The following is a 60,948-nucleotide window of genomic DNA, read 5'->3' on the forward strand; positions in this document are numbered from 1 at the left end:
GGACAAAGAGGGGGGGAACAAAAAGGAGGAAAAAAAAGGTGGGAAACTGGAGGAAAAGGAGGTGGGGTGAAAAGATCACTGTTGGGTGACAAGATCTGCTCTTCCAAAGATGCCCTTCAGCCCCAAATCGATGGTGGCCACAGTCTCCCTCTGCAAGAATGGTCACAAGTGATGGGTTTGTTTGATACTGGCTGGGGAGTGCTATAGAATCACAGAATCATAGAAGCAACCAGGTTGGAAGAGAGCTCCAAGCTCAGCCAGCCCAACCTAGCAGCCAGCCCTGCCCAACCAGCCAGATCACATGTGCTAGTTTGAAGCTAGCTAGAATGTTTGGGTGAAAAGAACTGGGTTGCAGGCTGTGAGAAAAGAAAAGCAGTGGTGGTGTCTGCTTCACTCATAGGTGAACAAGAATGTAAATAGAGATAACTCAGTCAGTCACTCTCTGTCTGGGCTCTGGGCTGCATCTCTCTCTCTAACCTAACCTGCCATCTCTGTGATTAACCCCCCTGGCTGACCCTCCATACTGCCTTAAACATAAGGCGAGATCTTGGGTAATGTTGAGGGGTGCAATGGGGGAGCACTCTGTGGTTCTGTGGACATGCAGATGTGGTGCTGAGGGACATGGCTCAGTGGGGACCTGGCAGTGCTGGGCTCCCAGTTGGACTTGATGTGTCCAGAGAAGGGTGATGAGTCTGGGGAGGGGCCTGGAGCACAGCCCTGTGAGGAGAGGCTGAGGGAGCTGGGGGTGTGCAGCCTGCAGCAGAGGAGGCTCAGGGCAGAGCTCATTGCTGTCTGCAGCTGCCTGCAGGGAGGCTGTAGCCAGGTGGGGTTGGGCTCTGCTGCCAGGCAGCCAGCAACAGAAGAAGGGGACACAGCCTGAAGCTGTGGCAGGGCAGGTCTAGGCTGGATGTTAGGAGGAAGTTGTTGGCAGAGAGAGTGATTGGCATTGGAATGGGCTGCCCAGGGAGGTGGTGGAGTCTTTGTGCCTGGAGGTATTGAAGCCAAGGCTGGCTGGGGCACTTAGTGCCATGGTGTGGTTGGTTGGGCAGGGCTGGGTGCTAGGTTGTGCTGGATGAGCTTGGAGCTCTCTTCCAACCTGCTTGATTCTATAATTCTATAATTTAAAGCCTCTTCCAACCAAAATGATTTCCTGATTCCAGTAATATGTGCTAGGAGGGGATGCAGGAGCCAGTAGTGCAGAAAGCAGGGAAAGCAACAAGCCCTGAGCTTTAGATGCTCAGAGCTCCATCTGCTAGAGCCAAGCAGATCTAGCAGGCCTTGTAGGGAAGTGCAAGTGAGAAGACAACTCCATTGCCTTGCTCAGAGAGGGACAAAAGGGCTTTGAATCAAAGGCTCAGCCTTGCTTTCCCGTGCTGGGCTTGGCTTTGTTCTGTGGCTCAGCTTTGCACCCCCCCCCCGGCTATCAGATCCCCTCCCCAGAGGAAGCTGGCAGCCCTGCCTTCTCTGGAGGCATCGTGTGGCTATTGTGCCTGTACAGATGGACAAACAAACAGGTCGTGGGCTTGGGGCACACGGGGCAGCCCCCAGCCCATCCCTGCACGCCTCGGGCTCGGGGTGCAGCTCGTTGCATCCTCTCTGGCGTGGTCCCTGAGGTCAAGGACTGCGGGAAGCTGATCTGTGGTGGTAGGAAAACAGGAAACGGTGCTGCTGGCAGGAATTTGTTCCCTTTGGTGCTTCACAGCTCGTCCCGGGGAGGTGTGGGGCTGAGTGGTTGCATCACACTGCTGGAGGGCTAAGCCTCAAGCAGGCACATGCCTGGCAGCCCTTCTCCTTCACTAGCTAGGATGCTTTTCTGGGGAGCCCTGGGTGCCGTCTCAAGAAGAGGTCTTATGAGGACTAGCTGAGGGAACTGGGGTTGTTTAGTCTGGAGAAAAGGAGGTTGAGGAGAGACCTTAATCTCTACAGCTGCATGGAAGGAGGTTGGAGCCAGGTGGGGCTTGATCTCTTCTGCCCAGTAACAAAGAGGCGAAATGGCCTCAGGTTGCAGCAGGGGAGGTTTAGGTTGGGTTTAAAAGACATTTCTTCACTAAAAGGGTTCTCAAAGACTCCAGCAGGCTCCCCAGGGAGGTGGCTGAAGCCCCATCTCTAGAAGGGTTTAAAAGACACAGAGATGTGGTACTGAGGGACATGGAATGGAGATGGCTCCGAGGTGACCTTATTGTGGCCTTTCAGTGTCTTAAGGGGGCTACAAGAAAGCTGAGGAGGGACTTTTTAGGCTGTCAGGGAGTGATAGGACTGGGGGGGAATGGAGCAAAACTGGAAATGGGGAGATCCAGACTGGATGTTAGGAAGAAATTCCTCAAGCATGATGGTGGTGAGAGCCTGGAAGGGAGGTGGTGGAAGCCTTATCCCTGGAGGTATTTAAGGCCAGGCTGGATGAGGCTGTGGGCAGGCTGATTTAGTGTGAGGTGTCCCTGGGCATGGCAGGGGGGTTGGAACTGGCTGATCCTTGTGGTCCCTTCCAACCCTGACTGATTCTATGGTTTGGCACCAGACTTAGTAGAGAATGGTTGGACTGGATGATCTTAAAGGTCTTTTCCAACCAAAATGATTCTGTGATCAACCCTGATGCCCCTGCATCCAACTCCACTGGTGTCTGGACACTGTGAAATGGGTTAGGAAGATTCCAGGCAGACAGCAATGCCCACTGCACATGCTGCTCCTCCAGCTCCAACATAGACCATGCCCTGATGATGCTGACTCCAGAGTGGGTACATGATGTGGGTCCTTGCCCCGTGCTGTGCCTCTCCTCTGCCTGAGATGCCATCACAAGGATGAGAGCCTTCAAACCAGACACCCCATGTGGCACAGAGTGGCTCCCTGTGTTGTGTACTGAAGGAGAGAGACAGAGCCTTGTTGGCTGGGGCCTTGAGTAACCTGTGCTGGTGTCAGGTGTTGGTACCCATGGCAGGGGGTTGGAACTGGGTGATCTTTAAGGTCACCCAAACCATTCTGTGACTGTGAAAGGCCAGTGACCATTCACACGTGGTGGGGAGCAGCACACAGCCAGGCCCAGCAGGACACCCTGTGTGACCTGTGCTCAGACATCTGCCCCACGCCACTGCAGCAGCTCTTGCTCTGTACAGACACACAGCAGCCCCAGGGCTCCCTCCAGGGTGTTCTCCTGCACAGCAAACGCTTCAGATCCCCACTGCTGCCAGGGTGGGAAGTGACAGGGATGGATTTCTGCCTCCTGGCTCTCACTTGCTACCTGCAGACAAGTCAGCTTGTCCCGTGGCTGCTCAGGTCCTGGCAAGCTGCTTCTAGGGGAGTGGTCACCACTCGGAGAACTGCCTGGGCCCCTCGGCCCCCAGCACTGTCCCTGCTGCACAGAGTGGCCGTGGCCTCGCCAGGGCTGCCAGGCAGCCACCGCCCCGAGGCCCGGAAAGCCCTGCCTGTGGCAATGCACCAGCCTGCCAAGTGGCCCTTGTGTAAGCCACAGTCGTGTTCCTGGGGACACAATGCAGCTCGCATTGTTTAGGGTTGAAACAGTGTCCTGGAGAGCCTCTCAGCCCTTGGAAAGCTCTTGGCCTTCTATAAATACCAAGAGGCAGCTGGGCAGGGGCTATGGAGCTCATGACAGCTGCCAGAACCACAGAATCAACCAGGTTGGAAGGGACCTCTAGGACCATAGAGCCCAACCTATCACCTAACCCTTCTAATTAACTAACCCATGGTGCCTCATTCAGCCTCCTCTTAAACACCTCCAGGGATGGCGACTCCACCACCTCCCCGGGCAGCCCATTCCAAAGCCAATCACTCTTTCCACGAATGATTTCTTCCTAACATGCAGCCTAAACCTGCCCTGGCACAGCTTGAGACTGTGTCCCCTTGTTCTGTCCCTGGGTGTCCATCAGAAGAGCCAAACCCCACCTGGCTACAGCCTCCCTTCAGGTAGTTGTAGCAATGAGGTCACCCCAGAGCCTCCTCTGCTGCAGGCTGCACACCCCCAGCTCCCTCAGCCTCTCCTCACAGGGCTGTGCTCCAGCCCCCTCCCCAGCCTTGCTGCCCCTCGCTGGGCACGTTCAAGTACACAGGCTCCTGCCCATCTCCGGGTGCCCGTGCCCCTGGCTCACCCGCACCTCAGGGCGGCACTGCCCCCGCGGTGCTCGGCTCAGCATCCTTTGCCCGCGGCCCATGCTGGAGCGAGCCGAGCCGAGGGCTGCGCCTGCCGTGCCCGGGCGGAGCTGTGCGGGGCTGCCGGTTGCGCCCTCGCCGTGCGGGCAGCGGCGCAGGCGGGCAGCGGCACACGCGCCCCGCTCCCGGCCCCGCTGCCGTTTCCTGCCGCGGCAGCCGCAGCGGGCGGGGGCAGTGATTTATTAATGAAGCGGCGGGGCCGTGCCGCTGGGGCGTGCCAGGCGGAAATGTCTGCTCCGAGAGATTGGATAACCCCCCTGGCCTGCTTCCCTTCGCAGCCTTCAAACGGCCGCTGCGCCCCCAGCGCCGCGTCCTTTTCCGCTGCCTGCCGCCTCCCTCCCTCCCTCCCTGGGGCAGGCTGCCTGCCGCCGAAGGCAGAGGAGGGATGCAAGGACATCCTCAGTCAATCCACAGGGGCAAAGATCCATGGTGGGAGCTCTCCAGGGAAGGGAAGGGCCCGTGAGCTAGCTGTGCTCCTGTCTCTGCGCAGCACCTTGCCCCAAGATGCTGCGATCCTACCGGGGGATGCTACACACGACCTCATCGATGCTGATCAGCACTTCAGGAGTGGATGTCAGGAAGATTATAGGATCTTAGGGGTTGGAAGAGAACTCCGTAGATCATCGAGTCTAACCCCCCTGCCAGAGCAGAACCACAGAATTTAGAGCAGGTTGCACAGGAACACATCCAGACAGGGCTTGGAAGTCTCCAGAGAAGGAGACTCCATAACCAGTCTGGTTTTCAGTGGTACCCAGTGACAGGGCAAGGGGTAACAGGCACAAACTTGAGTAGAAAAAGTTCCATCTAAACACGAGGAAGAACTTTAATCTTAACGGTGGTGGAGCACTGGAGCAGGCTGCTCAGGGAGGTTGTGGGGTTTCCATCACTGCAGGCATCCAAAATCCACCTGGATGTTTTCCTGTGTGACCTTCTTTAGGTGATCCTGCTTTGGCAAGGAGCTTGGACACAATGATTTCCAGAGGTCTTTTCCAACCCCTACTATTCTGTGATTCTGTGATGTGATGTGAGACCTCCTTCCTACATCCTACCACCTCCAGCAGCCATTCTCTGAGTCTTATGTCTGCACCTGACTCACCTTTGGGTTATTTTAGAATCACAGAATCATAGAATGGTAAAGGTTGGAAGGGACCTCCAGAGAACACTGAGTCCAACCTCCCTGCCAAAGCAGGCACACCTAGGCCAGGTCACACAGGAACACATCCAGATGGGTCTTGAAAGTCTCTAGAAAGAGAGACTCCACAACCTCTTTGGGGCAGCCTGTTCCAGGGCTCTGACACCCTCGTGGTAAAGAAGTTTTTCCTCATTTAGGGGATGTGGGGAACAGCTTTGCTCTTGGGCTGGGCTGACTGGCAGCTAACTGAGGTTCACAAAGCTGACTGGCAGCTAAATGAGGTTCACAAAAGGATTCAAAAGGAAAGGTGCAAACTGCAGTGCCTTTGCTAAGAGTTTCTTGGGGCAATAACTGAATTTAGCATGTCCTGTGCAGTGTGCATCTGCTCAGAGCCCATAAGCACTTTCACAACCATCCTGAAACCAGTCAAACCCAAACTGTGCAGGTGGTTTGTGCAGCCTTTCAACCTGGGAGATCTGAGCTTTGCTTCGCACCCACAAACCCCAGACCCTGCACAAGATGTTCTAAAGGTGGCTAAATGCTCCTCAAAGCCCTTGTCTGAGTGTAGAGCTCCAGCACATAGAGGGGAGGGCAGGACCTGAGCTCTCTTGAATTCACCATGATTGGTGGCACCAATTGCAGGGTCAGTTTTTGTTGTGTGCTTGCCCCATGATCCATAACTGGTTCATTATAACCGTGGGGGTAACAGGTATTGCCATTCCAGTTCCTCCAGGAATAAAGCTGTGTTTAACTCTGGGAGATTCTAGCCAGGGGAGAACTAGCTCTGTGAGCAGCAGCTTTTGGGATGAAACCTTGCCTGGGAAAACTGCAGCCAGGAGCAAATATTTATGGCTGGACTGTAAACGTCTGGGAAAGGTTTCTACAACAGGAGCTGCTGACTCTCAGCACTCTGCCAGCTCAGACTCTGCTCCTACACGGGTGGGCTCTGGGCTATGTACACCAGGACCTGTCTGAAAGCTGCCTGGGCCTCCACTTTATGATAAACCTTTTAAACAAGCCTTGTTCCAAGAGGGATTCATCTCCTGGAGTTTCCAGGTGTGGAGGGAGAGCCTGTGGCCATCAGCAGTGGAGCATGTTCCTAGTGTGGCTGTAACCATTGAGCATGGAAGGGATGGATGTGTGTGCACCCACACGATGCAGCCTGTGCACCCCACAGCAGCCATGCTCCTGCCCACCTCTGTCAGCACAAACTGCTTCCAGGAAACGAGCAGGGAGAGGCACTACAAAAGAATCCTTCAGTGAAAAATGGGTTTCTGTGACTGCTAGCTCGTCCTTGAGAGGCTGGGGAGGGAGATAATAAACCAGCCTCACTGCATTCCAGCCTTGGCTCTGGGGATGCCAATGCTGTGCTCTCCGAGGGTGCCACACCACCCTCTTGTTCCTATCAAGGTCCTTCCTGCCCTGTGCTGCTGTGTGAGCAAATGTATCTGCTGCAGGGCTGCCCCTCTGCATCCATGTGATGCTGCTGCATCTTGATGACCTCAAAGACCTTTTCCATCCTAAACAATTCTGTGATACTTTCACAGCAGATCAGGCCTCCCACCTCATCCCCATCAAGTGGGAGGCCTGATCTGCTGTGAGCAGCACATGGCAGAGAGTGCTCACCAAGCATTTCAGGGCTGTGACACAAGCACAGAATCCAAGCATGGTGGGAGATGGAAGGGACCTCTGGAGATCATCCAGTCCATCTCTAGTTCAGATGGAACCTCCTGGGTTTCAGTTTATGCTTCTTGCCCCTTGCCTTGTTGTCTGGGCACCACTGAAAACAGTGGTGACAGTCCCTACTCCTTGCCTGTCCCTGGCCTGGCACATGCTCAGCCAGCCCTGGGTTAAGCCACAGGGACTCCTGCCCTGGTCCTCAGCTTGTGACAAATACAGCATCAGCTGTGAGGCCAGCAGCAGTCCTGGGACCTCGAGGAGGGTTGAGTGAGCATCTGGCTGATGTTATCCTGCACAAATGTAGGTCTTCACTGAACAAAAAGAGAGGTGATTGTAAGGTGAGGTGCATCTGAAGAGTGAACTCACAGCTCTCTTGAGAAAGAAAAGTCAATTATTAAGAGGTGCTCCCCCCTTTCAGATCTGAAGGGGTTTATGCAGGGGATACATCTGCCAGGGACAGGAGTCCCTGTGGGTTAACCCAGGGCTGGCTGAGCATGTGCCAGACCAGGGACAGGCAAGGAGCAGGGACTGTCACCATTGGTTTCAGTGGTGCCCAGCTGACAGGGTAAGGGGCAAGAAGCATGAACTGAAACCCAGGAGGTTCCATCTGAACTAGAGATGGACTGGATGATCCCCAGAGGTCCCTTCCAACTCCCACCATGCTTGGATTCTGTGATTGTGTCACTTGGTGAGCACTCTCCAGCCTTGTACTGGGGGGTTTGGTGAGGCTGGCAGGGACCTGAGCTGTCCCAGAAGCTGATGGCACTTGTAGACAGCAGTCAGCAGTGGGGCTGCTTGCTGGGGCTGTGGGGCTGCAGGACAGCAGTCAGCAGTGGGGCTGCGGGGCTGCAGGGCTGCAGGATAGCAGTCAGCAGTGGGGCTGCTTGCTGGGGCTGCAGGACAGCAGTCAGCAGTGGGGCTGCTTGCTGGGGCTGCGGGGCTGCAGGATAGCAGTCAGCAGTGGGGCTGCTTGCTGGGGCTGCAGGACAGCAGTCAGCAGTGGGGCTGCTTGCTGGGGCTGTGGGGCTGCAGGACAGCAGTCAGCAGTGGGGCTGCTTGCTGAGGCTGTGGGGTTGCAGGACAGCAGTCAGCAGTGGGGCTGCTTGCTGGGGCTGTGGGGTTGCAGGACAGCAGTCAGCAGTGGGGCTGCTTGCTGGGGCTGTGGGGTTGCAGGACAGCAGTCAGCAGTGGGGCTGCTTGCTGGGGCTGTAGGACAGCAGTCAGCAGTGGGGCTGCTTGCTGGGGCTGCAGGACAGCAGTCAGCAGTGGGGCTGCTTGCTGGGGCTGTGGGGTTGCAGGACAGCAGTCAGCAGTGGGGCTGCTTGCTGGGGCTGCAGGACAGCAGTCAGCAGTGGGGCTGCTTGCTGGGGCTGTAGGACAGCAGTCAGCAGTGGGGCTGCTTGCTGGGGCTGCAGGACAGCAGTCAGCAGTGGGGCTGCTTGCTGAGGCTCTGGGGCTGTCCTGGGTTCCTGAGTGGTGTTTTTCCTGCGAGGCCCTGACTGCTTTTCATCTCCTGCCCTCAGTAGCGACTCAGGCCAGGAAACTGGGGGACATAGCAGCCCATTTCCACCATGCTGGGATGCCTCTCGCATCCTCCTCGGGCTCCCGGGGCAGCCCGGAGCTCCACGCACCGGGGTGTCCGTGGTACCCAGAGCCCAGCTGAGCCGGCAGCGTGCCGCGGGCGGCGCAGCCTCTCGGCGCTCCGTGGGCGGACGGCAGCAACGACATTCCTTCGGAGATGGGACGTTTCTGCTCAGGAAGGCCTGAAAAAAGCCAGGGACAAAGAGGGGAAGTGATGGTGGCTGTGTCTGGAGTTATCTTGCCGCTGCACTCGTGGGGGCCGCTGAGTGACAGCGCTGTTCTGCTTCGCTCCCGAGAGCCAGGAAACACTCATCTCCGCCGGCTCCCTTCCTGCTCTGCCTCGCCCCTGCTGCGGTTCGGCAGGCTCTGGGCAGGAGCATGGAGGCCAGCTGCCTCTCCCGGTGGTGCCCAGCACGGTGGGCACAGCTGCAGAAGACCTGCGGGTCCTGGTGCCAGCACATCTTGCCTCTCCTCAGCTGCAGCTCAGAAGTCAGGTGGGCTTCTTGTATGGGCAGCTCCTCAGCCAAGGTGGCAATGAAGCATAAAAGCCTTTTACCCAAACCGACTTGCTCCAGTGGGTGTGAAACTGGTCCAACAGCTCCAGTCAGGTTGAAGAGCCCCAAACCAGCTGCTGACTGTCTCCTCACTCTGTAAGTTCATTTTAGTCAGATTGATTCACTGACCTGGCTTCTCAGCAGAGCCCTGAGTGAGGGAAGACCATAGTGGCATTGCTGGCAGCTTGCTGGCTCCCAGCTCTGATCTGGAGGCAGCAAGAGTTGGAAAGGTCAGGATATTGCATCTGGTGCCCTTGCTAGTAGGCACAGGAGCTTGAAATAGGGCATGAACCACCCTGGTCATACTGCTGAGCTGCAGGAAGCTGCAGGATATAAATGCAGTCCCAGTTTCATGGCCAAACTGGCCCTGGGGGAACCCTGTGCAGGGAGGGGATCCCTCTAGCACACATCAGTGCAGGGTGCAGGGCCATTGGATCACACTCCCTAAAATGGGAAGTGAAAGAGTAAAAGGATGTTTAGCTTAACTCTTGTCTGCTTTGGAGTATCCTGTGCTGAAATGTTGCTTTACAGCTTCTTTCCAGAGCCTGCTCCACTCTGGATGCCAGCAATGCACCTGGGACTTCAACAGAAACAAAGCAATCTGGTTCACCTCCACTTAGGAGTGGAAGAATCACAATAATGTTTTCAGTTAGAAGTACTTTTTCCACCGTGAAAAAAGTGTTTGACTGTTGCTAATGACACTTAGCGCTCCTGGAGCCAAAACCAGCCCCAAAGGTGCTAGCTGGACTGAGCTATGGAGTCTCCCCCTCTTGTCCTGCCTCTGTCTCAGCTTGCCTTGTTGCTGTGGGGCTCTCTGTCAGTGGTGGGACAGGGACAAGCACACAACCCCCAAGTCCTGTCGTGGAGACAGAGTACAACGAAACACAATGGGAGTCAGGTTTACTCCTAGAGCGGTTCCAACACTTGCCCAGGCTCTCCTGGTGTTGAAGGTGCCTTTCAATAGCTTTCAGACATGATTTTCTTACAGCTCACTTCTCAGGCAGGTTCATTTCCTGTGCTGCCCCAGCCTGAAGCTCCCACATAGCCCTGGAGTGGCTTCAACCCCTTTGCCTTGTTCTTTTCCTGTGTTGCCCCAGCCTGAAGCTCCCACATAGCCCTGGAGTGGCTTCAACCCCTTTGCCTTGTTCTTTTCCTGTGTTGCCCCAGCCTGAAGCTCCCACATAGCCCTGGAGTGGCTTCAACCCCTTTGCCTGGTTCTTTTCCTGTGTTGCCCCAGCCTGAAGCTCCCACATAGCCCTGGAGTGGCTTCAACCCCTCTCTGATTATTTTTACAACCCTGTTCAGTCTCATTTGCTTGGCTGTTGCAAAGAGCAGGTTTGACAAGGCACCATTTGCAGCAGCTTCTCCAACACGTGGGGCTGATAAAGAGCAGCAGCCACAGCCTCAGTCCTGCCAGAGCTGAGCTGCCAGCCCTAAGCAAAGGGGAAGGGCAACAATTAAGAAGCCAGCAGGAAAGCAAATGATTTCTGTCACTGCTGCTCCCTGTCTCAGCCTGAAACTGCAGCAGCCACAGAGTTCAGGGAGCCCCAGGAAACTGCGGCAGTGTGTCCTCAGGCTGGGGATGGTGAGGATCTGCTCATCTTGGAGTGATTTTTAGGGGTCTCCACTCCCAGGGCAGGTGTAGCCAGGCCCTCCTTCCAGCTAGTGAAGAAATCGCTGCTGAAGGATCTGGTTCCCTTTTCAGGCTTTTACAATTGTTTGAACTGAGATTTCCACAGTGATTTATAGATTTGGAAATATGGGTGCTGTGTTTTCAGTGCCATGAGGGACTTCAGAGGGCTGCTGCCTTTCAGATCTGAAGTGGAAACATTTGCTGGGGCACAGGCTGGGGTGCAGACCCCAACTCTAACCCCTGTGTGCTTGGAGATGGGACTTGGTCTCCACCACTGCTTCCACATCCAAGATGGGGCTATAGAATCATAGGAAGAGACCTCCAAGACCATCCAGTACAACCTATCCATCCACTCCAACCTATCCAACCAAGCTCATCCAGTCCAGCCCTATCCAGTCAACTGGATCATGGCACTAAGTGCCCCATCCAGTCTCTCCTTGAACACCTCCAGGCACGACGACTCCACCACCTCCCTGGGCAGCCCATTCCAATGCCAATCACTCTGTGCAGAACTTCCTCCAGCCTATACCTCCCCCCCAGCACAATTTGAGACTGTGTCCCCTCTTTGCTTTGAGCTGATGTTGGCTCCCTGGGATGGAAATGTCACAACAACTGGCTGCAAACCTGCCACAGTCTCTGGGCTGAGCAGTTCTGTGCAGATTCCCACCCCCCTTTTCTAGGACCAGGCTCCTGAAGCCCCGCGAAAAACAAGGCTTTGTCATGGAAATGCTGAGACAACATGAACGGCAGTGTCCCAAACGAAGCTCTAATTAAAGAGAGGAAGGAGAACTGAAGCAGGATGTCCTGTTTGGCTGCCCAGGATGGAAAGCCTGTCACAAATAAAGTGCATTCTCGTACTTTGTCTCTGCCTCTCTGCACAAGGCTTGCCCAGATTTTGCAGACCTTCGTTTTCTTATCTCTCCTGGATCCTTGTTCCTTTTCTTCTGAAACAGCTCCTCACAAGAATGTGTTTTCTCTGCTGCGTTCCCCACCAGGCTCTCAACACTCACCCATCTGACAAATGCCATCTCCTCCAACACAAAGTGAATGTGCTTTTCTGCTCCTTGAACAACATCTCTGGGGCACGACTGCTGCTTTGGCTCCCTGCAAAGAAACTTTCCTTTTGACGTTGTAGAATAAGCTCTGGCAAACAAGCAGGGACAGGCGAATCAAAGCTGGGAGCAAGGTGGCAAAACGTTTCCTTTTGAAAGCAGGCTTCCCACTCAATTAGTCCAGGGTATGTCACAACCAATCTCTGAGCAGAACAACACAACAGAATCCAAGCACATCAGAGAAGAAAAGAGGATTTTAGAAGCCACACCAAAGGATTTCAGCTCACTCTGTGCCCCAAGATCCAACCGGTTGGTTTGTGCTTACACAGAACCTGTGGAGTGCTGCTGGGTTTGCAGCTGGGACCAGTCTCAGTACAGCTCAGGTTTAAGGCTGATCCTTGAGCTCAAAGCACTCTCCCAGCAGTGTGCTCCTGCAAATCCAGGATGCAAATTCTGGTATGTTTATGGAAAATAAGATGCAGGGTCCAGGCTGAGCGTGGCACGTGACAGCATCCTGCTCCAATGACCTGATCCCTCTGCTACCAACTGGCTGGTCTGGATGTTAGCAACCCTGCTGTGGCATTGGCCACGCTGCCTGAGCTGACCTGCGCTTTGCTTGTGGCACAGACTCTCTCTGGGCAGGTGCCAAGCAGCTCCAGGGCTGCTGTGCAGGGTGGATGTCTATGAATAAAAGCAGTCGAAGGCTCCTCACGTTGGGCTGGGCTGGCACAACCTCCAGCAGCCTCACTGAGCCTCAGCTCCTCCAGGAGGGCTGGGAAAGTGCCCTTTTTGCTGCTCCAGGAGAGTTGGGTCATTCCCAGAGCTTCTGCTAGAGAAGCTGTCTCCATTCTTTTGATTCCCTAGCTGGAACTGGCTTCTGCTGATCCTGCTGGTCCTTTCCAACCATAGCAATTCATAGTGATGAGATATTGTGCTGAGGGATTTGGTTTAGTCAAGGACTTGTCAGTGTGAAACTAATGATTGGACTTGAGGATGTTGAAGGTCTTTTCCAATCCAAGAAATCCTGTGATTCTGCTGCCTTGTGATGGGCAAAGCAAAGGCTGGAGAGGGAATGAGCTCTACTCCAGGGGTTTTGGCAGCCCTATAGAATCATAGAATCATAGAATCAACCAGGTTGGAAGAGACCTCCAAGATCATTGAGTCCAACCTATCACCCAGCCCTAGCCAGTCAACTAGACCATGGCATTGAGTGCCTCATCCAGTCTTTTCTTGAAGACCCCCAGGGACGGTGCCTCCACCACCTCCCTGGGCAGCCCATTCCAATGGGAAATCACTCTCTCTGTGAAGAACTTCTTCCTAACATCCAGCCTATACCTACCCTGGCACAACTTGAGACTGTGTCCCCTTGTTCTATTGCTGGTTACCTGGGAGAAGAGGCCAACCCCCACCTGGCTACAATGCCCCTTCAGGTAGTTGTAGACAGTATAGGTGATGTTGGAGCTCAGGGCTCCTCTCGTTGCACCTCCAGCTCTGCCACCACCCCTGGCCTTGCACAAGCACTCATGACATGTCATGATCTGCCCTGCCTTAGTGTCCCCATGGGGTGGAGCCTGCCTGGTCCCACCTTAATAGTGTTTATCCTCCAGATCTGGTCTGGAGTTCCAAGCCCAGTGGCACAACACTGCTAAACTCGTTCTGCCTGTGGGCTGAACAAAATATCTCCTGTTCCCTAGCCTTACCCATCGACTTCATTGGCACCAGCTCCCTGCTCTTCCAAGAACCTGCCACTGCTGCCAGCCAGCAGTGTCCCTGTGTCCCCAGCCTGCCTGTTACACAGCACTTTCTCTTGGCCAACGGGGACAGCCCTACCAGGGAAACCCATCAGGTGTAGGCAGGTATTTGTGTCATCCTTTCCCTGCCCGTGCCCTGAAGGTGCACTCTGGGCTCTCCTGGACTTTGCACCTTTTCCTTGTGCCTCTTTGTCACTCCCTCTTCCCTCTGCCCTGCTGGAAGGGTGCATTCCTGCACAGCTATGCACACATCCCCCGCACTGCTGGCACTGCTCCAGCAGCCTGTCCCCAGCACACCAGCATGACTCTGAGCTGTCCCCAGTGACTAGGGGAAAGTTTAGACATCCTGGTTTTGCAGGTTAATGAATTACCTTTCTGCACCGAGGTGTTGGCTGGTAGTTAAAGTGGAACAGAAATAAGAATAGAGGACCACGAGGGTGGCAAATTCCTGGTGCACTTCCTCGCACCACTCTTCTGCTGACATCCTGGACTGGCCACAGGGATGGGCTCCCCTGATGCCAACAGACCCATGTGCAGAAGCTGAAATACAGTCAGGCTTTAGCTGAGGAGGGCTCGATTGAGAGCCTTTTGTAAGTCAAAGGCAAAAACGTCTGCTGGAGGTGGTGGCAGCAGTGGAGGTGAGGGAGCAGACCTGCTGCTGAGAGCGGTAGGGTGACACCATTTCCTCACTCAGTGAGTCATCACCGGAGCGTTTCCAGGTGCACCTTTGCCTAGCAGCAGGCTCTGCAGACGTGTGACCTTAGCAGAGGTGATGCCCGACCTGCTTCTGTCCCTCTGGCTCTGCGTTGGCTCTGGTTTGAGTGCTGCTGGGGGCTTCCCTCCAGCTGCACACTCTGAGCTTTGCAGAAGAAAGGTGGAAGCCTGCCAAGATGTATTTGGAGAACCTCGGCTCTAGTACTGAGAGGTGATTTCATCTGAACTCAACTGAGAGGTGTCTGTGATGTGCTGTCAGGGAGCTCTGCAAGCAGGTTGCTTTATCCCAGGGTAAGTCACCAGAGCCAGGTGAGCCACTGGTTCTGGTCACACTCAGAGAGGCTGCCTGCCTGGATAAAATCAGGCTGGAGGCACCAAGAGAGCACAAAATAATCTATTTAACCATTAAGTCACTTTCATCCTTCCTGCAGTGATGGCAGAGGAGCTCCCCCCGGGAGAGATTTGGCCCATTTTATCTAATTAGTTTCTCTCCTGCTGACACTTGCTGACATTGCCCAGCTCCAGCTTCACATTCTGAGCAAATATTTTGCTTGGATGGATGAAAATCAGCTCTGAGGAACTGTGTGAGAGTGTGTGGGAACCCAAACTGGAGCTGGATCCCCTGTGCTCCTCCGTGTTCCTGCTTATTACCTGCAACCCTAGAGGAAAGTGAGCCTGGGAAAGTGATGCTCTCTGCTGCATGCATGATGTGAGCTGGTAGCCTGAGCTCTGCTTTGCAGAAAGCCTTCATGCAGGTTTGTTCTGAAGGGGTTGACAGAGATCTGACTGTGAAAAGGAGGGAAGGATGATGAGTGTCCCCAGCTGCAACAGGTTATAAACCAATCCTCTTCACCCAGGGGTTGCTCTGGCAAAGCATTCGGTACCATGAGGAGGTCCCAGACTGCGATGCACACCTTGACTGGCTCTGGGGCTGATTGACTCAGCTATCCACGAGTGCTTAGTGCCCTTGGAGATGGGATGCTTAAACATTCAAGGTCTCACGCTCCAACTCTGTAGTTTACTTGGGAATCTGGCTGGCAGAGGAGAAAGAAATGCAGAGAGAAGCATGGATGTTCAGGGTCCACTGAAAGGGAAGCCAGCGGTGAGGATTAAAAATGGTTGGGACACAGAGATGAGACCACATAGAGAATGCTTTGACACTTAGTCAAGCCCCTGAAACCTCAGCTCACATCCTCTTCTCAGGAGGGCTGGGAGAGGATTTTGTGGTTGACTGAAAAGAGACCAAAACTGATGTGGGTCAGCATGAGGTCTTGACCACAAAGCAGGTTGCATTGCTGCTCTGCCTGCTTGTGCAGACAGAGACAGGACTAGTGGGGAGGGGGGAAGCACCGTATCCTATGCACCGCATCTCAGCTGAACCCATGAGCTGGGCAGCACTGGGGAGGGAGAGAGAGAAAAAGGGTCAATATTTTGCAGAGTGCTCAGAGACTGTCCCTCCTCACCAGGAACTGCTGCCAGGCTTTGGTGACGTCCTTCTCCTAGGGTAGCTAAGAGGGAGCACAGGGAGCAGAGCTTGCAGAAGGACGGAGCGGAGCGGCCGCGGGAGCCCTTTGGCAGGTAAAAAGCCTTTATGACTATATTTGTGCAAGCAGCTCTAAATGCCCAGACCTTTATTCTTTTAAACTAAAAGTCATTTTTCTTTTCCCTTCCAGAAAGAAAAAGAGAGAGAGAGAGAAAAAAAAACCCCGAGTGAATTCCTCTTGACGCAGATCCTCTTCCCCTCTGGATGGGAGTTCAATTGTTCTTGCAAGCCAGCTCCAAATCTGCCCTGTGCATTCACTTCCTTTTTCCTGCCCGAAAGGAAACAGAGATTTCTGACTGTGTGAACTGGCCCTTTATTTAAGGATAGCAGAAAATAGCTAAACACCAGTTCGGTGTGGTGCTGTGCACTTTAGCATGCCGCGGGGCCAAACAAAAGAAAGAGAAACATCTCCCCCGCCCTTCCCCCCTTGGATGGTAAACTGCACCACTGGCTTGAGGAGAATGGGTGTTTGGGAAAGTTGTACTCAAACATTTGCTGGAGCCCAATGAAACCCGAAAAAAAAAAAAAAAATCTCTTTGGCCAGGAAGTTTTTTAGCTACCAAAAATAATCACCAGGTCCTGGCTAATATTTTTAATGACCGCTGGGTTCTTGGGAATTTCCTCTTCCCTCCATGGAGATAAGTGATTAAATAAAGGCACTGGCTGTTTTGAGGCTGCTGCAGGGAAAAGACATCTCAACACTTCTTTTTTGGTGTCTTTTTCCTCTCCCCCCCCCCCCTCTAATTCTTGACTTCTGCATTCGCTGTCTGACTTCTAGGCTGAATTCCACTTCTCTATTATGCTGCTGAAATCCAGTGAAGTCAGCAGAAAAGCCATGGGAGCTTCCTGGGTAGGACTTTTAAGCCCAAGGTACTAGATCCACGAATGAAGACTCACTTACCTACCACATGCCTTATTAACCTTACAAAAAAAGACACTGAGCTCTATTCAGATCCCTGTTGTGTGGCTTCAGCATCCCTGCAGAGCACTGTCAGTGCCCAGTTGGCTTCACTGTCCCTGCAGGGCACTGTCAGCACCCAGCTATAGGCTCCCCAACACAAGAGAGACACAGACCTGCTGAGGCAGATCCAGAGGAGGGCCACAAGGATGAGCAGAAGGCTGGAGCACCTATCCTGTGAAGACAGGCTGAAAGAATTTGGGCTGTTCAGCCTGGAGAAGAAAAGGCTCCAGGGTGATCTTATAGCTACATTTCAGAAGGGGACCTACAGGAAGGCTGGGGAGGGACTGTTTAGAAGGGCTGGTAGTGATAGGATGAGGGACAGTGGTTTGAAACTGGAACAGGGCAGATTTAGTTTGGACATAAGGAAGAAGCTCCTTACAGTGAGAGTGGTGAAATACTGGCACAAGCTGCCCAGGGATGTGGTTGAAGCCCTGACCATGGAGACATTCAAGATCAGACTCAGTGTGGCCCTGGGCAGCCTGCTCGAGTTGGAGGTGTCCCTGCTGACTGCAGGGAAGTTGTGCAAGGTGACCTCTGAGGGTCCCTTCCCACCCAAAGCAATCTGTGAGTCTTTGAATCTGTAATGTCCTGTTCACTCTGAAGGTCTTTCCCATGGAGAACTCCTCTGGGTTTAGGTTCATGCTGTGGGATCCCAATCAGTCCTTGGAGTGCACTTTCCAACAAGGCAGGGATTGTTGATGTAGAAAACTTTGAATCTGCTGCAAATGGTCAGTTTCAAAACTTCAGTTAGGCCTGCAAAGGTGATTAGGGGACTAGAACACCTCTCTTTTGAAGAGAGACTGAGAGAATTGGGTCTTTTTAGCCTGGAAGAGAGAGTATGAGGCAGGGATCTCATAAATACTTAGTCTGAGATAATTCTCTATAGGGACTTGCAGGGAGAGAGGTTCTTGCAGCCTGATCCTACAAGCTGAGGGAATTTGCTTTGTCCTTGCACGAACAAACAGACCCTGAACCCCCCCAGTGTGGCTCTAAAGCACCCTGTGTGTCTTTCCATTGCACACAGATATGGTCTTGCTCAAATATATTCTGCATGCCTGATACCCTTCTGCAGCGAGGGGAGGTAGTGTCAGCGACACAAAGCTGCTTGGCAGGACAGCTCTGGAAGCTTATCTCACACCAAAAGGCAAGATAAAGGAGCCCTTCACCGAGCTGGCTTAGCAGAAATGAGGCTCTGGGCTTTCCCCTCCCTCACTGCCCTCAGTGCTATCACTGCAACAGTGAGGCATGGCCATGTCCCCAGCCTTGGGGACAGCAGGGTGCCAGTGGCACCCCAGACTGTACAGAGTTGTCCCCCAGCCCAGGGTCTGCTGCAAGACAGCAGCTTGCACCATGTTTAGTCTCTGCTCTGTCTCCTTCACTTTCTCCTCCTCTCTTATCAGGCTTTCCTTGAATTCTTTGTCAAGAGCAAGGGTGAGAGAGGAGGTTGAGCCTGTGGATTTGCTCAGATGAAGGATGGATGTGTTTAAAAGTCACTTGGAGGTGGTGCTTAGGGATATGGTTTAGGGTGAAGCTGATAGAAAAGGAATATTGCTCAAACTCTGTGACCCCGAGGGTCTTTTCCAAGCAGAATGTTTCTGTGAAGCACACTGGGGTCTGGAATGCTGCTCAGGTCACCTGCACAGGAGCTGCTCACCACCAGTCTTAGAGGAAGGCATTTTTCATGGGAAATCACATCCAGGCTCTCTTGGCACCTAACAAATGGTCCTTGACTACGAGAGCTTCAGCAGTGTCTCAGGCTGACTCTGACTGAGGAAGGCACAGAAGTGCCAGGTGCTGCCTGGCAAGGCCTGCCTGACCTGCTGATGCCAGTCTTAATTTTGCTGGAGTCCATTTGTGGGCCTGGAGAAGGTGACCTTGGCAACTCAAGCTCCATACTGCTGAAACTCCACCACATCTCTAGCACAGCACAGGACCACATGCAAGGCTTTAAGCATGAGCTCAGGCATTGCCTGCAGCAAAAACACTTCCCTGGTCGGGGGCTGTGTCCCAGGTAGCCTTCGTGTGGCTTGTTAGAGGCATCCTGGAAGAACCTGCCAGTCCCCTGCAGGAAGCACTACTTACAGTCAGCATTCTAGAGGTCAGCCTTCTGTCATCACAACCCCAACTCCTTGTGCAATGTGACGTTCAATATCTAATTAAAATAATGGGCAGCAATTAGCCTTTGATGTTAATGAGCAGCTAGGAGTAGCAATGGGAGGGAAAGGAGGCCCTCTGTGTGTCCTGAGAGCTCATACAAAAGCATTGCACTTTCTACTCTCTATTCTCTAACCCCACCTGGAGTACTGCAGCCAGTTCTGGAGCCCCTGGGTCAAGAGGGATATGGAGGTGCTGGAAAGTGTCCAGAGTAGGGACATGAGGATGAGCTGGAGCTGCTCTGCTGTGAGGAGAGACTGAGGGAGTTGGGGCTGTTTGATCTGGAGAGGAGAAGGCTCTCAGGTGACCTTATTGTGGCCTTGCAGGATCTTAAGGGGGCTAAAAGAAAGCTGGGGAGGGACTTGTTAGGCTGTCAGGTAGTGATAGGACTGGAGGGAATGGAGCAAAGCTGGAAATGGAGAGATTCAGGCTGGATGTTAGGAAGAAGTTCCTCAAGCATGAGGGTGGTGAGAGCCTGGAAGGGGTTGCCCAGGGAAGTGGTGGAAGCCTTATCCCTGGAGGTATTTAAGGCCAGGCTGGATGAGGCTGTGGGCAGGCTGATCTAGTGTGAGGTGTCCCTGGGCATGGCAGGGGGGTTGGAACTGGCTGATCCTTGTGGTTCCTTCCAACCCTGACTGATTCTGCAATTCAGTTACCCCAAATAGTGGTCATTCAGGCTCTGCAGCAGTGCTGGAGCTGGTGTGGTGGGAAAAAGGAGACACATGCTGCAAGGAGGATGAAAGCCTACAGAACTAAAAGAATCAGGGGACGTGGGCAAGTGCTCTGCTAGTGATGGATCACTTGGTTCCTGCTTGGCCTGCTTGTGTGGGCTTCTTTAGTGGCAGACAGCAGTTTTATCAGCACTGAGGGGTCAGCTGGGATAAGCATTCTGACTTCAGCAAAATCTGGATGGCAAATCTCCTCAGGAGAAATGTTCAGCAGATCTGTTGTGAATTATAGACAGGATGGTCAGAAATACCTGACATTAGCCTGCAGGTATTCTCTGCCCTCAGCAAGAGATGCTAAAGAACATCCACATTTAGTAAGCATAATTCAGACTTCAGTATTTCAGGAGATTTTAAAGGCCAGGCTGGATCAGGCTCTGAGCAACCTGATCTAGTGCAAAATGTCCCTGCCCATGGCATGGACTTGGAACTAGATGATCCTTGAGGTCCCTTCCAGCCCTGGCAATTCTGTTGGAGCGAGCATCAACCTTCTTCCTACCTAACTGGGGGGCCACCAGGCCCCCCAGCCTTTGTCCCACTCCCAATCACCCAGTGTGCACCATGGGGACTCACCAGTGATGACAGGAGAAGGATCCCTCTGCCCAGTTGGGCACAGCTTAGGGCTTCTGCCTTTCCTGAGGGGGATTATAAAGGGGAGTGGGCTGAGAGGGCAAAGTGGCCACACCTAGAGTGGGAGGAGGCTCCAACAGAGCCCAGGTGCTCTGGGTTAGGAGGGGGAAAAGGAGCAAAATGGGGCAGATAGGATGGAAAAAGGGGCAGATGGGGTGGAAAAAGGGGCAGATGGGGTGGAAAAAGGGGCAGATAGGGTGTCCCAGTGTGATCTGATAAAGGTGGTCCTGCTCTGGTGGGGGGTTGGACTTGATGATCTTTCAAGGTCCCTTTCAGCCCCTGCCATTCTGTGGTTCTGTGACCGACCTCAGAAGCAGCAGCAGCTCTCTCAAAGCTTTTCTTTATCTCTCTTCATGAGCTTCTTTTTTATTTAAAACAAAAATAATCAGAGAGCTGAGGGAACAAAAAATTCCCCAAACAGCTCTGCCAAAAAAGCCTCCTCCAGTGCTGTTTCTCTGTGCCTGATGGGAGGGTCCCACTGGATGTGGGGCTGCACAGTGCCCCCCAAGCCCTCTCTGCAAACAGAAGCCTGTTGGCTGTCTCAGCTCGTCCCCAGCAGCCTGCATGGCCTCATCCCAAACCAACCACTGTGTGCCCCAGCCTGTGGCTTCTCCAGATACTTCACTGCTGAGCTTTTCCTTTAGCAGTCATGACTCTTTTCTCCTTTAATTCTTAGGGAAAGCTGAGTGGGAAAAACACAACTCCAACTAATCCTTCAGCCTTTGGGACTCTCAAGTTCAAACCTCGATTCTTGGCCTGGGAGGGTTTGATAGTTTCAGAGGAACTTTATTTTTCCCTCCTGAGTTGGGAATCTCTCTGAAACCTGCAATGCTCTTCTGCAAAACACAGATAAAATTCCTCCTCACTGAAGATTTTCTCCAGGAGAAGGCAGATTTGTTTCCCAGCCAGGCAGGCTGTGGTTGCCTGTCAGACTCCTGAGGCTCTCCCTGCACAGGGAGAAGCTCTGATGGAGAAGACAATCTCTGAACTTGATTAATGAGGTCTGCACTGTCTGCCTATTCCCAGGGCACCCTCAGAACTCCTCCATCCTGTCCCGGTGTGCAGGAGGCACACTGTAATCTCTGGGCTGGATTCTGCCCAGCACTGTTCTCTGGTGTTTCCACCATCATCCTCACTCCAAGGATGGGCTGAAAGTGGTCAAGTAGGCTTTAGAGGTGCCACTCCTGCCTGGTAGCTCCTTAGATCTAGCCATGCAGGATCTGCTGCCTGGCAAGAAGTGTCAGCAAGTGGATGAATTTGCTAGGGTGCAGCTCATCTAGGGGATGGTGAAATGCATAGGGCCTGAAAGAAAGGCCCCCAGTGCTGAAGCCTGGCTGCTAGAGGTCTTGCCATGGTACTGATGGCTCTAAGCATCCTGGCAACAACATATTACATTGCAGAGCAGTTCTAGGACTCAGCTCCAGATGCCACATGCAGCTGGAGAAACCAAAAGGCTATCCTTTAATCAAAGTGAAAGCATGAAGATGATAGAATCCGCCAGGGTTGGAAGGGAAACCAAGGATCAGCCATTTAGAACCCCCCTGCCATGGACAGAGACATCTCACACTAGATCAGCCTGCCCACAGCCTCATCCAGCCTGGCCTTAAACACCTCCAGGGATGAGGCTTCCACCACTTCCCTGGGCAACCCCTTCCAGGTTCTCACCACCCTCATGCTGAACAACTTCTTCCTAACATCCAGTCTGAATCTCCCCATTTCTAACTTTGTTCCATTCCCCTTACTCCTATTGCTGCCTGACAGCCTCAAAAGTCCCTCCTCAGCTTTCTTGTAGCCCCCTTCAGAAGGCCACAATAAGGTCACCCAGGAGATGAACAGCCCCAACTCCCTCAGTCTCAGCAAAGGTTTTGCTTTTCCTTCCCTGTTCCCTGAAGAGGTGCAGGTTTGAAATGCCTCCTCTTGCATTTTGAGGCTCAAGAGAGCATCTGCTGCTTCTGCTGAGAAGAGAGCTAAGCCCTGTGAAAAGTTCACAGCACCTAACATTTGGGAGCTGAATTTATGTAGCAGGGTTAGTGCAGGAACCTGAAAGCAGTTCATGGGTGTTAGCTGAGCAAGCAGCACAACAGCCCTGTGATGGGCCTGGCATTTTTATTGTCTGCTGATGAGAAAACAGGCAAAGGCTGGTAAAATACTTTATCCACGGAGAATCCAGGCTGTGGGTGGGAGCACGACCCCAGCAGGCTGGATCCCATGCCCTTGCCCAACAGCTGGGGACCGTTCCCACCCTGCTCCCTAAGAAGCGGTTGTGACTCAAGGATCTGGAGTGGCCTGAGCCTGGAAATGCTTGGCATCGTGTTCCTAACCCAGCAAAGGTCTGAGTCAGCTCTGGGAGTGGGAGGTGCAGCAGCACTTTACCCTGGCTGAGGATTCGACCCCATCCCTCTGCAAGCAGCCTGCACGCCGCTGGCAGCTGGAGGCAGGCTGCCCTCAGCTCCCTGCTCTGGCAGGAGCCCTAGGAGCTGAAGGTGGAGTTGCTGCCATCTGACTTTGATGGCTGTTCAGTAATTGACTTGATTATTTAAGCAAGTATCAAGTGTTGCTGGGGGACAGCGTTTCCCCCGGTGCTCGCACGTACGCCGATTAAACCCTGCCTGGCTGCACACCGGCAGAGAGCAGCTCCCAAAAGGTCAGTAAAACAAAGCAGGCAGGGCTTTGCAGCCCAGGAGGAGGGGAAAGCCAGACTGAAAGGTTCCTGCAAGCAAAAGCGTTGGAGGAAAATCAGTCATAAAGCAAACATGGCCTGAGACTTGAGGGCATCAGCGCGGGCAAGGAGGTGCGGAGCGGCAGCCACTGCAGCTGGCAGGAGAGCAGCATGCCACACTAATTGGCTAGTGCTAATGAAGAGCTGAGGTCCCCTCCACCCCCCACCTCAGTGCACGCCTGACAGAACCTCAATGCGGGCAGAGGGCTGGAGCAGGCTGCGTGGCCTCTGGAGAAGCACAAGTCCAGCCCAGGGCTGCCTGCCCAGCTGCTGTCTGCTCTGCTCCCGCCGGGTCCCGCTGCCGCCTGCCTCCGCGGGATGCCCAAAAGGTCACCTTGCGGCGGACTGGTGGGGGGCTGCCAGGGAGCCTTGGCGTGCAGCGGAGGGGATGAGCAGCAGGAGGTCAGGGGTGATGCGGAGGTGCAGGCAGAGGCAGGGCTGTGGGCACGGCCAGGGTGTGTGGCTCCAACACCCTGCAGCTCCCTCCCTCCTTCCTTCCTTCCCTCTCACACACCATACCTGAGCCTTGGCTGACGCCCAGGTTTTCCCCAGCGCCAGCTTCCACGGGAGGGTAGCAGTAGCTCTGCAAGATGAGGAGTCATGATTTGAGCCTTAAAAATGCCCGTGGGTATGGCCCCTGCTGACCGCTCCCCGCTCCGGCCGCTGGGCTGCAGCTCTGCAGCCTGGGTAAGCAGGAAGCCTTTGCTGCACGTCCCAGCCAGCTCCTGGGGCTGCACTGCTGCGGCCACAGCAGCCCTGCTCCGTGCTCAGCTCCCTCTGCGTCTGGAGGTGTGGGTGCCTGATGTCCCAGCCATGCCCCCTGGCCTGCACTCATCCTAGGGCAGATGGCATGAGAGAGATGGACCTGATTCCGTGCTAGAGGGGAGGACACAGGAGGGGTGGATGTGCCTCCATGCTAGGGGAGAGGGCACAGGAGGGATGGATGTGGCTCCATGCTAGGGGAGAGGACACAGAAGGGGTGGATGTGCCTCTGCTAGGGCAGAGGACACAGGAGGGATGGATGTGGCTCTGCTAGGGCAGAGGACACAGGAGGGGTGGATGTGCCTCTGCTAGGGCAGAGGACACAGGAGGGATGGATGTGCCTCTGCTAGGGCAGAGGACACAGGAGGGATGGATGTGGCTCCATGTAAAGGCAGAGGACACAGGAGGGATGGCACCAGACCTGGTTGCTGCACCTGATAACATTTGGGTCTAGAGTTTGTCCCAAAGCTCCTGGGCATCTCTTTTGGAGGAGGACATTAGGAGTCCTTGTGAAGGCTCTGACCACTGCAGGACCAAGCCTGTGTGTCTGGCAATGGTGGAGGAAGTTGTCAGCTCTGGGCCTGAGTTTCCAGTGTCCAGCCTCTCTGATCTGAAAGGAGCATCCAGTGCTGCCACATCTCCCACCCATGCAAGCCCTCCAACTCCCCATGGGGAGCTGCTGCTTAGCACTCAGCTCTGCTCCGAGCACAAATACAGAGTTCGACCCTCCCCGTGGGTTAATGTAGCATGCACAAAGTGTTTCATGCACAACCAAGCACAAACACACACTCGTGGCTAGAAGTGACTCCCCTGGGTGGCTGCACTCCCACGGTGCCCATCAGCTGGCAGTGATCACGGCAAGCAGCTGGCAGACTCAAGTCACCTCTCGCTGGAGAGAGAGCAGTTCTGCCCTTGGGAAGAAGCCTGCCAAGGAAAACAAGAGGGGTCCCTCTTCAGCCATGCATTTATAGAAATAAACACAGGAATATTTTGCAACTCCCAAGGGATTTGCCCAGAGTAATATTTTGCTGAGTAAGGGTGGTTGTAATCCTCTGCCCGCTGCAAGCCTGCGCACAAAGGCTCTGTGCTGCCCAGACCAGGAGGACCCAGGTGTGTGCAGCACAGGGCAGGGACATGGCTCTGCTCCAGAGGAGCCCCACATGGCTCATGGCTCCAAACCTGTGCAGCACAGGGCAGGGACATGGCTCTGCTCCAGAGGAGCCCCACATGGCTCATGGCCCCAAACCTGTGCAGCACAGGGCAGGGACATGGCTCTGCTCCAGAGGAGCCCCACATGGCTCATGGCCCCAAACCTGTGCAGCACAGGGCAGGGACATGGCTCTGCTCCAGAGGAGCCCCACATGGCTCATGGCTCCAAACCTGTGCAGCACAGGGCAGGGACATGGCTCTGCTCCAGGGGAGCCCCACATGGCTCATGGCTCCAAACCTGTGCAGCACAGGGCAGGGACATGGCTCTGCTCCAGAGGAGCCCCACATGGCTCATGGCTCCAAACCTGTGCAGCACAGGGCAGGGACATGGCTCTGCTCCAGAGGAGCCCCACATGGCTCATGGCCCCAAACCTGTGCCGTGGGCTCTGCTGGGACAGAAGGAAGATGCGTGGGATGCTGTGGGGGTCTTGCTGCACCAGGCAGCAGCAGTCTGGCAGCTGTGGGGCTTGGTGATGTCCTCAGAGTGAATCAACAACAACAATCACTGTTGCAGCCCTCCTGTTCCAAAATGCCTTCTTTTCTGGCGTAAAGTCTGGATCAAACTTTCCAGTTGCAGTTGAGAAGTGAAATATCCCTCCCGTGGCTACGCAGGGCTGAGGGCACAGAGGAATCACAATCAGCTCTGCACCAGAACAGCCTCCAAAGTCAGGGTGCTGGGGTGGTTGTTTCCATGCCTCTCTCTGCCGCCTGGTCCCCTCTCTGCTGGGTGATGTCGTCCTACAGGTTTAGTGGCCCAACCTGTGGGTGCCTTGCCCTGTCCCAACGCAGGGGTGACAAACCACCCAGCAAACTGGCTGGCAGTGTGTTCCAACCCAGATTCCAGGGGTCACAAATACCGCAGGAGGTGCTCCACTGGCACCTTCCATCAACGTGGCCGCGTCTGGAGAAGATGGCTGCCAGCCCTGCCATGGTTGGCAGGCTCTGAAGGAGGCCCTGGGGCTGCAAAGGAGGCCCTGGGGCTGTGACAGAGGCCCTGGGGCTGTGACAGAGGCTCTGGGGCTGTGAAGGAGGCCCTGGGGCTGTGACAGAGGCCCTGGGGCTGTGACAGAGGCTCTGGGGCTGTGAAGGAGGCCCTGGGGTTGTGAAGGAGGCCCTGGGGCTGTGAAGGAGGCCCTGGGGTTGTGAAGGAGGCCCTGGGGCAGTGGAGGAGGCTCTGGGGTTGTGAAGGAGGCCCTGGGGTTGTGAAGGAGGCCCTGGGGCAGTGGAGGAGGCCCTGGGGCTGTGAAGGAGGCCCTGGGGCAGTGGAGGAGGCCCTGGGGTTGTGAAGGAGGCCCTGGGGCTGTGGAGGAGGCCCTGGGGTTGTGAAGGAGGCCATGGGGCAGTGGAGGAGGCTCTGGGGTTGTGAAGGAGACCCTGGGGCTGGAAATGAGGCCCTGGGGTCATGAATGAGGCCCTGGGGCTGTGAAGGAGGCTCTGGAGCTGCGGGGGTCGCCATTAGCCCCCTGCCAGGGGCCACGAGAGGCGTGGGCTGCCAAGCGAGGCCGGCGGGCAGCGGGCAGCAGCCATCTTAGGCCTGGCGTGAGGCGTGAGCGGGCAGCTGGTGCTCTCGGTGTGGCTGCCTGCTCTCCGCCCGTGGCCGTGCCGGTGGCCGCGGCCTGGGGGTTCCGCCCCGCGCCCCTCTGCCCCTCCGGCCGTGTTTGTTCTCCTGGCGGCGCCTGTTATCAGCGCACAACACACACAGGAAGTCCTGTCTGGGATTGTCCATCCCCGGCCTGATTTATACAGGAAGAAAAGCATAAAAAGCCTCCCTGCGCCTCGGCAGCCACCTCCTGCCCGCGCGCGGCCGGCTGCTGGCCATGCCGGGGGCTCCGGGCAGCCGCCTGGGCCCGCTGGACTCGGGGCGGCTGGGCGAGGATGGGCACCAGCGGCCGTGGGCGAGCGTGGCGGCGGCGGCGGGGCCGCTCCCGGTGCGGCGGGGGACAGCCAGGTGCCGCAGGTACCGCAAGGGTCGCAGCTGCCAGCGCGGCTGGCGTGGAGCGCAGGGCATGGGGTAGGTCGGGTGGGATGGGTAGCGCTGGGGGCGGCAGGGGTGTGCCCGCAGTAGGCCAGATCCTGCAGGCTCCAAGGGGGTGTTTTGCCCCAGCTAGGGTGGAGATGGTGGTGGCCACTGACACGGCTTTGGCAAAGGGCTGCTGGAGCAAAGAGGGGTTCAAAGCATCCTTTGGCTGCTTCAGCAGTCGAGGAGCATCCGTCCCCAAAGTGGGGTTCAAAGCATCCTTCGGCTGCTTCAGCAGTCGAGGAGCATCCATCCCCAAAGTGGGGTTGAAAGCATCCTTCAGCTGCTTCAGCAGTCGAGGAGCATCCATCCCCAAAGTGGGGTTCAAAGCATCCTTCAGCTGCTTCAGCAGTCGAGGAGCATCCATCCCCAAAGTGGGGTTGAAAGCATCCTTCAGCTGCTTCAGCAGTCGAGGAGCATCCATCCCCAAAGTGGGGTTGAAAGCATCCTTCAGCTGCTTCAGCAGTCGAGGAGCATCCATCCCCAAAGTGGGGTTCAAAGCATCCTTCGGCTGCTTCAGCAGTCGAGGAGCATCCATCCCCAAAGTGGGGTTGAAAGCATCCTTCAGCTGCTTCAGCAGTCGAGGAGCATCCATCCCCAAAGTGGGGTTGAAAGCATCCTTCAGCTGCTTCAGCAGTCGAGGAGCATCCATCCCCAAAGTGGGGTTGAAAGCATCCTTCAGCTGCTTCAGCAGTCGAGGAGCATCCATCCCCAAAGTGGGGTTGAAAGCATCCTTCAGCTGCTTCAGCAGTCATGGAGCATCCATCCTCGAAGCAGGGTTCGAAGCATCCTTTGGCTGCTTCAGCAGTCATAGAGCATCCATCCCCAGGGCTGGTTTGCTCTTCAATCTGCCCCCCCCCGGCACTCAGGCTGTTTGCCAGGAGCAGAGAGCTCAGAGGGTAAATGTTACCCTCGCAGAGGTAGGGGAAGGCTGCAAACGCTTGCACAGATAGCTGTGAGACAGCTGGAAATCCTTAGCACATCTCCTTTCTTTCTACAACTCCTTCCCTTTCTCTGCCTGCTTTCTGAACACCTCTGATACAACACCACTGTTGTGCATCCTTCCACCTGCACTCTCTGTGTCAGCTCTCTATCCCTTCTGGCAGCACACGGAGCAGTGCCACCCAATCTTTGCACAGCAGCACCCTCAGCTGTGACCCTGTGCTGCTGATTTTCCCCTGCGCTGGTGCAGAGTTTGGTCCCTGGACACAGGCAGGACATGGGGGCTGGATGGGGCTGCAGGCTGCAACTGTCCCTGTTCTCCTGCAGACCTGAGGCTTCCCCTGGCTAAGAGCCGAGCCTGGAGGGTGCTGTTGGTTGAAGGCAGGAGTTCAGCAAAGCCTCTTAGATCTATAATGGTGGAGCTGGGTGATTTGCACACTCTCTGTTTGCAGCTCCCTCTCTTGTCATCCTGACCTGTGGCAGGTGCAGGCAGGAGGATTTGCCCACAGATTGCACCAGAGGAGGTTGAGATTGGATATTAGGGGAAATGTCTTTACTGAAAGGGTGCTCAGGCATTGGAACAGGCTGCTCAGGGAGGTGGTGGAGTCACCATCCCTGGAGGTGTTCAAGAAACATGTAGATGTGACACTTTGGGACATGGTTTAATGGCCATGGTGGTTTTAGGACAATGGTTGGACTCAGTGATCTTAGAAGTTGTTTCCAGCTGAGATAATTCTCTGATTTTATGATATCAGTGGGGTGTTTTGGGCTAGGAGGCTGGCTGTGGGTAGGAGCAGCTGGGTTACCCAGGCACTGGCTGGCTGTGCTGGGATATGGAGAAGGACCAGGGCAGTGAATGGCTCTCAGTAGAAATAACCTGGAATGCTCTTGCCCAGGGTCTAACATTCAGGGAAACAATTCACTGGGCAGAGAATCACAGAATGGTTTGGGCTGGAAGGGACTTTTCAAAGGTCATCTAATCAAACCCCCAGTCAAACAGATCCAACCATAAGAAGTAATAACAAGGCTTTGTCAGTGATAAAATCAATTTTAAAGAGGATTGGGAAGCTCTGCCACTGTCTGGGATGCTGTGAGAGACAGAAGCCCAGAAGTGGAGCCTGAGCCTTCTCAAAAATCCTTCTCTCCTCTGGGTAGCAGCGCAGGAGACTGTGCCTGCCCTGGCAGCTTGGATGCTGTTCCCTGTGAGGCAGCATTCATTGTGTCAATGGAGTTAGTACCTCTCTCTCTCTGCTTTTAAACCACCAGCTCCTCTCTGCTGTTAAACCACCAGCTCCTCTCTGCTCTTAAACCACCAGCTCCTCTCTGCTTTTAAACCACCAGCTCCTCTCTGCTCTTAAACCCCCAGCTCCTCTCTGCTTTTAAACCACCAGCTCCTCTCTTCTGTTGAACTACCAGCTCCTCTCTGCTGTTAAACCCCCAACTCCTCTCTGCTCTTAAACCACCAGCTCCTCTCTGCTCTTAAACCACCAGCTCCTCTCTGCTCTTAAGCCACCAGCTCTTCTCTGCTTTTAAACCACCAGCTCCTCTCTGCTTTTGAACTACCAGCTCCTCTCTGCTTTTAACCAACCAGCTCCTCTCTGCTCTTAAACCCCCAGCTCCTCTCTGCTTTTAACCAACCAGCTCCTCTCTGCTGTTGAACTACCAGCTCCTCTCTGCTGTTGAACTACCAGCTCCTCTCTGCTGTTACAGTACCAGCTCCTCTCTGCTGTTACAGTACCAGCTCTGCACAAGTTCCCCAAGAGGTGAGGAAGAGAAATTGAATCTGGGCTTTGGGCTCATGCTGCTGCAGATGGCTGGGGCTGGGGATGCAGGCTTACAAACTGCATCAAATTAGAGTAAACGAACCTGACTGTCAGCCACGCCGGCAGCAGGGCATGGTGAAACACGGAGCAAGATTTAACTTGAGGCTTCAGACCAGAAAGGATCTCTGCAAACAGAAGGGAATGAGCAGAAATGTCATTTCACTCTCCCTCCTGTCTTCCCAGCCAGCGCTCGGATTTGCATCCTGCCCCCTAGCCGGGGAGGTGGCTGCAGCCCCACTTTGTGCACGTCTCTGGAGCTGGAGACTTTCTCCTGGTAGAGAAGGTTAATCAGGACACAACCCACTCTTGTGCAGGCTGCTCTCTCCTGAGCTGCCCACTGAGGTGGCTGTGATGAAGGGACCAAGCAGAGCATTCAACAGCTATTCCCCTAAGCACTGCCTGGGGAGTGGTTCACTGGGAAAGCAGAGAGGGGACAGCGAGGTGGGAGAACATTCTCCACTGACTAATGCCCCTTTTTGCCAGGGAAATGTCACAAAAAGCCACAAAATTAAGTTTGTTCCTGGGTGAGGTGAATCATCTCTCAGCTTTTATGCAGCAGCCTTTGCTGCCTCCTCTAAAAGTAACTAAGAACACATCTGTGTGCACACGAGAGAAGGTAAGCCTGGCTGCAGGATGTTGCCCTGTTCAGGCATTTGGGTTTTGCACAGCTACAGCTGGGCTGCTGGAGGTCTTTATGGCCACCTTAAGTTATCACTTACCAGTCCTGAGACACTTCATGCTTGTGAAGTTCTTAGGCAAAAAAAAACCCAAACCCAAAATCACTTTATGGGAATCTTGGTTCTAATATGTGCTACACTGGGCAATGACAGGCTGAGAGCTGTGGGCCAGGTACTTTCCTTGGTTTGACCTGCTTTGATCCCACTGCCACCAGTGGACTCCTCTAGATTTCCACTGAGATAGCTGCAGCTGAGGCAAGAAGAACAACATGGGACATAATAGAATAGTAGGAGGTCATTTTCTGAGTTCTGCAGGACAGGAGCTGCTCCAGAGCCTACATTTTGAAGTGTGGAATTTACAAACAGCCTTATGAAAAGCCTGGGCAAAAGAGTTTGTCCTTGACCTGGAGAAGCCATAGCCCTTTTTATCCAGAAGCACCAAAAACTCCTCTTGCTTTAGCAAGTGCTTCCAGTTCTGTGCCAGCCCCCTGTGGAGGCCAGTGAGGGCCCATTGTATGCAGCAGCTACAGGGTCAGCCATGGCTGGAACTAGCTGGAGAGTTTTGCATCTCTATGTGTGTCACTCTCCTGCCTGTCTCCTCATCCATCTCCCTCCATCTGTCTCTTCAGCACCTCCAGCCCCAGGTTGGGAAGCTCTGGTGCTCAAATGTGTCCTATTAATTGTGATGCCCCTCTCTCAGGAGAGGGTTCTTGATCTTAGTGCTGATCTTCTGTTAATTCTCCTGTTTTTCATTCCCTTTTCATGCCTGCAGACCTAGAGCAAGGTTGAAATCCCCCAGCTCCACACACCCTCACATTGGATGGGGCTGAGTGATAGGTTGGATTGGATGACCTTGGAGGTCTCTTCCAACCTCGTTGATTTAATGAGTCTATGATTCTCCTATCTTACCTACCACTCCGAGGGCCCAATCCACCACGGATGCACCCAGGGTGATGCCCGATCTGGTGCCACTGCCTAAGTGGGTCCAGTGTGCTCCAGAGGTCTGCAGGATAGGCTGTAGGTAAGGGGGAAGAGTGTGTGAAGATCTCACCTTCAGAGCCAGCCCAGTGCTCAGGCTGAGCTCTTCTCGGGGCCAGCACTTGGCACGCCTCAGAGCTCACACTGGTGGTGAAAGCAGTGGGAGACAAGGAGATTTGAAGTCGTTAAATCTAAGAGGGAGGCTGGGAAGAAACATTTCTTTCCTGGCTGGGAGACAAGCATTAGTATTAGTGGGAGTACACTTCTAGGAGAAGGCTTTGGAGAAAACATCTGAAACACTGGGCCGGGGAGGACTTCAAACTCAGACAGATTTGCCGGCAGCAGCCAAAAGCTTTTGCTGCTATTGTCAGGAGCTCGTCACACCAATGTGAACAGAGCCAAGGGATCTGATCTTCCCCTGCTCTGAATGGGCATAACTCCTCTGCTTTCCAGGGAACTCTGCCAGGCAGCGTCCTGGGGGAGTTCTTCCCAGCATAATGAATATTAGCATATAAGACACTGAACCCTCCCTGAGAGCAGAGGATTAAATGCTCTTTTAATGGCCCATATGCAGTCCTTAAGCACTGGCATGGGCACTTGGTTGAGCAAAGATTTGACCCCGTAAGTGGGACTGCAAAGCAAATATTTTGCAGTTAAAACATTTGGAGGGCTTTAAAATGCTGCAGTGCTGTTAGCAACAAAAATGCCTAGAGACTGGGGAGGCTCCAGCAGAGACCCTGCTTAGTCCTGTGCTGAGTGTGCTGAGTGCTGTGGGGGATGCTGTGCCCACAAGTCCACCTCCTTCTTCACCATCGAACTCACACTGGGGATCCTGGGGACTTATGCAAACCCCCTGGGCACTTGGGGGTTCCTGTCCCTAGCTGAGTGTGTGTACATACTGAGGGTGGTAAAACAGAGTGCTGGGTGCAGCAGGTGGGATCACAAATCAGTGTACGGCAGCTGGGGTGCAGCCAGGAGAGTGCCAGTGGGAATGGGGCACTCTGCTTCCCTGGATTCTTGGGAAATCCCAGGCTTGGGCATTGAGGAAACTGCTGGAGGGGATCCAGCCAAGCCTTGGTACTGGGTTAAGTGGAACCAGGGCTTCTGCTCTGCTCAGCCTTTCCTTGTACCCATTACCTGCTCAGCCCCAAAAGGTACAATGGCACCGTGGGTGTGCCTGGCCTTTCCCACCAGGGCCACAGCAATGTGACCTATGCTGCAAGCTCAGTGAGCAAGGGGAGGGTCAGGACCCACAGGATGCTCCCAAAGCACCCTCAGTGCAACCTGCACTGCAGAGAAGGGAAGGGCTGAGCCTCCCTGCGCTCCACCACCAGGATCACAGCGTCCATATCTCTACAGCACACCAGGGAGTCTCTGCAGTGTGGCCTCAAACACGGGCACTCTGTGGCCACGATCCTGCTTTTGTCCTCCAGCCCACTCCACAAAGACCTTTGGGAGCATCCAGGGAACTCCACATCAGGTCCATCATGGGCAAGGGCTGGGTGGCTGGTCTCTGCCTACGTGACAAGGGGAGTGTAACAGAGGGCTTTTCCTGTTCTGACAGTAGGAAACCACGATGCTCCTTAAGGAAAGGATCCTGGCCCGGGACAAATGATGGAGCACTGCAGATAAGGTGAGTGTCTTGGCTGTGAAATGAGATCCTGTGCTTGTCAGTATGATCAGGTGGAGAAGCTTTCCACTGGCTTCCAAATGTGTTTTGTAATGACGAGAGAAAGCTGAGTATCAGGCTCCCTGCATCTCCCACACACACCAGAAGAAGCCAGCAGCACTCTGTGCATAATGAGATAATTACCACCCCTCCAGGGCTCTTGGGAAAAGTTGCCTCTGCTTGGTACTGATGAGATGAGTGAGCTGAAATCATTCCCCAGAGGAGGGCTGGATGCAGACAGTGAGCAAACCTGTTTGCTGTGTAGCATGGAGCTGAGCTTCCACCAATACCAGCCAGCCTTTTCCCAGAGGGATCCCACTTCCCATGCTCTCCATCTCCCTGGCATCAAAACTCCATCTTCACCAGCACATCCCAGAGCTGATTCCCCTCTGCTCTGCTCCATTCCCCTGGGAGGACCTCACCAAAGCAGTTTATGCTCTGTTTACACGGGTCCACCTGAGAGCTCCGCACCGACCCATCTATCACCCACCAGCTTCCCTGCTGGGTGCAGCACAACCTGAGGCAGCTGCAGCCCAACCAGCAGCCTCAGCATATCCCTGAGGAAGCAGAGTGATCTCAGTTGCTCTTTTGGAGCCATAATTGTTTGAAGTGGTAAATATTTCCTTTAAATGCCTCCATGCTTTAAAAAGAAAAGAGAAAAGAAAAGGAATTGCAAAGCTTAATGGGAACAAATATTCCCAGGGGGCTGTATCCTGCCTTTCATTTGCACATCAGCCCCCTGCTATCCTGAAGGCTGACTCTGTGCATGGGCAGGAGCCTAAATCGTTGGAAAAACAACAAACGTCTGTGCTCTGCTTTCCCAGAGAAAGATGTAGACAAAACAAGTGGCACTTTGGCACCAAGTGAACTGCAGAATTCCCTTTGGTAAAGAATCAGCTGTTTAGGAGAAGCCTCTCAAGGCGTGTGGGGGGGATCAGCCTGTTCCATCCCCAGGCAGATGTTGGCAGGCTGGTGGAGCTTCACCCTGTGTGGGTCTGGGTTAGGGTGAATTTGGGTGTCTCTATGAGTCGATCTTCACACTGGGGAGGACCCCAAGGAACCTTTGAAGCATCCATTAAGGAACTCAGCCTGGCCTGGCCTGGCAGCTCATTGCCTGCCTCACAGAATCATAGAATGCACAGCATTGGAAGGGACCCTCAAAGGTCATCTTGTCCAACCCCCGAGCAAGGAGCAGGGACATCTCCAGCTAGATCAGGTCGCTCAAGACCAAATCAATCCCAGCACGATCAGAGTGGAAGTGGCCTCTGGAGGTCACTACTCCAGCCTGGCTGCTAACACAGGTCACCCACAGCAGGTTGCCCACAATGACGATGTGTGGGTGGGTTTGGAATCTCTGCAAAGAAGAGATTCCGACCTCTCCTGGAGGACTTTGCTGTTGAGACGAGCTCAGGGGGATTAACAAGGCAGGCTGTGGACCATAATGTGTGTTAAATCTCTCACACGGGGAGCGATGATGCTTCCTCTTGGGGGTGCAGAACCAGCTACAGTAGTGTTTTAACAAAGAGAAATAAACTTGCCCTGCCTGCAGCGCTGCTGATGGATTATTTCACCTGAACGCCCCTGAATGAGGAGCTGGGGGATCTGCTCAGATCTCCCTCTCTTGTCACTGCTCCCCTGCCCACCCAGGTGAGCTGATCTGGGAGAGAGACGAGGACCTTGTGTCCTCAAAGCACAGGGCACACAGGAACAGGCTGGTGGGGCTGGGGGCTCTGCAGGTACAGCTCCGGGTCGATGTCAGGGCAGGGACTCCCCTGTAAGCTCATCTCCATCGGGGTCAGCGCAGCAGCAACGATATCTAGGCTACAGCATCAGCATGTCCCCGAACCTGGGCTGGGCTTCTCCAGGGGGTCCAGCCCCGTCCCTGCATGTCCTCTCACGACCGGGCTTCCCTGGGGGGACCAGGCTTCTGCAGGGGGTTCCTGTCCTGTCTCCGAATATCCCTCTAGGAGCAGGCTTCTCCGAGGGTCCTGCCCTGTCCCTGCCTGTCTCCCGGCGGAGCCAGGACACCTCGGCGGGGGCAGGTGGCGGCTGGTGGGGGCCGGCGGGGCGGGGGCAGGCGGAGGTTCCCCGGGCCCCGTCGCTTCCCCCCAGTCGGGAGGCTCCGCTTTCCTCCCCGCCGGGAGCTCATTGGGCCGGGGCGGAGGGACCGGCTCGGGCCGGGGGAGGAAATGCGCGGGGGGCCGCGGCACGGCGGCGACTCGGCGGCTTCGGCACCGCCGCCGCTCCCGGTGAGTCCCCGGCGGGCGCTGCCCGGGGTTGGGGTTGAGGCGGAGAGGGGTGGGGGGGTTCCGCGGCCGCATCCCCCGGCGGGGAGGGCCAGGCGGAGCGGGGAGCCGGGGGTGGTTCGTGGAGCGGGGCTCGCTGCGGCGGCGGGGGCGGCCCGGCAGGGGAAAGCGGCCCGGGAGGTGCCCCCGGGGCGGTGGTGGCGGCGGGCAGTGCCCGGGGGTGGCGGGCAGGGCTTTGCCTGCCACGGGGTTGCAGCGACCCGGGGAGTGGGGCTCCGGCCTGCTGCGGGCCGGGGGGAGCATCCCTGCTCCAGGCACCGCGGTACCGGCGGCTCTGCTGCCCGTTCGCCGTTCCCCTGTCCCTGTGCCTTGCTCTGTGGTGCTTGCATCCCTGTGCCCTGCACTGTGGTGCTCTGTATCCTCGTGCCCTGCTCCGCTGTGCCCTGCTCCATGCACCCCGTTTCATGATATCCACTTCCCCGACCCTGCTCCGTAGTACCCATGTCCCTGCAGCCTGCTCCACATTGTCCAGCCCCGTGGTGCCCGTGCCCCGGTGCCCACATCCCCATGCCCTGTTTCATCACGCCCACATCCCTGTGCCTGCACTCCGTGGTACCTGCATCCCACCCCACGCGGAGAACAGTTTGTCAGGGACAATCTATTTCGCTGCTGCTGCTGCTGCTGCTCCTTTCCAGGAGAGTTTGGCTCTGGGGACACAGACCAGGTCCAGGGGGCGATTGGGAGCAGTCGTTTCACCTGCAGACCCAAGCCATGCTGTTTGAACAAGTGCTGCTGCCTCCTTCCCGTGAGGGTAATTCCATCCTCTTGAGGGTCTGGATTCTCCTCCGCCCGTTAGCAGACGGCCGCCAGTCCCTGCTGCTGCCCTCAGCTGGTGTTTGAGCCCTGGTTCCACGGGCAGAGCTGGATGAAGCCCTGCTCGCCCCGCGGTTGTAGTTCCCCCGTTGTTAGGCAAGTGCAGGCTTGGGAGAGTTACAGGCATGCTTCTGGCTGGGGGGAGAAGAACCTGCAGGCTCACAGGAGCTCATGGCCGGCCGAGGAGGAGACTTTGCTGCCCATAAACCAGCAGAAGCTCAGGTGCATGCACATAACTTCACTTGCCAGAGCAGGCAGCTTGACCTCTTCAGCTGAGAGACTAGAAAAGGCAATGACAGAAACTCTCTACTTTGTTTTTTTTTCCTTAATGAAAACAGTTTCTTTAAGTTTTGGGCTTTAAAAGAGAGGAATGAGAATGGGCAGTGGCAGGAGGCTGGAGGCTCTGCAGCAGCTTTAAGGAAGCTGATTTTTTTTTTAAGCCATCATATTTTCCACTTTTGAAACTTTTTCTCTCCCCCCCCCTCCTTTTTTTTTTTTTTTTTTTTTTTTTTTTTTTTTTTTTTTTTTTTGGTATGAAGCAACCATAATTTTCTGACCCAGAGGGATTCTCTAACCACTTGAGGTAGGGCAGTGCTGCTCTGTTTCAAAGTGAACAAACAAACCCTCTGTATTTTAGGCTCGTGCCCTGCTCTTCTTGCCTTCCCCACAGGGAAAGCTCCCACAGCAGTCACGGGAATGCTGTGGGAGGATGGAGGTGGTTGGCAGGGTTTGACTTACAGGCTTCTGCAGAAGCACAGCTAAGCTTGAGATCTGTGGCTGGAAGGAAATGTCTGTCCCAGTATAGCTCTGGGAAAAGCTGGCTGAGCAGTGGGGAGTTTGCGCATCTCTCTACACTGAGTGGCCCTGGGATGTCTCCAGGAGGACAGTGAAGAAACCTTGTTTCTCCCCAACATTTTCTTAACCTTAACCCTGCAGGTCAAACAAGATTTGGTTTCTTTTTGGTGCAAATACCAAATACTAATCATTAGAAGATGAGATTTATTGCTGTGTTTGGAGATTGGAGGGCTAGAGGCTTTGTGTAACCCCATTGCACCCCACGTCCTCAAGGCGGGGCTGGCACAGAGATGAGGAGCATAGAATCACAGATGCTTTTTTAGGGGGTTGGAAAAGCCTCCTAAGATCATTCAGTCCAACCACCAACCTGACACCACCCCATGGTGGTGTCCCCAAGTGCAATGCCTACACCTCTGCAGACCATCTCCAGGGATGATGGCTCCACCACCTCCCTGATGAGCCTGGGCAAGGTGAGCACACTGCTGTCCCTTGCTGTGCTAAAGCACCCTCTCATCCTCTGCAGTGCTGCTAAGTTCAGGGATGAGGGGGTGTCCCCACAGCATTTTATACCCCACACAGCCAAATTTTTGTGACACAAACCCTCCCCATTGCTTAGCCATGCAGAGCCATGTGCCCTGCTCACGGGATGGGCTGGGTCCCTGGGAAGGGGCTGCTCAGCCAGTGCATGGAAACACCTTTGATACTAAGGGATGGGAAGGTACCAGGCTGGTTACTCCTCAGATGCAAGTCTCTCCAGGCCTCCATTTCTTCACCTGCACAAAGGAAGAGTTGGTAGAGTGTCTTGAGGAAGGCCTTTGAGACCAGCAGGGGCTACAGGTTTGGGATGGTTATCCCAAAGAGCTTAGCTTGGAGCTAGGAATTATCCCAAAGAAGTTTGGAGGTGAAGTTGCATTCCCAATCCCACATCACTTGGGGATTTTAGAGTTTATTTGCAGCTCCTCATATTTGCTGTTTGAGAATGATGCTTCTTGTTGTGTTGCCTCCCTATAAAGCTGTTCCCAAGGCTTAATCAGAAAGACTGATTCATTAACTGTGCTCAGCACTGCTCAGGCCACACCTGGAGTGCTGTGTCCAGTTCTGGGCTCCTCAATTCAAGAGAGATGTTGAGGTACTGGAAGGTGTCCAGAGAAGGGCAGCAAGGCTGGGGAGGGGCCTGGAGCAGAGCCCTGTGAGGAGAGGCTGAGGGAGCTGGGGGGGTGCAGCCTGCAGCAGAGGAGGCTCAGGGCAGAGCTCATTGCTGCCTGCAGCTGCCTGCAGGGAGGCTGTAGCCAGGTGGGGTTGGGCTCTTCTGCCAGGCAGCCAGAAAGAGAAGAAGGGGACACAGCCTCAAGCTGTGCCAGGGAGGTCTAGGCTGGATGTTAGGAGGAAGTTGTTGTCAGAGAGAGTGATTGGCATTGGAATAGGCTGCCCAGGGAGGTGGTGGAGTCTTTGTGCCTGGAGGTGTTGAAGCCAAGGCTGGCTGGGGCACTTAGTGCCATGGTCTGGTTGCTTGGGTAGGGCTGGGTGCTAGGTTGGTCTGGCTGAGCTTGGAGCTCTCTTCCAACCTGCTTGATTCTACGATTCTACTCTATTTTCCCTTCCTTTAACTGCTGCCATCCAGAGGCCAACTGTTTTGTTTGGGTTAGAGATCGATATTGTTACTGACCTTCTTCAGCCTTGTCCTCTGCTAGAAAATCAAAGCCTCCTTAGTCACCCCTCGGCCAGTCCTGGCCCTGCTGTTGGTACATGCAGCCCCCACAGCACTTCTCTGGCAAGAACTCGTGTTCTAAAGAGAGGAGGATCAGGTTTCAGCATCTTGTGTGGTGGGAAAAGGCAGTTTTACAATGCTGTATGGATTAAGAAATTATGGGCCATTGTTTTCCCCTTGCTGCCTGAAACTGGCAGCGTATTTCATCTGACACAGGTCCCTCAACAAGCAGTTGTGTGGCCCCTCAAGTCACAAGAACGTCTCCTGCATATCCAGCCAACCATTCTGGGCATTATGAGCCCCATCCCTGCCAAATACTTAAAGCCAGGTTGGATGTGGCTTAAGGATGTCCCTGCTCACTGCAGAGGGGTTGGACTAGGTCACAGCATCACAGAACTTCAGAGGTTGGAAGGGACCTCCAGAGATCATCAAGTCCAACCCCCAGTGAGCAGGGGACTAGATGGACTTTTCAAGGTCCCTTCCAACCCATAGCAATCTGTGATTCTCTGGGGTCACTCACTGCCACAGCAGTGAAATGAGTGGGGCAAAGTGGTTATATGCATGGAGGAGCATTCACCTTGCCAGGGATTCACAGGTCGCTCGTGTCCTCTCTTCTCCATGCCACACTGCTCAGCTGCCAGCAAGTGTGCTCCTGCCCCAGCCCCCTGCACTGCCCTTACAGGCTTTGTGCACACCCAGCATCAACCCTCTGATCCCCCCAGCAGAATGGGCTGCCCCCACCCCCCATGACTCCATCAGATGTCACCAACTGGGGACAGATGCCACATGCCCACAGTGCTCTTCTCTCCATGCAGGGTTGCCCGCTGAAGGGTGAGACATGCAGTAGGAGACAGTGCTTCACACCACAGAGCGAGACTCAGCCGTGCCACACAGCCTGGGGCACCACGGGAGGGACAGGACATGCACCACATCAGCTGCCTCCTTTTGGGACTCCTCTTCATCCTCAGCATCACCACTACTGGCAGCTTTGCCCAGGCAGGGTAAGCCCTCTTGTTGCCTGCATCTCTTGGGTGTGCTCCTCTGCACATCACAGCGAGATGCATCCTCTCCAGGTGAGGAGCCCTGCTGAGCCAACCAGCTGCACATGAGTGAGAAGCTCTCTGGGCTGGTGAGGAGGTGGGAAAAGGCTCTGCTGAGTCCTCCTGGGGCAGCTGGAGCTCTGCAGCCCTTCAGCGGTTGTTCGCTTCGTTACTGAAGTGAAAAAGCCTCTCAGATGATCTCCCTGACTCCATTAGCTCCGTGCAGAGGACGCAAAGAGACTCTGGCCTTTTTGTCTGGGAGAGTCAAAAGCTGAGCAGGACCTGAGCTCCTCCTGAATTGTCACTGTCTCTTTCAAGCATCTCCTTGCACAAAAACACACTTCCAGGTTTGCTGTCCCGCCAATCGATCCTTGCAAACAAGCCGTCAGAGGAGGGTGCACACAGCTCTGAGGATGCACCGTCCTGGGGATGCAGGCATGAAAAGCCCCCGGGATGCTGCGGTCCATGGTCCTGCAAGCCTGGGATTGGCAGCTCTAGCAATCGCCCACCCCTTCCTGGGAAACAGGGCTAACACAGCACCCTGCCTCCCAGCACAGCTCAGCTCCTGCTGGCTCAGAAGGAGCCCAGAGCTCGGTGCCCCAGTTTTTTCCCAGCCGAAAGGAGCTGGAGCTCAGCGCCCACCCCTGAGATGCTGCTCACATTCTGCACAAAATCCGTTTTCACACACTGCAATTCTCTCCCTCTGGCACCAAACCTCCTGCGTCCTGGTGGGCACTAAAACCACAGCCCAAATTCCTCGCTCACACAGGCAGGCTGCAGCTCTGGCTTTGTTCTGCCCGTTGCAAGACAGACAATTGCCGTTTAAGAGTTGCATCTCCTGTAGCACTAATCAGTGAGGCTGAGAGGCGTTTGCTGGAGTTAATGGAAGCCATCTGATGTCCATGCTAATTCCCAGGCTTTTTACTCTAGTTACTAATTGGGCTGGGAGGCTGAGGCAAGTAGATGAGTTCCTCAGTGGGACTGACCTGCTTGGGCTGGAAAATGTGGGGGGGAAAAGAAGAATTTTAAAGCAAGACTGCTTTGGTTGTTAACCTTGGGAACGTTTTTGCCTGGCTCACGGTTATCTCAGGGTGACTTTCATCTGGCCTTGACTTCTCTTTTTGTTTCCTTGTGGTGAGCCTGACCCTTCCTGTGCAATCATTCATCTCTCAGTGGCCACAGGGATATGTGTTGCAGGAGTACAAACATCTCAGAAAGGAAAAATCCACCCAGAAAGTGAGCAGGGAAGGAAGGTGATGAATGGAAGAACTGCTTTGAACAAATCTTTCCTAAATCAGGGCCTCAACTGCTCCCCTGGGACGGGGTGAGTGTACGAGGAGGCGTCAGTGCCTTTGCTCAGGGGCTGAGGAGGAAGAGCAGCCTGCAGAGCTCAGGCTTTGCGTCGCTGCCCCCAAACAGCTTGAAGTCCTCCCGGGTCACTGGGGCAATTAGCCACTGCTGTTTAAATGGCCCTTTGTAGAGAGAGGCTGTCAGGCTACGTCCTGGGCTGGTGTAAATCAGTGCAGCCCCTCTGGGAGAAGCAGGGGGCTGGTTTTTGGCTGGAGCCTGACCTGCTTCCCTCTCTGCAGCCGCAGGGTCTGTGCTGTGACGCCGCAGAGCCGCTCGGCCGCCCACACCGAGTCCCACGTCCAGCCTGTCTACCAGCCCTACCTCACCACCTGCCAGGGCCACCGCCTCTGCAGCACCTACAGGTGAGGCCAGCTGCCTGCTGCTCCCTGAGAGCAGCCACCCGGGGGGGCTGTGGGAAGGGGGAGTCCTGCTTTGATCTATGGGGAAGCGGCTCCCAGGTCTGACCTGCTGGTGTTGGAGTGGGATGTGGGCTTGGAGTGGGTTCTCCTTCACCCTCCTCAGCCTCATCCTTGTGTTGCAGGACCATCTATAGGGTTGCCTACAGGAAGATCTACAGGCAGCTGCCCCAGTCCATGGCTTCATGCTGTCCTGGCTGGAGCAGAGCTGACAACCATGCACTGAGCTGCAACAGAGGTAAGAAGCAGCTGTGTCACCCTGGTGCCACCTCTTGTCCTTCCAAGGGACAGGGTAGCTCAGCTGCTGGAGGAGGCCCCAGCAGCCAGCTCGCTCATTTCCCAGCGCTCTGCCTCTCAGGCAAATTCTCCCTGCAGGAAAGCATTTCAATTTTCAACGTCACAATCAAATGTGGTTCAATTTGTGATTAATTCCCAGCCTTTCTCTGCTGCCTCCCAGGCCTTTTTCCTTGGGGATCTCTTATTAACTTTGTAGTCACCAGAGGATAAATAAAATGACTAAGTAGTTTCCACATAAATCAGCAGTAATGGAAGAGAAATGCTTTCAGGAAGCAATTGTGATGTACAGCACAACCCAAAGGCAAAACATCATTGGTGCCCAGATGAGCTCAGAGCACTGCACTGGGGGCTTCCCAAGGCTTGCTGCTGCCCCTCAGCCCTGTCTCCTCCCAGGTTGCTGGCTGCAGGTGCTTTGGCCTCTTTCCAGGTTGCAGAACCAAGGTCCTGTTCATCCCATCCATCCTGTGCCCTGTACACCCTGGTCAGATCAACCCCACCACTAGGCTGGGGCAGAGCATCCTGGGCCGGTGCTGGTCTGTATTTGGGGGGTATAGGTGTGCACACACATCCATGGTGACAGGGGATGGAGCATGGGACCCCCAGAGCTGCCCACTGATGCTTTGCTTGTGCTTGGTCCCACAGCTCTCTGCTGGATGCCGTGCCAGAACGGTGGGAGCTGCACCTTCCCTGGCAGATGTGCCTGCCCACCCGGCTGGACAGGGAGAGCCTGCCAGACAGGTACTGGCTGTGACATTCCCCTCCAGCTTCCCTGCATTGGGCCTGCCCCACAGCTGCCGGGAGAGCTCATCTGAGGAGCAGCAGGGCTGCCATGGGGCTTGGCCCACAGAACGACCCCTTGGATGGGGGGCAGAGATGGCTGCTGACCAGGCCTGGTGCTGTTCATACCGTGGAGGAGAACCAGTGCCACCCCTCTGCACACACACCTCCACACTGCTCCAGGGCAGCAATGCCTGATGGTCTGACCAGGAAAGGATGGGAAGCTCAGCTCCCAGGAGAGCTCTGACCTCCCTTTGGCTGCCCCAGCGCTCCCAGCCCTCATGTGCAGCCCAGACATCCACATTTGCTCTCTCTTGCTGCTCCAGGCTGGGCCCACGTGAGCAGAAGCTGCTCTCTCTAGGACTCTGCAGCCAGCAAAAGGCTTTCTACACTCGTGGGGTGGGCTGGAGATGGTGTGTTGCTGATGACCTATCTCCCAGGCCTTGCAAACTCTCTCTGTAAACTAACACACCCATTTGCTGCAGAGACTAAATCTGTAAACCAAAAATCTCCGGGGGTGGAGTGGAAGCAGGGTGATCTCCAGGCACTGAGCTCCTCTCCAGCAGGAGAGCAGCCCCAAACCACAGGGAATTCGAGCAGTGTGGGGCACACCAGGAACGTGCAAGTCCCCTGCCACGGTGTTTTCCCAGCTTTCTGCCCTCTCCACAAGGCAGAGGAGGTGGCACTGACCCACGCTGGGCAGGGCTGAGCGCATCGCTGACAGCTCCGGCGCAGGGGGAGAGGATTTTCCCATTGCCTAAACCAGATTTGGCCGGGCGTGGGAAGCGGTTCAGCTCCTTCTGCTTTGTGGGAACAGCTTTAATAACTCCCCCGTGTGAGGAGAGGTTACTGGGTTTTGTACACACTGAAAGGCTGATAGCTCCTCGCCACGGCTGGCTGGAACCAAAACCCCGGCCGTAAATCCAGGATGAGAGCCGAGCGCTGCCCGCGCCTGCCCGGAGCTGGGACCTTTGTGACCACGGCTCTTGCTTCTGGCTCTTTTCTGGGAGAGCAGGCAGAAGGGAGGAGGCTGGACCCTTCCCGTGGGGCTAGCCCAGGTTTACTCCGGTGGGTGCAGGAGGAAAAGCTGTCCCAGGAATGTGTGCTCACACCGGGCAGCGCTGAGAGCACCCAGAGCTGAGCTCCGAGCAGGCTCCTGCCCAGCCTAGGGTCCCATCACATCCCCACCCTGTGCGAGCCCGCACGGCTCCAGCGAGGGCAGCAGGACCCCTGCTTGCAGGGCTGAGCTGGCTGCAGCCCCGCTGAGCACCTCCCCACCAGCCCTGCCCTCACTGAGCTGGACCTCTGCTTTCAGACGTGGATGAATGTGCTGGGCAGAGCCACGCGTGCGACCAGCTCTGCATCAACACCGCCGGGAGCTACCACTGTGCCTGCCAGGATGGCTTCAGCCTCGCTGCCGACCACAAAGCGTGCCAGCCCCTGGTGCCAGTGCCTGAGCCAGAAACCTTCAGCCAAGCAGGTAACCTGTCACCCCCCTGCAGGACAGCCCTGGCTGCTTGCAGTATTCAGCCAAAGGTGGGATTAACACTCAGCGTTGCAAGAGTGGCAAGGGACAGGAGAGGGGACACCAGCCAGAACCCCTCGGCTTTATTGCCAGTGACTCAGGACTCCCTTTCTACCACCCAACCAACCTCCCCTGCGCACAGCTCCAGTGGAAGGGTGACAGAGCCTGGCTGCGGCATGTGGCGTGCAGGATTCTCTCCATCATCATCATCATCATCATCATCATCATCATCATCATCACCACCATCCTCCTCCTCCTCCTTCCCGCAGGGCACGCCCGGAGCCTCGCGGAGCGGCGGTCAGCGCTGGCGCCGGCCCATTATTACTTTTGGTACGCGCTGTGACACTTCAAACTCGTACCGTGAGTAATAATGCGCTGTGGCCAGCACAGGCATCCAGCACCCGGGAGAGCACAGCACCTTCTCTACGTGCCCCACAAGCCACCATCCTTTAGCCCCTTGCCCAGGGCCCTCAGCAGGGACCCTTCGTGCCTAGCATGGGACAGAGCTGACCCAGGTGCTAACGGCGAGGCCAGGCTTCAGCAGACGTTTTACCGTTTGGGTATCACCACACTGCCTGGAGATCCCCACTTCGTCGCAGGTACTGCAGTAGCAAAGAGAGACCTCTGTGTAATCCTGCTGTGTTAGCAGCAGGATTAGATGTCAGTGCTTGCAGCAGCTCTTGAATCCCACTGATGCTCCCAGGGCTGGTCCCAGCAGGACATACTCCAGAGGCTTACTAGGAGAGGGAGTGGAAAGCAGCAGAGATTGGCCTGACCCTTGCAGTAGTGTCTCTCCTCAGCACCTTCCACTTCAGCTCAGGCAGTGGGCTGATACTCACTGATCTTCTCTTGCTCCTTCTTCCAGGTGCCCACAGTGAAATGAAGGAAGAAATGAAGGACCTGAAGAGCAGAGTGGAAGCACTGGAGCAGGTGAGCTTTCAGCACACACCTCTGCCCTACCACAGCTAAAGGCCAAGCTCAGCCAGCTCCTTCCCCAGGCTGTTTGCAGCCAGGGTTTCCCTCCCTCCTGCCCAGCTCTATTTTTAACACCACGCTGGCCTCACGCTGCAGCGATCCCAGCTGCGCTCCACACTGCTCCTCCAGCCCAGCAGCCCTTTGAAGGCAACCAAAGCCCCACAAGCTACCCAACATGCTACATCCCACCGGGTGGTCCTGCTGGCTGGAGGAGGACATGCTCATGCCTCCCTTTCTGCCCACAGAAACTCCAGTTGGTGCTGGCCCCCTTCCATGACCTCATGCCATCTGCACCGGAGGACGTCGGTACAGACCCTATCAGCCGCCTGTCCCACTCCCTCCAGCAGCTGGACAGAATAGACTCCCTGAGTGAGCAGATCTCCTTCCTTGAGGAGCGACTGGAGACATGTAAGTGCCTGGACAAAAAGCAGGGCTGAAGTACTCCACCCACACTGACCAGGGTAAGCAGATGTGGGCCAGCCAGATCGGTAACACATACGCCACTATTCATCTGCATCTCCCTCGAGCTCAGCAGCCTGTAATTAATAAAAGCTGAACACAAACAGCCCATTAGCTTCATTTCCAAGCTGCTTCTATGGCTGCTAGAAGGGCAGTCAGATGGTGCAGCCAAAAATCATCAGATCAGCACATGGAAACGTGGCTCTGGGGCACAAGTAGAGGGAGCCCACAAAGAGCCTCAAGTTAAGCCTCGCACTCAGTGCCCTCATCGGCTGCGTTCCCTTCCTCTACTGTTAAGAAAAGAAACTCCAAGGTCTTGGGAAATTAACAGTCCAAAGAGTCAACCAGGAGGGTTTAGGGAGCGTGTGGAAGCTGTTAGATTTATAAGCCTGGGAAGTTTTAGGCATTTCTTTTTGAAGTCTACACACCAGGTCTTTGCTGAGCACTGGACCAAGGAGGGTCTCCTAAGGAGCAAGCTCTGAAGAACAGACACTGGTGAGAGCTATCAAGTGTGAAATGGCTGGAAGAGGAGGGGGTGCTGCCTGGCACAGTCCTCTCAGTTCTGAGGTGTGTGCAGTGCTCCCTGGAGCTCTGCAGCTTGACTCAAAGCAGAACACAAAACATATGAGCACTTGAATTTGATAGGCAGCTCTTTGCAGTTTGTTTTCCCATTAAACAATTCCAGTCAAACACATCCGAGGAACTGGACCAGCTCAGGAGCTGGTGCTCGGCGGCAGCAGCCTGGTGCTCAAGGTAGAGGCAGTGAGGGTGCTTGGAAAGGCTTAAGGGGACACTGTTTCAGGGCATATCCAGTCCCAGTTCACTGCCTGCAGTAATGGCTTAGACATAAAAGACTTCAAAGAGCTTGTCTGAAGACTAAGGAGCTGCAAATTGACACTTAAAAAACATCTCAGGAAGGGGCACTCAGCAGAACTTCAGAGTGTTCCGGCAGACCAAGGCTCCTGGTGTTGCCCTGTACATATTATTAGTGACAGCACAGAGGAATGTGAGCAGTATCACAAGGTAACATGGATGTGTTCCAAGGGATGACTCCAAAGTCCTGAAGTTAACTTCTGCCAAGCCCCTTCCGGCAAGCAAAACTTGTTTTTGTCCTTCTCATGGTCTTGAAAGTCCCTGGAGAACACGAGGCTGTCCATGTGCACTGCAGCAAGCAGTGGGGCTTGCAGGGCATCCCATGGAGAGTTAAGTAGCTGCTCATCTTCTGGGCCTTGTGGAGCATTTCACAACTGAATGCTCAGATGCAGCTGCACCTTCCACTTACCTGCCCAGCAGGGATGTGTGCGAGGGCTAAAAGTCATTTTTGCTTCTCTATCCCACCAGTGAAGGCAGAAGGTCTCTAAGCCAGAACAATTTTAGCCCCTCTAAGTCTGAATTACCTCAATTCAGCACAGGCTGTCCCTGCTCAGCTGTGACACATTTACCAGCATGACAGACAACTGTGTGTGGCTATGCCACAGTTTTCCCATGGGGTCCCTTCCCCAGCCCCTCAGGCTCTGGGCTTCAGTGAGCAGCAGCTCCTGATTACTGTCACACAGAGCCACTGGCTGTGTCTGCGTGGGGACAGGCTGGTGCCAGCCTCCTATCCTGGGGCAGGCAGTATTAGTGGCATGGTCCAGGTGAGGACTGTGGCATGCTAGTGAGTGTGATGCATCCAGACGTGACAGGACAGAGCCAGCATGGGGTTGCTGGCCAAAGGAAAAGCAGCAAGTATGGGTGGCACTCACAGAGGACGAGGTGAACCTCATCCCTCTTGAGAAAGGAGACAAACCAAACCCAGGCTAACAACATCACTGGACTGAGTTTTGGTTTTGTTTCCATCTTCACAGGTTCCTGCAAGAATGAACTTTAACCAAGTGCCCGAGGAACTGCAGCAAGCTGAGTGCATCCACAGCTCTTATCTCATTCTCCAGCCCCAGGCTGGGGGCAAAGCCACATCATCTACAGGAAGGCACAGGGTGGCAGGAGAAGGCTAGTTTCCCATCAGCATCTCCATTGTTTTCTCTTCCAGCTCACCTTACCAAAGGTCACACAGTTGCCTCCAAACTGGACTCTGAGCCCTCAGCATCTCACCCCTCTTCTTTGGAGAGGCAGCAAATAAATGCCTTCTCCTGTGCCATCAGTGCTCACCTAGCTGTGCCAGAGACTGGCTGTATGTGAAGCCCTATGGTTGTGCCTTTTACTCACCATTACCTTGGGACATCATCTGCAAGGGCATAGGGTGGGTGTGCTGCCCACCCAGTGCAGCACAGACCTGACTGGGCAGTACAGCAGCTTGCCCCACCTGCTGCCATCCAGACAAGGTGGGGACAAGTCTTGTGTTTGGAGGACCACAGCAGAAAAAGGTCCTGTGGCAGAGGGGTAGCCCCAAGCTGGGCATCACAGCAGGAGATGGGCAAACCTGGTCCCTGCAGAGGTGCTGCACTGGCTGGGTACAGGGAGCAAGGCCCACCCCTGCAGCTTCTGGTCTGCTCTCTGGGACCAGCCTCCCTCCATGAGCACTGGAGGTTAGCTGGTGCCTCACTGCTTTTTATCATGGCAGCTGCAGCAGCCTGCTCTGGATTCACCTGCTCCTGCTGCCAGTCACTGCAGAGCAGTGACTAGGGTGGTGCTATTACCTGAGGGTGCAGAGAATCTCTTTCCACTTGCTTTAAATAGAAAACCTTTCCCTGGGATGCTCCTATAGAATTGTTTTGGTTGGAAAAGACCCCTAAGGTTGTCCAGTCCAGCCACTCTCTAGCTCTACCAAGGCTGGTGCTAAAGCATGGCACTCAGCACCACATCTCTGCTTCTCTTAAATGCTCCCAGGGACAGGGATTCAGCCAGCTCCCTGTTGCAGTCTTTGAGAGACATTTCACTGAAGAAGTTTCTTCTAATGTCCAACCTAAACCTCCCCTGGTGTGACCTGAGGCCATTTTCTCTTATCCGTCATCAGCACAGAGCACCCATGGGCAAACCTGTGCCACTCAGTGCCAGCAGGGCGAGGCTAAGGAGGAAGGGAGAGTCCTGCACAGCCCTAGGCTGGGGAGTGAGGCCTGGCAAGCCCAGGTGTTTACACTGGCACAGGCAGCAGCTCTTGGGACAGCCAGTCTGTGCTGGAGCCAGCAGCTGCTGCATTAGCAGCCTGTGGCACTTTGTCCCTGCCTCCCCCTTGGCACTGTTTGCTCAAGCCCAAGGACACTGGCACAGCAGAGCAGGTGTGGCCCATCTGGTACACCACTTTTCTACCCTGCAACAGGGTGCTGCAGAGGCTGTGCCAAAGCAAACCCCTCTAATGCACACACTGTGGTTGTGGGATCCTTATTTGGAACAGGCTCTGCTCCCAGGCCCTACTTGGACACAGGCTCCCATTCACACAGGCACCACCTCCTTCTACCCCTGCAAGAGGTCCCTGCAGGTACTTCTCCCAGTTCAGGCCAAGCTGTGGGTCAAGTGCAAGGCTGAGGTGCAGAAGCACAGCCCTGTGGGGCACAGGGACCTGCCACTGCTCCTTGACCACCGACCCCACCCTTTTCAAGAGCTGAGGTATCATCACCCTCCTTCCTCCCACAGCAGCCCTCCTCCCCCAGCTCCCACACAAGACCAGGACTCTCCTTTAAATAACCAAAGGTGTACTTTGTTTTTTGTCTGTTTGTTTAAAGCACATAACATCATTTTCCAACCCAATTAAAAGTGAACAGCAGACAACTGCACACAGAGGAACTGCTCCCTCCTCCCAGGGAAGGACACTGCAGGAATCACTCCATGGATGTGGTTAATTCCCCCCAGCCAGAAGCCCTCCCAGGACCCTCCTGGGTTTAACCTCCATGACAGCCCTTTATCTGCCACACCTACAAAGTGCTGGTTCAGGTCCCATCTTCCCACCCCGACCTGTCCCATGGCAGGTCTCACCCTGAGTCTATAATTTTAAGGCCCCTCTGATAAAGTCCCCTGGCCCCCACCAGCCCAGGAGCTCCCTTTCTTGGGGAGGCTCTCTGGGAACTCCCTGCCTTTCCCAGTTGAGGCTTTAACCCCAAAATGCCCCAGGATTACAATTCCTCCAACAGAGAAAAAGAGTTGTGATGGGTACTCCAGTAGCCCTAGGTGGCTGATCTCAAAGGTGACACATCCTGTGCCAGGAACAGGAGAGCAAAAGCCTCTCTGAACCCAAGCTAAAGCTGAAGGTGACTTCTGGAACCATGGGCCTGACCCAGCCTTGCTTTTTGCAGAGGGCATCAGCACTTCGGCAGCTCCCAGCAAGGGCTCCAGGAGCGCTGCTGGTCCACTTCTGAGCACAGGAAAAAAAACTCTTATGTGAAGGGAAGGAGGAGCCAATTTTCCCTCAAGGGAGAGCTGAGGCCTTCCCAGTTCCACTCTAGCTGTATCTCCTCCACCACCTGCAGCTCTGCAGGAGTTTTACAGCCTCGCAGAGCAGCAGCTCCACCGAGATCAGTAAAGACATGCAGGATAGGCACCATCTTTTGGTCAGTGCTGACCATGACAAGTAGCAAGACAAGCACCAGAGAGCCCTTCTCATCTGCAAGGCGTACCCCAGGCACCAGGATGGTGCTGTAAGCAGGTCAAGCCACCACCACAGCAAGGAGCTGGCAGCAATTTTTCCCGGCAGCAGTTTCCCAACACCAAGGAAGCTCTGAGCCGACCCAGGTGCTCATCACGCAGGGTGTGTGCCTCAGACAGGTCACACGTGAGGACAGGTTCACCCAGGACTGTGACAGATCTGTGAAGCTTCTGAAGTCAAGCTGGTGGCTTTGAGTGTAGGAACAAGTGTGAGATTTTGTTCAGAAGATGACTGAACTGGCAGGGCTGGACAGCTAAACCATGCCCAGACCACTTAGGCTGGCTCAGTCAGACTGCAGCACCCCTCAAGGGTGCTTGTTCTGACAAGACAGTCAAGTCCAAAGGAGCACTACAAGGCTGACTGGCCCCACACATTCCCCTCTGTAGCCCAGGTGAGGTCACAGGACCATGGTGCTTCCTTCAGAAGTGAAAAAACTTGGCTCAGGAGCACCTGGGCAACACAAAGCTACAGCACAAGATGCTGCTCTGACCCAAGGGTGTCTCTCAAGGAGACAGGCCCTGCCACAGAGACAGCCCCCAGGCTCCCCTGTGCCTGATGGCTCCCAGCTGCCCAGGGAGGGTGTTACTGAAGAGCCAGGTGCTGGATTTGTACCCGATTCTCAGCCCTGTTTGGGCAGCAACAAGGTTGTGCAGACACAAACTGCTGCCTGGTGGGTCCCATCTGGGCTGGCACTATCTGCCTGGTGCAGGGACATGGGGCCGAGCTCTGTCCCCAGCCAGGCTTTCGTTGCCACCCCACACCAGCTGCCTGAGCTGGGGGAAAACTCACCTCTCTAGTCATTGAGCCCTTTGGTAGGATAAGTTTGATGCCTGAGAAGTTCAGAGAAAGGAGACGTTTCATTGTGAGATAATGAACCCATGAGAGAAATCCACTCGAGAGGGAACGTCAGCGCTGGCTCAGCACCCCGGTTGCCAGTCCATGCTGTTCCCAGAGTCAGAAGTCACTGCAGAAGAAAAGTTCCTTCGGTATTTGGCAACAGACAGGTCCCTTCAGTCCACCACCGCGTGGTGACGCCACCGGAGAAGCATCTAGGATGAGTCCTTTGCCTCACTTGGACTCGGCCGGCCTGACAGCCTGAAGAGGGTCTCCCTCATGGTGCGGAAGCATCTGTCAGTGAGGTCGGTGACATCGTCTGGGGTCAGGCCTTTGGTCTCTATAGGAGGCAGAACCTCAACCTTGATTTTTCCTGGGAACAAGACAAAAGCTTGTCAGAAATGCACCACTCTCTGTCCCCCAAGACCCTGCTCCCTACTCCCAGCACAGCCCTCACAGGGCTTCAGGCATCCACCCCTGGAGTGCAGGTGGAGCTCCTACGATCTCAGGCACAAGCAATTGCTCTGGGGTTTAGATCTTGCCTTCAAACAACCACATCGAGCAGAGCATTCCCCTTGTGGCCCAAACTGACACCCCAACCACAGCTTGTCTCTTTGCAAGGCCAGTGTCACTGCTCTGCACCCAGTTGCTGGCCAGAGAGCAGTGGGAGCCCAGGGCTAAGGACCAGCACAGGAGCTCCCTCCATCTGCTTCTGTCCTCCAACCTTTGGCAGGCTCCAGCCAGCCAGGGAGCATGGCAGGCACAGCTTCCTTCTCAAAGAACTGCTCTGAATTGACCAAAAGCCAACTCTCTGCCCAGCATTTGTACTGACAGACTTCTCAGCTTCAGCACAACCAGACCCCTTGCTTTGCTCACTGAGGGGCCCCAGCTTTGAAAGGTCAGGAGGCAGAGCACTCTTGCTTCTTCCCTCGAGCCCTCAGCAAGTGACTTGGGCTGTGCCAGTTACAAGGGGAAGAAGCAGTGTCCAATTTTAACAAAAGCAGCCCTCACCATGTTTAACTGCATTCATTCCAGAGTTAAGGCAGCCCAGGCTCTGGTGCCCACTGCTTGGAACTGACTCCACACACTTCCCAGAGGGACTCCTCATCTTCACCCCAGCTCCACTTCCCTCTTGCACCCTTGTGAACCAGATGTCCACATCACCCTGTCTCCAAGAGACTATGAAGCCACTCAGGCTCTCTGGTACCTGATGTAAATAGATGCTTCTTTGGGTCATAGAAGGTAGTGAAGGAGGAGTACACCACAGGGATTACTGGGACCTTGAGGTAGAAGAAGAAAGAGAAGTTACTTGCACTGCAGCAATTCAGAAGCAGCAAGCCCCACACAGAGGAGCTGACCTGGCTCAACACACAGCTCCACAAGCAAGACCCACTTCCAAAGGCAGGGACAGCCAGGACTCCAGTGGGATTGAAACTACTCCCCAGCAACTCAAGGCACAGACATTCAAGGCATCAGGGCCAAGTTACACTTCAGCCTCAGGTCAGCACCAGCTCTCAGGACTTCTCAAGCCAAGCTAGGCCTCAAAACCCAGGCATTTTCTGATCTGCAAGCATTGGAGGATGCCAATTTTGACAGGCTTTGCTGTGCTGTACCAGCACCTGTTTGGGGTAGGCCAGCTGCTGTGCCTCCGGCTCCTAAGGACAGGAATCACCAGTTGTAATCCATTGCTCCCAGAGAAGCTTCAGATAAGCAGAGACACAGCCAGGAGGGCAGGCACAAAGTCCTTATTTCAGTGCTGATGACAACACAGATGTGATCTATAGTTGGTGACTCAGGGGCAGTGTCAGGAGGGGTCTGTGCCTCCTTCCAGCAGTGCCAGCTCTGCCTTGGTTGCGTCACCACAGCAGGAATGCGGACGGCACAATGCAGGCTACACCCTGAGCTTGGCCAATTGAACCCAGTCAGATCTAGCACCTGCTCCCTTCTCTAGGATCCCTGCTGGAACAGCTCATTTAGTAAAAGCATTTTCCCCTCAGGCCTCGAGTCACCCCGGTCCTCAGAAGCAAAGCAGAGCATGCATGGGAAGGGAAGGCACACACCTCCCAGACACCCTGAGCAGGGTGGCTCAGGTTCCAGTGACCACCTGGGCATGGGCAGTACAGCCAGGTCCAGCATCCCTGGCATACTGCCTCTGAGCCCTACACTTGCAGGCAGCATTGCTCCTTCAGGAGGGCAAACAGTTCTGGCTGTCCAAAATCAAGGAGCAGTTTGTCTACCCCCCCACCAGCTGCTTGTGGACATTGTCATCTTGATGAGAGGCCATTTAAGACATCCCAAGAAGTGCCATATGGCTGTCTGGGAGGGAGCAAGCCCAGATGTTGCTCTAAACCATCAGCATTAACAACCCCAAATCCACACCACAGCAACCTGGTGATTCCAGCAAAGCTTTGGGATTCCCCAGGCAAGCCCAAGTGCAGCACCCATTGGGCTCCCTGCCAGGAGCCAGCTCAGTGTCACAGCCATGCTCCCAGGACAGTGCACAGATATTGCCAGGCAGCTGCCTGCACTGCCCAGAGCTGCAGGATCAAGTGGTCCTGTCCCCCATGCTCTGCCCTCCAGATGGGAATGCAGTGCTGGGGCAGTCAGGACTGAGAACAAGGCAGCTTCTCCACTGCCTGCCACTCCTGACAGAGATGGGAAAGGCTCTGGGCTCCTGCTGGGCAGCACTTGTGACACCTAAAGCTGGTTTAGCTGAGGAGCTGAGCTGTGACACAAGAACTCAGCTCACTTGAGGGCAAATAAACCACATCACTGCCTGAGCAGTCTGCAACACCACTACAAAAGCATGCAGGGTCCCCATGCAGGAGACAAGCACTGCTGTTACCTGTGCCTGGACAGCAAGGTAGAATGCTCCCTTCTTGAATGGCAGCAAATCCCCCGTGCAGTTCCTTGTGCCCTCAGGGTACACCCACACCTTCACCTGCACAGGGGGAGAGAAGGCTGTGCTCCAGCAAGCCACCTGCAGCGCTTCCTTTCCTGATGGCCAAGCCACCAGCCAGTTCACCAGCAGCTGCAGGTGGCTGCCACTCCAGGTGAGCCAGCACCAGGAGCTCCACATCCCTCCTGGATGCCTAGACATGTGCCACCCAGCCAGTGTCACAGTTACACTTACTTTGTCACTTGCCATGGTCTTGGCCACCTCTGACATCACCATCTTGGCACTACTGGTGCGCTTCCTGTTGATGAAGATGACTCCACCGAGGTAGATGATGAGCCCCACAGTGCCAGCGTACATCAGCTCCTTCTTGGCCACCTGGGCACAATTGTCAGGCAGGATCTCCATCAGGCCTAATAGGATGGCAGAGGGTGAGAACCAGCAGCCACCCTCCAGCCTGCACTCAGACGGGACAAGAGAGATGATCTGAGGTGTGGAGGGGACTACCAGGGACAGACCAGTGCTGGCTTTTGCTGCCATCAGGAAAGAGAGGAAGACTCAGCACACAGCAGAATCACAGGGGCAAGGTGGCTGCAGCAAGAGCCCTCAAGAGACAGCTCACTGCTGGGTGTACAGCAGGGCCACCCCTGTCACATGTGCTGGGCCAGCTGGGCTGTCAGCAAAGCAAGGAGGTAACAGGGAGCCAAGAAGCACCCAAAGCTGAGCAGTACCTGGGAGCTGCTTGGGGCTGTGACTGCTCAGGGTGAGGGGACACCCTTCCAGCAACCAGCACTGCCTAAGCTGGACCAGCTGGCTCAGCAGGACAGACCAGCCAGGGCAGGGTCTGCTTGGGCAGCAGATGGGAGGATGTCTGATGGTGGGCAACTTAATTGCTCCCTCCCACCAGCAACTCACCCATCATGTCCAGGATGCTTTGGTGGTTGGATACAATGATAGCAGGACCATCCACGTTGAAGTTCTCCAGTCCCTTCACCTCAAACCTTAGGCCAAATAAATACTTGAAGGTTTTGACCGCAGCTTTGATGATTCTGCAGAAGGGAAGAGCAGTCAGACAGCAGCAGGGCAGGGAGGTGACAGGGTGTGCCATACCCAGGATGGGTGGAAGGAGACCAGCACAGTGAGCCTCCAGTTTTATCTGCCCTGTGATCTAACCTGCATGGTGCCATGTGCTCAGGGTGCTGAACCCTGTCCATTCTCAGCACAGGAATTTTACTGGAAGCTTGGGGGAAGCCAATTGTAACTGCAGGGCACACAGCCAGACTCGATGGTCCATGCTGCTTCCTTCAAGCTGACAGCAGCAGCTCACAATCAGGCTCACCACCAGCTCTTTGAGAGAGGCAAGTCCAGCCTAGTGCAGCTGCAGGAACCCTGGAAAGAGGGCAAACTGGAATCCCTCCAGTGTCCAGCAGGGAGAGATGCTGGTTTTGACACTGAATCAAGGACCACTCTTCCTCCTGTCAGTCCTACTCAGTGCTGACTTGGGCCACAGCTGTAGTTTGCTCCCACACAAGCAATGTTTTCATCCTGCAATTAAAGCCCCATGAACTGGTCAGCTTCTCCAGGAGCTGCCACTCCTCAGCACATGGAAACTGAGACCTCCACACTCCTCATCCAAGGAAAGCTCTGCCAACTCTGCTCCTTGCAGTGCTGGAAGATGCTGTTTAACAATACAAACAGGGTGCCATTACCCCATGGGAGTCCCAGAACAGAGGATGAAGACAAGAAACACTTCTCTGTACAACACAAGGATGGAAGCAGCACATGGGATGCTCCCCATGCAGCCTGGCAGAGGCCACATGCATCCAAAGTCCTCTTCAAGCTAATAGCTTCTGCCTGTCAGTTCACTTCCCCAGTGGACCTACAGATCTGTCCATGATGCTCCCAGCTTTTCACCCCAAGGGCTGGGGGTCCAGCTGGCAGGAGACAGCAGCAGCTCCACTCGGTTCTGCCAAGGCACCTGCCAAGCACTTCCAGACCCAGCCAACCCATGGGAGCAGAGGCCATCTACACACCCCCAGACAGGTGGGAGCTGAGGACCCTCCAACTCGGCCAAAGGACACAGCCAGAAGCTGGCAGCACACAGGGGCTATTTTAGGCAACCATTTGCTAAAACAGGAGGCAGAGAGGAACTTGCATGTGAATAAAGCTCCCAGAAGCAGCCACCAGCTCTGCTCTTCCCTGCAGCAGATTCTGATCTGCCCTTCCAGCAAGCATCTGAATGCCCTGCCTCAGGGCCTACCTTCTCTCCAGGCAGACAGGGGATGGATATTTTCTCCTTGCTAGAGGAGACTGAGGGACAGTTATGAGCTTCTATTACAAGGCAGGGTCCAGCTGGAGAGCTGCACAGCACCATTGGCCTGGGAAGCATCTCTGTCACCCAGGGCAGGAGGTTAGCACCCAGCCAGTGCCTCACCCTGGCTTAGCAGCAGCTCCCAGCATCTGCTCTACAAGAGTATCCACACTCCTGCATTCAGCTCTTCAACTACATGCCTCTGTCAACACAACTTCCCCCAGCTTGCTCCTACCCACAGTGGGGTTCATGTGGGGTGCCCCACCATGCAGATCACCCAGGCACTGACTCTGGCCAATGCCTGCAGGTGACACAGCTGAATGACACCACTGCTATCAGTTGCCATCATTCAAGCTTGCTGCAAAGGTCAGAGCTGCACCCAGGGGAAGGACACAGGGATGTGCACAGGTCACAGAGCTCCTGAGCACCACAGCTTTGCACAGAGGTTATGGGAGTGCAGTCCAGGTGAAGAGGGGCAGGGTGACAAGTTGGTGAGGTCATGCTGGATGTCATGTCACCAGACCGACCTAAATCCCACTTCTCCTCCCTTCTGACTGCCAACCAAAAAAGAGGTCACTGCTCTGTAGCTGCCGGGAGAGGCTGGTTACACATTACTCAAGAGCAACCATCCAACTTCCTCCTGCCAGTAAGAAGCCAGCATCTCCTTGCACAAGATGTGGCCTGAGCCACTGAAAGAGGCAAAGGGGCAGAGCTCAGAGCAAGTGAAGAACCACCAAGCAACTGGCAGCCCTGCTGGGCTGGCCACGTCATCCACGGGGTTAAGCAGCTGGGTCCCGCTCCCCTCCAACCCGGCAAGCAGCTTCTCCACCGGTGTGAATGGTCCTGACTTGGAGCAGTCACAGCTGCAGAGAGCTGTAAATCTGATGCACTAATTGCCAGACACAAGGAGAGGGCAGGGAACGGGGAGAGAATGTGACTCTTCAGATCATCTGTAACAGACAGAGCCTGAATGCCAGCAGCCCCCAGCCTCACGTGCCCTGCTCCACAGCCTGTGACAGAGGCTTTTTTAGGATGCTCTGATTTTCAAGGATTAATGAAGCATGCTTACCAGATTGCAAGCTCTTGCAAGAGGTTTCACCACTAGATAAACAGCTCTATCTCTATCAGACACAGCAGGCAACCTCTTCCAAGTTACATCAGCTTAGCACTGGAGCCAGGAGCATAGCAAGGGCAGGGTGTTATGTACCGGGCAGTGATGCTGTTATTGCTGTCCACTCACCAGCATGTGTTCTGCTGCAAGCCCCTTCCCAAAGCTGGAATAAGCAGACTGGGACACTGTAGAAATCAGCATCTTACTGCATCACCTCTGCCACAGACCTCCCAGGGACCGGGATACACATCTAGGATCAGCAGCAGTGCCAAGCACATGGAAGCGATGGGATTAAGTTACAGGAAAAGGGTGGTTCTGGCCAAAATTCAGCTCTGGGTTTCAACACAAGGAGTTGTCCAGTTGAAGAAGTTCTTGTTCCCAACGAATTCCTTTAAGTTTACAGGAGTCTACAAAGTTTGGGAAGTCAAGAAAAAACCTCAAACAATCAAACAAGAGAGTGCCTCTCCGACAGACATCATAAATTCTCCCACTGTGAAGCTGGTTGTGCATTGCAAAGCTGCTCCTGATCAAGCCACAGCATCCCAAGCTGGAGATAGAATTAGGCTGGAGATACCAGAGCAGTTTGCTGTTTCCAGTACCCAGGTCCATGGCACCAGACTACAGAGCATCAGCTTAGGCAGGGCAGAGCCCTCAAGGTAACTCATCAGTGCCCTGTGCCCACTCACTCCACCTTGAGCCCTGCCTGTGACAGCTGCACCACAAAACAAAGTCCAGCTCCACCAGCTAAGGCAGTGCACAACCTTTGATCCAAACCGATGTACCCAGGCAGCTGGGCTCCCCTTTCCTCCACACCCATACAGTATGTCCTGGATGCTGACAGAGTATATCAAAAGCTGTCTACTGGAGAGCAAAGCGAGGAGCCCACACTCTCCTGTGCTGCCAGCAGAAGTGCCAGCACTGCTCTTAAAATGTGCCTTTGCATGTAGCAGAGCTGCTCTTCTCCAGCAGCTTCTCAGCCACCGCTCGAGGCATCCTGTCAGAGGACAGACACAGCAAAGCTTGACAGCAACAAGCGTGCCCTGGGCAGCTGCATGGCTCTTTGCACCAGGCTGAAGGCAGCACATTAAATACCATCTGCCAGCAAGACAGGGCTGGAGGGGGGGAAAATCATAGAATCAACCAGATTGGAAGAGACCTCCAAGCTCATTCAGTCCAACCTAGCACCCAGCCCTGGCCAATCAACCAGATCATGGCACTAAGAGCCCCAGCCAGGCTTTTCCAGAACACCTTCAGGCACGGTGACTCCACCACCTCCCTGGGCAGCCCATTCCAATGCCAATCACTCTCTCTGACAACAACTTCCTTCTAACAGCCAGCCTAGACCTGCCCTGGCACAACTTGAGACTGTGTCCCCTTGTTGCTGCTTGCCTGGCAGCAGAGCCCAACCCCACCTGGCTACAACTTCCCTTCAGGGAGCTGCAGGCAGCAATGAGCTCTGCCCTGAGCCTCCTTTGCTGCAGGCTGCACACCCCCAGCTCCCTCAGCCTCTCCTCACAGGGCTGTGCTCCAGCCCCCCCCCCAGCCTTGCTGCCCTTCTCTCAACACCTTCCAGCACCTCAGCATCTCTCTGCAATGGAGGAGCCCAGAACTGGACACAGCACTCAAGGTGTGGCCTCATCAGTGTCGAGTACAGGGTAAGAATAATCTCCCTTGTCCTACTGGCCACACTATTCCTGATACAGGCCCGGACAGACACTGCTGCCATGCAGCTTGCCCCCAGCACTGTGTGGCCACAGAAGCATTGCTGCTTGCCACCACCATCAAAACTAAACCTCTCTGATGGGTGCTGAGCTCCTACGTGGGGCTGTCTGAAGGCAAGTGCATGGCCACAGAGCTGCTCTGGGTGGGCAAGTGCACGGCCACAGAGCTGCTCCGGGTGGGCAAGTGCACGGCCACAGAGCTGCTCCGGGTGGGAGATAATTTTCAGACCAAGTCCAACCCCTGCCCTGCCAGGTCACCACTAAACCATGTCCTTCAGCACCACATCTACACAGCTTTTAAATCCTTCCAGGGATGGGAACACCAACACTGCCCTGGGCAGCCTGTTCCAGGTTTTGACAGCTATTCTGAGGAAGAAATTGTCCCTAACATCCAACCTAAACCTCCCCTGCTGTAACTTTAGGCTGTCTGGTCTTGTTCTGTCACTTGTTACCTGGGAAACTGAGCCCCACCTCATTCCAGACTCCTTTCAGGGAGCTGTGGAGGGCCAGAAGGTCTCCCTTCTGCCTCCTTTTCCCCAGCCTGAACAACCCCAGGTTTCTCAGCTGCTCCTCTCCAGACCTGTTCTCCAGACCCTTCACCAGCTTTGTTGCCCTTCTCTGGACCTGCTCCAGCACCTCAAAGCCTTTTTCACAGCAAGAGGCCCCAAACTGAGCCTGTTATTCAAGGTGTGGCCTCACCAGTGCCAACCACAGAGGGAGATGATCCCTCCCCCAGTCCTGCCCATGGGCCACAGCAGCCACTCACCACATCCCTCAGCACCCCCCAGGGGCCAGGAGCCCACCCTGCTGCCATCACAGACCCGAGGGAGAGGAGGCCGCCGCCGCCCCCCCAGCCACGCTGAGCCGGCGACTGAAACCGATCTCCCCAGTTTGTGTTTCACCCTCCCGCACCTCGGCTCTGCCGTTACTCCTACCCCCAACCCTCCTCGGCCACCCTCCCCTCCCTCCTCTTCCTCTTACTTCATGTTCTTGACGGTGCGGCCGCCGTTGACGAGGAGGCAGACCGGGGCCGTCAGCGCCGAGCTGACCAAGCACAGCAGGCAGTAGAAGCCGATGCGGACAGCGAAGTTGACGGCGGGGCTGAGCTCCATCAAGACGTGGAGCAGCAACAGCACGGCCGCGCCCCACAGCAGCCATCCCAGCTCCATGCTGCCGCTTCACCTCCCGGCCCTGCCCAGCTCTGCCCGGCCGAGGAAACCCCAACTGCCGCCTCCGCCCGCGCCGCGCCAGGCAGCCTCGGCTGCTCCCGCCTTATGTGGGCGGGAGGCGCGGCACGGCACGGCCCTCCGCCCCGCCCGCCGCTCCGCGCCCGCCGCGCCGCGCTCTGCGTTCCCCGCTCCCTGCCGCTCCGCGCCCGCTGCTCCCCGCTCCCCGCCCGCTGCTCCCCGCTCCCCGCCGCTCCGCGCTCTGCGTTCACCGCTCCCCGCTCCCTGCTCCCCTCTCCCCGCTTCCCCTTCCCGCTCCCCGCTCCCCGCCCGCTGCTCCCCGCTCCCCGCCGCTCCGCGCTCCCTGCTCCCCTCTCCCCGCTCCCTGCTCCCCTCTCCCCGCTCCCTGCTCCCCTCTCCCCGCTCCCCGCTCCCTCCTCCCCATCCGCGCTCGCTGCTCCCCGCTCCCCGCTCCCTGCTCCCCGCTCCCCGCCCGCCGCTCCGCGCTCCCTGCTCCCCGCTCCCTGCTCCCCTCTCCCTGCTCCCCGCTCCCCGCCCGCCGCTCCGCGCTCCCTGCTCCCCGCTCCGCGCTCCCTGCTCCCCGCTCCGCGCTCCCTGCTCCCCGCTCCCCGCTCCCCGCCCGCCGCTCCGCGCTCCCTGCTCCCCGCTCCCTGCTCCCTGCTCCCCGCTCCCTGCTCCCCGCTCCCCGCTCCCTGCTCCCTGCTCCCCGCTCCCCGCCCGCCGCTCCGCGCTCCCTGCTCCCCGCTCCCTGCTCCCCGCTCCCTGCTCCCCTCTCCCTGCTCCCTGC

At 55.3% G+C, this 60,948-nt stretch overlaps 2 protein-coding genes and 1 long non-coding RNA gene across 6 annotated transcripts; 1 reads left to right on the forward strand and 2 right to left on the reverse strand.

Annotated features, from left to right (window-relative positions):
• Positions 1-15,855: 15,855 nt before the first annotated feature.
• Positions 15,856-20,284, reverse strand: LOC135190099 (uncharacterized). Its single transcript, XR_010308425.1, has 3 exons — positions 20,212-20,284; positions 18,842-18,911; positions 15,856-16,066 (listed from the first exon to the last, which is right to left on the reverse strand). It is a non-coding gene; the product is annotated as an uncharacterized LOC135190099 (long non-coding RNA).
• Positions 20,285-26,802: 6,518 nt separating this feature from the next.
• Positions 26,803-47,704, forward strand: EGFL7 (EGF like domain multiple 7). 4 transcript variants are annotated; one of them, XM_064170889.1, is made up of 10 exons: positions 26,803-26,915; positions 32,960-33,028; positions 39,502-39,687; positions 41,316-41,438; positions 41,618-41,730; positions 42,432-42,527; positions 43,882-44,046; positions 44,957-45,021; positions 45,312-45,474; positions 47,373-47,704. In XM_064170889.1, exons 3-10 carry the CDS (start codon positions 39,608-39,610, stop codon positions 47,393-47,395), a joined length of 828 nt encoding a protein of 275 aa, XP_064026959.1. In that variant the 5' UTR covers positions 26,803-26,915; positions 32,960-33,028; positions 39,502-39,607; the 3' UTR covers positions 47,396-47,704. The 4 variants fall into 4 exon arrangements, with proteins under 4 accessions (XP_064026959.1, XP_064026958.1, XP_064026960.1 ...); XM_064170888.1 differs by lacking the exons at positions 26,803-26,915; positions 32,960-33,028 and adding an exon at positions 35,206-35,313; XM_064170890.1 differs by lacking the exons at positions 26,803-26,915; positions 32,960-33,028 and adding an exon at positions 36,006-36,121.
• A 1,433-nt stretch (positions 47,705-49,137) lies between these two features.
• On the reverse strand, positions 49,138-60,211 carry AGPAT2 (1-acylglycerol-3-phosphate O-acyltransferase 2). Its single transcript, XM_064170887.1, has 7 exons — positions 59,956-60,211; positions 54,747-54,880; positions 54,069-54,244; positions 53,781-53,876; positions 52,143-52,215; positions 51,174-51,308; positions 49,138-51,065 (listed from the first exon to the last, which is right to left on the reverse strand). The coding sequence occupies exons 1-7, from the start codon at positions 60,141-60,143 to the stop codon at positions 51,019-51,021; spliced, it is 849 nt and encodes a 282-aa protein (XP_064026957.1). The 5' UTR covers positions 60,144-60,211; the 3' UTR covers positions 49,138-51,018.
• Between the last annotated feature and the right edge of the window lie 737 nt (positions 60,212-60,948).

This window comes from Pogoniulus pusillus, chromosome 35, assembly GCF_015220805.1.
Source record: "Pogoniulus pusillus isolate bPogPus1 chromosome 35, bPogPus1.pri, whole genome shotgun sequence".
Taxonomy (NCBI): domain Eukaryota; kingdom Metazoa; phylum Chordata; class Aves; order Piciformes; family Lybiidae; genus Pogoniulus; species Pogoniulus pusillus.

Excerpts from the sequence above, each read along its gene's own strand:
- EGFL7 (XM_064170889.1), top strand. The coding sequence starts at position 39,608 with ATGCACCACATCAGCTGCCTCCTTTTGGGACTCCTCTTCATCCTCAGC. Across the intron at positions 41,439-41,617 it reads CGCCTCTGCAGCACCTACAG|GACCATCTATAGGGTTGCCT; the intron begins GTGAGGCCAGCT and ends CTTGTGTTGCAG. Across the intron at positions 45,022-45,311 it reads GAGTGGAAGCACTGGAGCAG|AAACTCCAGTTGGTGCTGGC; the intron begins GTGAGCTTTCAG and ends TTCTGCCCACAG.
- AGPAT2 (XM_064170887.1), bottom strand. The coding sequence starts at position 60,143 with ATGGAGCTGGGATGGCTGCTGTGGGGCGCGGCCGTGCTGTTGCTGCTC. Across the intron at positions 52,216-53,780 it reads ACCTTGCTGTCCAGGCACAG|GTCCCAGTAATCCCTGTGGT; the intron begins GTAACAGCAGTG and ends TTCTACCTCAAG. Across the intron at positions 51,309-52,142 it reads GAAGCATCTATTTACATCAG|GAAAAATCAAGGTTGAGGTT; the intron begins GTACCAGAGAGC and ends TCTTGTTCCCAG.